The following is a 64,890-nucleotide window of genomic DNA, read 5'->3' as shown; positions in this document are numbered from 1 at the left end:
ATATATATATATATATATATATACAGGTGTATTATATCAAGAACTTCTGCTTTTAGTAAACATGTAAGCACACTTCAATGTAGTTTCAAAAGCAACAAGAAATAAAAACAAAATTATAATCAATGACCCAACGTGCATGTTTTCACATTCTTCACATGTAGATTGTGTTTCCCTTCTGGATGTCAATTCCTTCCTGTAGCCAAACTGTAAATCATGTTTAGAAAATATGTTTTGAACCTATTTTCAGTCTTTGCAAAGGGGTGGTGTATCTCCTCTTGGCTATGAAATTTCATTTATTAAAATTCTGTTTAAAAGAAATTTGTAATTGATACTCCAAATAAGCATATGTTCGGTAGAATCTACCTTCACATTCTTCACACACAGATGGTGTTTCACACTACGAGACGTGTATTCTCTCTTGAAACAGTTTTCGAAGTTCAATATTATTTCACCCAAGTCAAGGTTACTTTTGTGAAATAGAAAATGAAAACAAAACTTATTTTTACCTTCGCGAGGTTATATTTGATTGGTGTGTATTTATTTATGTTTGTATGTTTGTATATTTGTGATTTGCATAACTCAAAAACTATTTGACTGAATTTCATGAAATTTGGTGGGATGGTTAGCCATGCTCCAAGGTCAATTTGATTAGATTTTTATGAGTGATTGGATCAAAGATCAAGGTCAAAGTAATGAAAAAATGAAAATGTCTTTTTTTTTTATCGTGGTCAATTTTTAACCGATTTGCATGAAACTAGAGCCAAAGTGTGCGTAATTCTGTTGCCTATCTTGTGATTTAAGAATAATCGGGTCAAAGGTCATGAAAATGTCAAAAGCATCTTTTTTTCTATATCTTGGTCATTTTTATAGGATTTAGTGCCTAAATTTGCCTAATTCAATTGCCTATCTTCTGATCTACAACATAATCAAGGTCAAGGTCGCAAAAAAGGTCAGAAACGTTGTATTGCGATATCATTGTCGAATCTCATAAAATTTGATGGGATGATTTGTCATGATCCAAGGACAATTTTATTAGATTTTGTGAAATCTTGGGTCAAAGGTCAAGGTCATGAAAAGGTACAAAATGTCATTTTGCTCTAACGTGGTCAATTTTTTTCCAGTTTGTATCAAACTATTGCCAAAATGTGCATAATTCAATTGCCTGTCTTGTGATATACAACATAATCAAGGTCAAGGTCGCAAAAAGGTCAAAAACGTCTTTTGCTATATCAAAGTCGAATCTCATGGAATTTGGTGGGGTGATAGGCCATGATCCAAGGACAATTTGATTAGATTTTGGGACTGATTGGGTCAAAGGTCAAGGTCATAAAAAGGCCAAAAACATTTTTTTTTTAAATACCATGGGTTACTTTTTTGTCTGATTTTCATGAAACTAGTGCAAAAAAATGTGCATAATTCAATTGCCTATCTTGTGATCTACAACATAATCAAGGTCAAGGTTGCAAAAAGGTCAAAAGCGTCTTTTTGCTATATCGTGGTCGAATATCATGAAATTTGGTGGTGTGATAGGCCATGATCCAAGGACAATTTTATTAGATTTTGGGAATGATTGGGTCAAAGGTCAAGGTCATAAAAAGGTCAAAAACATCTTTTTTTATATATCATGGTTACTTTTTGTCTGATTTGCATGAAACTTGTGCAAATTTGTGCATAATTAAATTGCCTATCTTGTCATATATAATATGATCAATCAAGGTCAAGGTCACAGAAAAGTCAGAAACGTTGTTTGACGATATCATGGTCAAATCTCATAAAATTTGGTGGGATGATTGTCCATGATCCAAGGACAATTTGATTAGAGTTTTTTGATGCTTGGGTCAAAGGTCAAGGCCATGAAAAGGTCAAAACATCGTTTTCCTTTAATGTGGTCCATTTTTGTCCAATTGTATTAAGCTAGTGCCAAAATGTGTATAATTCAATTGCTTATCTTGTGATATACAACATAGTCAAGGTCGCAAAAAGGTCATAAACATCTTTTTGCAATATCGTGGTCAAATCTCATGAAATTTGGTGGGGTGATAGGCCATGATCCAAGGACAATTTGATTAGATTTTGGGATTTATTGGGTCCAAGGTCAATGTCATGAAAAGGTCAAAAACATCTTATTTATACATCACGGTTACTTTTTATCTGATTTGCATGAAACTAGTACCAAAATGTGCATAATTCAATTGTCTATCTTGTGATATATATACAACATGATCAGTCAAGGTCAAGGTCATAAAAAGGTCAGAAACATCGTTTTGCTATATTATGGTCAGTGGGATGGTTGGCCATGCTCCGAGGACAATTTTAATAGATTTTGTGAAATCTTGGTTCAAAGGTCAAGGTCATGAAAAGGTCTAAAACATCATTTTGCTCTAACATGGTAATTTTTTTTCCATTTGTATTAAACTAGTACCATAATGTGCATAATTCAATTGCTTGTCTTGTGATTTACAACATAATCAAGGTCAAGGTCAGAAAAAAGGTCAAAAACAGCTTTTTATCATATTGCGGTCGAATCTCATGAATTTTGGTGGAGGTGATTGGCCATGATCCAAGGACAATTTGATTAAACTTTGGGCAAAGGACAAGGTCATGAAAAGGTCAAAAACGTCTATTTGATATATCATGGTTAATTTGTATCTGATTTGGTTAAACTAGTGCGAAAATGGACCTAATTTGATTGCCTATGTTGTGATATACAACATGATCATTCAAGGTCAAGGTCTCAAAAAGGTCAGAAATGTCGTTGTGTGATATCATGGTCGAATCTCATAAAATTTAGTGGGATGATTGGTAATAGTTCAAGGACAATTTGATTAGATTTTTTTAATGCTTGGGTCAAAGGTCAAGGTCATGAAAAGGCCAAAAACAACATTTAGCTTTAACATGGTAAATTTTTGTCCAATTTGTATGAAACTAGTGTCAAAATGTGCATAATTCAATTGCATATCTTGTAATACACAACATGATCAAGGTCAAGGTCACGAAAAGCTCAAAAACGTCTTTTTGCTATGTCGAGGTCGAATCTCATGAAATTAGGTGGGGGATAGGCCATGATCCAAGGACAATTTATTAGATTTTGGGAATGATTGGGTCAAAGGTCAAGGTCATGAAAAGGTCAAAAACATCGTCTTGATATATCAGGGTTAATTTTTATCAGATTTGCATTAAACTAATTCCAAAATGTGCATAATTCAATTGCCTATCTTGAGATATACATGATACAGGCGAAGGTATGCATTCTACCGAGTGCATTTTTTTTTTTCTTTTTTTTTTTTTTAGGTGTTTCCTTTGTGGTGTATGTTGAAAATTTATGCCTTTTCCTGTAACCTTAACATAGATATAATTTTATTTTGCTTTCCAGTGGGTTGCTAACATCTAAGAATTGTATGACCGACCTCATGATTCTTCTATGGTAAACGATTGATTAAAATTTGAAAAAAATTAACGTTTTTTTTATAAAGGTCATAGCATATACAGTACAGTATTTTCTTAAGTTACTTTAAGTATAAATAAGTTTAGAACTTCTTTTTGCGCTGATTCAAATTCAATTTTCATTTAGTATCACCAAATATACTCTTCGTGGATAAATATTCTTTCAGGTAATTTTCTTTGATTACTGAAGTATTTGTGGCATTAATTAATTAAACACGACTCTTTTGTAGTGATAGAGATAAAGGTTTACAAGAACCCGGAATTTGTTACTGTGCTGTTCCATTTATTCAACTTTTGCTTACAGCTGTTTCAGCTGATAACTTACGGCTTTCGTCAGGGCATCTCTACAAAGAAAACATGATTATTGTATAATGACTGGGCATTCATAAAAAAATGAAAATTAGAAGAAATATATAACATTTTCAAATAACATTAGAATTTTAAGGTATATTGCACAAAAATTCATGAAACTACTTTTGAAAACATCTGGATCTTAAATGAAGCTTCAACATTCCAGTTGGAGTTCTTAAGATCTTTCATGTGAGAAAAATCTTGATTCTCAGTCTAGTCCAACGTTGCCAGTTCCTATGGCTCAAGGATAAGTTCTGGAGTCGGGTTAAGAAAAGTCCTCTTGTTAGAGGGGAAGATATAATCTGAGGAAACTTGAACGTTCAACGTAGGCTGCTGCATTCTGATGCTCACTTTTTCAGCAATCACCAGCCTCTCATAGTCATCCTTTTCATGATCAACTTGTGGGTCCCTGGTAAGGTCATTTAATGGAGTTTTCTTATCAAGTGTATAAATGACATGCTGATGTATGACCCCTTTAATGCGGTGAACTAGAAGTCTTCTCCTGAGGGTTGTTGTCGCTTCGCCAACATTGCATATATTGAGGGGCGTACACTCGCCTATTTAGCTTTTGAATTTGTAGATAACATTAGTCGTAAACTCGTTCGGTACTTTGGAGGCATGACTGTTTTTCCATAACAAAGATAACTTACCATGCTTGGCTTGCTATAGACTTTCAGCAATACCTTTTTCAAATAGTACCTTTGGTTTTATTCTAATATAATGATTCTTCTAATGCTATCCATTGCTTGCCTGTAGGCTGGCTATCCTGTAGTCCATATTGTGATAGATGATTGTATCTTTGTTGTGCTGATTTGATTCTTGGGCTTTTGTGCCAATTCATTCATTTTCTTCCTTATCATTTCCTCAATAAATTTGCTGGGATATTCATGGAATATCTCCTGCATGACGCTTGTCTAACACCATTCTAGTTCTTACTCTCTCCTCCCAACGCTTCCAAGTTATGCACACTATTCTCGCCATCCTGCTTTTCTTCATTCTTTTGACAAGACCAAACCATCTCAAAACATCCTGATCGTCCTTTTACCAAGGCTAACCCTTTTTATTACTTTAATGTCTCCCCACATTTCTTATTGTTCCAGTTCTTTGAGCACCACATAAATCAAATAAGCAGTACATCCCAGCACCCTACAACATTTTTCTTTCATTAAAATTCATCATCTATACTTAACTTACACAAAGTTTCATACATTTCCATCTTGGGTTTTCAGGCAATTCAAGTATCTCCCCAATTTCTTGATGCACATCCCTTTACTTCACATGCTTCGCTTATTCTTTACCTCTCCTTATCTTTTATCCTACCATCATTTGTGATATCTCCACCCTAATGCTTTCCACTTTTATTTTCCTTTTTTAACACTTGAACTTATTTACTACGTTCTAACATTATTTTAATGTCCCCTATCACCAATATATCGTCATGAAGAAATATAAGATATTTTTTCACACTATTTATGACTCCTATTCCTATCCCTACATCACCTGTCCTTCACCGGACCCTTTTCAGCATCAGCAGAAAACCAGTCACTCTCTTACTTACATATTCTAACACTTCCTTATTTTCTATCATATATATTTTGTAGATCATTCTCATCAGCCTATTGCCTAAACCATACACTTTCAACACCATCCACAATTCCACATAGTTTATTGGTTCTATCGTAAGTTTATTCAAGGTACGTGTATGGAACAAGCAGCTTTTCCCTTCATTTGAAGTCATTCCCATACTTCCATATTCTAACAGTTCCTTATTTTCTATCATCTAATATTTTTTTTTTTATAAATCACTCTCATCGGCCTATTGTTTATACCATACATTCTCAACACCATCCACATAGTCTATTTGTTCTATCGTAAGTTTATTCTAGGTGCGTATATGAAACAAGCAGCTTTTCCCATCATTTCAAACTATCTTAATGATTTCAAAACTTAATTTACCTTTTTTAAACAAACACTGTTTTCAATTCTCTATCACCTGTTTTCTCTATCAAAATCCTACCATACGCATTCTATAGTTGTTACTTTTTTTAGAATGATTTATTGTTGATTTGTTCTCTTCATTTATTTATTTCCTTATTTCCTTTCCTCACTGGGCTATTTTTCCCTATTGGAGCCCCTGGGCTCATAGCATCTTGCTTTTCCAATTAGGGTTGTAGCTTGGATAGTAATAATAATAATAATAATAATAATATACTAATTAATATTATGCCCCTGTAATTCGTATTACTCTATTCCTCTCAAACATTATCACCGTCAACTCCTGGTGTCTTTTTCTTAAAACTCTTAATTTCCTTTCATCATTCAACACGTCGTCTACTTTATCTCCATGGTCATCAAATCTTATAATACTCACTCCACTGACCCAGGACTGTACCTCTCCATTTTCCATATTATGTGAGATTCATTTAGTCATTCATTTTACTCCTTGCATTTGCTTTCCGGTAGAAGTTAAACCACTTTTTATTTTTTCTAGGTTCATGTTCTTTCTCTAATCTTATCAAATGTTATCTTCTTTTTACTAAGTAATCACGTAATTTTGGATTATTCTATGTGTGTGCATTGCATACTCCTCTCATGTATCATGTCAACTACTTCTCAAAATATTTTTCTCATACAATAGATCTTTTATGTCCTTCTGCTTTCATCTTCTAAGTTATACACTCAAACACTTCGTAAGTGGCCAATAGCCTGCTGTCCTCATGGCCACAACGTGGACTCCTCTCTCTCTCTCTCTCTCTCTCTCTCTCTCTCTCTCTCTCTCTCTCTCTCTCTCTCTCTCTCTCTCTCTCTCTCTTTTTCTACTTCTAGTGTAAAGAACCCCCTCAATTCTTTTCCTTACATGCTTTTCCCACCTCCTTGTCATTATTACATTTCCAACCCAACTTTCACTTTCCTATCTAACATAGGCCCATCTTAACTGTTCTTTTAACAAAATAAATATCAGGTATGCGTTCAGTCATTTGTCTTTTCGCCATTCTATCCATTTTCTATGTCCAGGCACAGAAAATGTTATACTGAAGTCTCATTTAGACTTATCTGTGGTTAAGAGAAAATTGAAGGTGTTTTGCGATTAATTTTATCCCCTTGAGTTCTGAATATGTGTGAAATATTTCGACTAAACGGGCACCAAGTGACACCAATCACGCCTGAATGTCTTGAATACGAGTGGCCATAAACTTTAACGTTATATTCGTTCATGATCCCGGCATGTTCACGCTCTTTTAAGATCCACATATTGCTCATAAATCACGAAAACGAACAGCGTCGATGTTACAGTTGTATTAAATAGTCGTCTTTGGTGAGAGAGTCCCTTTCGAGCAACAGAAGTAGGTTGGCCAGGGCACCAGAGAGTTATGGGGTCTTTTGACTGGCCCAGACAGTACTACATTGGATCCTTCTCTCTGGTTACGGTTCACCTTTTCTTTGCCTACACATACACCGAATAGTCAGGATGTTCTTTACAGATTCTCCTCTGTCCTCATATACCTGACAACACTGAGATTACCTAACAATTCTTCTTCACACAAGGGGTTAACTACAGCACTGTAATTGTTCAGTGGCTAATTTCCTCTTAGTAAGGGTAGAAGACTTTACCTATGATAAGCAGCTCTTCTAGGAGAAGGACACTCCAAAATCAAACCATTGTTCTCTAGTCTTGGGTAGTACCATAGCCTCTTTACCATGGTCTACCACTGTCTCCTGGGTTAGAGGTCTCTTGCTTGAAGGTACACTCGGGAACACTATTATAATTGTCTTCCTCTTGTTTTGTTAAAGTTTTTTTTATAGTTTATATAGGAAATATTCATTCTAATGTTTCTGTTCTTTAAATATTTTATTTTTTCATGTTTCCTTTCCTCACTGGGCTATTTTCCTTGCTGGGGCCCCTGGGCTTATAGCATCCTATCTTTTCCAACTAGGATTGTACCTTAGCAAGTAATAATAATAATAATAATAATAATAATAATAATAATAATAATAATAATAATAGTTGACCTTTTAAATCAATGTTCGGATCGAAATGATACCGTTTTCTATGAAGAATTAGGCCTAACTGGAAACCGTTATTAAGCTGGCGTTTGAATGATAAATTCCAGGTGACTCTCTCTCTCTCTCTCTCTCTCTCTCTCTCTCTCTCTCTCTCTCTCTCTCTCTCTCTCTCTCTCTCTCTCTCTCTCTCTCTCTCTCTCTTACAGCTATTAAGCAACAATTATGCTTCGGCAATTTTCGTTAGAACCTAACAATAAAAGGCATTACGTTTGATTAAAGATAAATAATGTTTTCATACGTCTTATATGTATGATTCTGTATATACATGTATCCTGTATATATACACAATGCACCAAAATTTTATCTATTTTATCTGCATGTATTGGTTCACTGCATACCACTAAATAGTTAGAGAAAATTACATTTATGTAAAAGATAATGGCTACATAATCTGTAAAATTAGTTTCCTTTGTCATACTAAGGCATTCTTTTCTATTAAACCATTTCAGTCAAGTTCTGATTTAAATTTTATTGTTTGTTTAATAATTTAGGAGAAAATGTATGCACATTATTTTTTCAGGTTCCTGGTTCCTGGTTCCCTATTGCTCACTCCGCAAAATAAGTTTGCGGGCACTATCTCTTTATAGATAGGTGTACAGCTTCTAAGCTTATTCTTATTATTGTTATTAAGCTTATATTACCTGTCTTAAATAAATCAATACCGTAATGAGATTCTCAATCTTTACTATTATTCCATTCTACCTTGAAATTAGATAGGATAACACCTTGCAATCATCAGTTTTGGCAACATATTGTGGTCAGTTTGGACTTCTTAAATTCTTCTTTTATATGCATTGTCCTACCTATAAATGCAGCCAGATCCCTGCTAGGATTTTTCACCGTACCTGAACTTATGTCTACATCCATTAGCTGTCCTAATTTCGGGCATAAAAATAAATGTTCGGTAGTATCTTCTTCATCTTCGCACAGGTCACACAAATTATCTTCATATTTTCCCCTGAAATTTGCTTTTAAGTTGAGCATTACAAGGGATGCCTTATCCAGATTCATTTCTCTGATATAAGGCAGTGGGCCATTTCCTTTAATAAATCTTAATTTTTTCATGATTTTCTTTTTTTTCTTCAATAGTTTCTTCTATTTTTTCTATAATTCTTTTCATGATTTCTTTTTTCAGGGTCCTTTTCCCGCAATTTCTTATTTCTTCAACTTCATCCCATATTTACTACAGATTAGGACCGTTATTGTTCTGGTTCAGGGGTGAGTCATAGCCTTTGTAACGGCGCCTCCAAAGTTTATCTTCTTATACTGTTTTGTATTTTGAAGCAAATGTATTGCCATAAAGTGACTCTTTTTTTAATTTCTTTCTTCCACATTCTATATATTTCCAAGCTCTCTTTACTTTCTATTTCTTCTTTCCCCTTTTCAGTATCCCACTTTCTGGTTTCCGATTTTATTTCTGCCTTGTTCATTCTTCTTATCTGTCTTATATCTATACTTAATTCTTCTAAGTACTTTTCTGGTTGTTTCCACCATCTTCTTTCTTTTTCTTGAATATCCAGGATAATTGTTTTAAGTATTTTCCTTCTTCCCAATTCCCATTCAGGGTACGATTTAAGTACTGCAGCTTCCCATCCATCACCCTTGCTTTCATAGAAGATTTACCTATCTCCCCACTTAGAGTAGTATTAGCTGTGCTTTTAGTGGCACCTAAAATATTCCTGTATACCCCATTCTCTATCCTTTGTAGTTTCTCCATTTTAGTTTCTGTTAGATTTATAATGCCTGTTCCATACGAAATAGATGACAAAGAAATACTTTTCCAGAAAGTTTTTCCTATTATTACTTTATTGCAAGATGACAAAGAAATACTTTTCCAGAACGTTTTTCCTATTATTACTTTATTGCAACTTTTCTCTATAACTGAATATTTTAAATTAACTATTTTTTGTGCTTTTGCCCTTTTCTGAGTTCTAAATATGTTCCTATTACTGTCTTGCTTTATTCCTAAGTATGTTAAACTTTCTACTACTTTGATATGTGATCTGGCTTTTCTTTCATGTTGTAAATCATATTACTCTTTTCTTTATTAATTTCTAACCCACATCCGTTATTGTCATGATGGGAAATTTTGAAAATATTTCCTTGGTGCAAATTACAACTTCTTATTGTAAAACGTAAAGAAGAATGAGTTGAGTGTAAGTAGGACATATGGTTAACTGATTTAGGTATGCACTCGAGAGTGTGCAGAGGAGTGTTCTCTTCGCATGATTATAAGGTTTACGTATGTCACGTCAAAGGAACAATTTTGTTTACACACTAAACTATAATTTTGAAGTAGTAAAGAACATCTTCGGGAAAATACGAAAATTTTTATTTATTGGGATTTAAACCAAATTCGTGTACAAAACTCGAAAGGGGATCTACTTACTAAAATACTCCCAAGGTGAAGCATACCAACTAAGATTCATTATGTAGCTGATCTTAGTAGAATACATTGCTTTTTACGTAATAAGTAAATATTAAAAGGTATTTGTATATAAATATTGTAATCTAAAGTAGCGTTTGTGCTAATAATGACATTTTTAACGTTCTTAAATTTGTAAAAAAAAAATGAACGCTGCTAATCTAACTCAAGGGCGTTTGAAACCCAAAGCTGGGAATCCAGGGGTAGGATTCCAGGCCAATGTGGGACTAGGGCGCGTTGTGTTGAAGGAATCTCCTGTTTCCAGATAAATTCTACCCCCTTCCTACCCCCATTATACAAGGTAAATACATTAAAACAATGATAGCCAGTTGTCTCCTTTAACGTTATCTAACTTATGGATTACTGATAGTTTTCCGTCGTAGATGGTTCCTTTCGTTTGGTCAGATGTTTCCCGGGATGAGGACAATTGGAAGTAAACAAATAAAGAAATTACGCAATATTAAGTTTTCTTGTAGCTCTGGCACATATTTGTTAGAATTCCTGAGTTATATGCGTTAATGCATTTTAAATTTATTGAGTTATATGTTTTAATAACTTATATGGTAAGTTACCTTGATGGTGTGATTGTAGCGTAGATTTGGGAAAATATAATTTCTCGTATTTGGTAATGTACACTCTACACAATTTTGGTGACCTTCACCCGTTTTTAATAATAAAAGAAGTGTATCTGGTGTATTTAAAGGTATTTGGGTAAAATTATTGCTTCAGCCAACACAGGATTTTAGATACAAAGTATAGGGGACGTGTAGATCGTCGGGTTACTGGGCCTGCTGCTCTTTTAGAAAGCAAAGAATTCTTCCCATAGTCTTTACCCATATTTCATTATATCTATGAGTATGTTGGTTAATCAAATAACCTTCAAAGCCAGACTAGACAGACATTGGATAAGCCACCCACTCCGCTTTGACTACAAGGCCAGAGACCATGTGTATCGAGTGACTCTAATCTGGGGTATACATGCCTGTCTGCCTTTCTACCGTATATTGTACTGGGGGTGTATGTATGATAGAGGCCACCTGTGTGTATTATTACGGCAGTGTAAGGGTGGTTGCAGGGGCTTTGCCCCCCCCCCCCCCCCCCCCCGGTTAGGTAAGGACGCGGCTTGTAGGTCAGGTCAGGGGGAAAAGTTTAAGTTAGTTAATATCCATGTTTAATCCACACGGGAGGAATTGGCCGCTGATATACAAAGGCTCCTTGTACTGTATTGTATTCTCTTACCAGTGTTCTTCGCTGTGGCTCACTACGCTCTCAATTAAGTATTATTTTGGGTGTATGTATGAAAGCGGCCACCTTTATGTATGATGATGGCTGACTAAGAATACGGCATGTAAGGGGGATCGCAGGGGATATTACCCCCCCCCCCATTAGGTAAGTAGGTAAGGAGATGGTTTGTAGGTTAGGTTAGGGGGGAAAGTTTAGGTTAGTTGGTATCCATATTTTATGCTTGCTAGAGGAACTGGCCGCTGATATACAAAGGCTCCCATTATTTTATTGCTCCTCTGTTCTGACATACACAGTTTGACCAGACAGCACCTGTGGTCTTGGTGTTCTGACAAGTGTTACACATTGCGCCACGCGTGTTAGCTGAGTGAGGAAGTATTTTGGCAGACTATAGATTGGTGACCCAATGATATACACACTATCCAATATAGTTTTCCCTCCTTATTCAGTACATTTTTAAAGAATTTGACCTTTTTATTTGTTGCTAATGAGTAATTTTTAAAATACAAAAAACTAAATTGCAACTGGAGCAACCCTTAACATTATTCATCTACAATTATCTCCATATTTATTAATTTCTGTTAAGCAAGAGAACAAGTTGAAAAAATCGAATATCCAATGTTAGCTAAAATTGATAAGATACATTGAATGATTCTGATGTAAATACTTGGCTGAAATCTGTATTCTTTAGATTATGGAAGTTTGACAATTCTAGAAGTTATGATTTAAAAAAAAAAAAACACATTTTAGAAGTGAAACAAACAAGTGCATGACCTAATATAAGGTTCTCCACTTGGCTTAACCTAATTTACTGTAGAATCTGTATCATTACTTCTGGGGACTATGCACCCATTTAGATTCCTGTATCCACAGCCTACCCGAAGATAAGTCGTAACCCCTTGTGTACTTCCCAACCAGCTTCCCTCTGGAAACTAGGGTTTTGAGACTCGGCATTTCCTAGCTCATCCCATCCGAGAATCTTGAAGAGCATGTTCTCTTGGTGCTAAAAACCATTCCAAACACCAATAAACACAGCAGTAACATTTCTTATTTCTTTCAGAAGGGGAATGGCCTCTTGTTTGGGATGATATTAACCCTTTTACCCCCAGGCTATTTGGAAATTTCCAACCCTTAACCCCTAGGGGATTATTTTTTTTCCAGCACATTTTGCAGTATATTTTTTTTTAAATTGCTCTCACAGCCTTAATTTTTGTCATAGAGAGGTCATGTTGGTCTCATTCTCTTGGAAAATGCCTGAATTTTCTCAAAAAATTATCAAAAATATAGCATTTTTTTGCAAGGACGTACTGGTACGTCCATGGGGGTAAAGGGATGGCTTTTGTGAAACGTACCAGTACGTCCTTTGGGGGTAAAAGGGTTAAGTATATTTTGTCTAAACGGGTATCAAAGTAGAATTGTTTTGAATGTGTTGTCGTCGTTGGAACTACATCATATTAGCAAGGGTTGATTTTGTATTAGAAGGAGCAAAGCTTGTATATGAGATTGGCATAGAAAAAGTCTCACTAAAGAAAGATCGTCTCTGATTGGAGGATGTAAAAGGCTACCAGAATTTATAATACATAAAATAAGAAATTTTAACGTGGACTGGGACCACCACCTGTTGGGATTTTATAAACTGTTCTCAGCAGCTTCTTGTGTCATGGGAAAGGATAGAATGAAAACTTAGTAAAATATAGAATGGTAAGAGTGAAAAAATTAATTATTTAAGTTATTGGTAGATGACGACATAGGGTTATGCGGTTCAAAATAATGGGGTTGAAGAGCTCTACTGTATTTAATTATTTAATTATATCCAAAGTCCTAACTAATATTGTACTATACTATAATAAAACCATCCAGTGACCTGCAATAAGACTGCAGTAGTAGGCAATTGCGTCTTCCGTTCTGCAAATTACCACCACCTCCCCTTACTTAACCTAACCTAGGGTGCTATGTCTATAATGAACTCCCCTAAGTAACTGACCAACTGTAAGGCACTATGTACTTACAATTAGGGTGCTGTGACCTTATTTGCTAATTGAAGGGAATTTAGGTTGCCAGATGCAGATTGTCTAGGGTATAGCAAAAGGGAAATTCAGTCCCCAATTAAAAGACATGTCTTAACCTAAGATAGCCCCACCTTACCTTAGTCAGTGTTTCATCACTGGGAGGAAAGTCTGTGGCTGACGAACCCTGTGACCGCACAATCTCTACTAAGAGTTAGTTAGTGGGAGTGTCCGCCATTCTACAAACTTACTAGTAGGATGCCGTATCCTCAAACTTACTGGTTGGATGCCGTATCCTCAAACATTGCTCACCGTAGTGTCATCTATGTCCTATTTACGGTAACCATGGTGAAATTAATTTTTTCAGAAATATTAACATATCCTTAGAATGATTTTAAGTGGCTGTACAAATTATTGATAATTTCATAAGAAAAAAAAAATCTATCCTGCTGTTTGTGTCATTGAAAGCTAGAGTTTTTCAATATTAAACTTACCCGATAATCATGTAGCTGTCAACTCCGTTGCCCGACAGAATTCTATGGAGGGATACGCCAGCTATCACAATACTAGAAGGGGGTGTACTTACCAGCGCCACCTGTGGCCAGGTACTCAAGTACTTCTTGTTGACACCTCCTCAATTATTCCTCTGTCGTGCTTCCGGCAAGACGTTCTGGGATACGCTATGTTCTTGGAGTATTTTCACGACTTTGGTGAAGTATTTCTCTTTGATTTCGGCTGTCGCTTTACTGGAAACTTCTATATTAGCTTAGTTAGCTTTTGGAATTAATTTGATTAATTATGGTGACGAAGAGAGTATGAACTCTCTTTCACCTTTAAATGGCCGACCCTTCCCTTAGACGGAAGTGTTGGTGTCTAAGAGAGTATAGACTCTCTTTCTTAATTTTGCTTAACAAAAGTTATAGATTTATTTTATATCTCTCCGCCTCTTATAGCCTCTTCGATTAACTTCCTTTTATTATAAACTTATTAAAATTAATTTTTATATTTGTTTATATTCGACCTTCCTAATAGTAGGCGGTCTTTTCTTGGTACCGAAGTTAATTAACATTGAGCCCGTCATTTCGGTTTTACCTGTTAACATATTATGCTATTTTAATGTCTTTGAAAGAATTTCTTTGATAGTCTAGTACTGTTTTCAAAGTTGAACTAACGTTTTGTTTTGTCTCTGCAGTTGTTGACGTTCAGAACGTTCAACTTGCGCTCTATCGTTACGATAGAGAAAGAATTTTCACGGTTTCACGTTGCAGTAAGAGTAACCGTGTCTAGCGTTTTGTTCATTCTTTCTTAACTTAATGGTTTTAATCCTAATAAAGGAACTTTTCATTTTGGGAAATATTTCAGTTTTTTCCTTTAACAATAATATGTTTTAACGATATATATGATTGGGCTCTTCTCTCAGGTTCTAAGTCAAGAGAGAGAGAGAGAGAGAGAGATAGAGACGGAGGGAGAAAGAGGAGGATAAACGTTTCATTCAAGCGAGTAACGTTGTTATCGTTTTTGCTCTTCTCCCTAGTCTCTTTAGGGGAAGAAGGTAAACGTTTCTAGAGTGATCTAGTGTTTAGTCTCTTTCCAGCCACTGAATTATTTATCTTTCATTAGATTTTTCTGTTACATTGTAATTCTGTTTTCGCAATTACTAACTTTTGAGAAAGGATAGAATTGCGTGTTTCAGGTACAAACCACTTAAAGTTTCGAGTTCAGTGAAATAAGTGCAAACAGAAAATCAAAGTGATAAGTGATTAGCGCAAAGTGTGTCAGTATTGTGCGTGAGGGTACTTCTGTGCGCGCCAGTCGTCCTCCCAGTCCGGGACCTCTTGCAAGCTCCCAAGCCCAGGGGAGAAGCAATGTCGAAGGACAAAAGGGTTCAGCAGGCCTTGATCGGCGCACAGAAGTATCCTCGGTGGTTGTGGGCGTGTCTTACCGAGTCCGTCACTCCCACCCGCAGACGATTGAGCCCTTATTTTGCTCGTCTGCAGAAGAAATATAGGGGAGAAAACGCTGGTCTCAGGTCTCAAGACCTCTTAAACGTAAATTCCAGACCTATGCCAGACGTACGAAGTTAGAGTTCAACAACCCGGATGCAGTCATTGGGTTAGCTCTGACTCTCCTCAGTCATCAGTTGAAGGCACTCCGCCTAAGAGGAGTAAGGTTCTGCCGCAACAGATCTCTGCTGTTAAGGCTTTACCTCAGCAGACCTTAGTGTCTGCCGACCCCAAGTGGACTCTACTACAGTCCATGCAAGCACAGCTTTCGGACTTGATGCGTGAGTGTCGGGCTGAGAGTGTTGCGCCTCCGCCTACACTCCCTCCGCCTGCGCTCGCTCCGCCTGCGCTCGCTCCGCCTGATCGCAGTACCACCTGCCAGGCGTACGATGTTGAGCCACGTTCTGAGTTTGCTGTTCCCAGTGGTGTTCAGCCTCCGCCTTCCTTAAGGCAACCTTTACAATGGGATCAGGAGGATTATACCTCTCTTCCTCCGCCTCCACTTGCTGCTCCACCAGTGATGCAACACTCGGTTGAGGTACAACAACCTCTCCCGTCCATGAGTCAGTCTCCTCAGCTCTCGCTGCAGCGAGCTCTACCCTCCACAAGGCAAGCACCACAACACCTTAGCCTTGCGCCTCAGGAGCCTCAGCTTGCGAGACATTTACCTTGTTCTGCGCAGCCTCTACCTCATCGCGCTCCGCTCACACCACAGGAACTGGAACTTGCTACTCCGCTTCCGCCAACCGCTCAGCAAGCGCAACCCTTGGGTTCAACCACTCATGCTAGGAGTCAGCCTCCTCCACCCATGCGCCTTCCTTCTGCTTGTCTTTTATTCAGCCTTTGCAGACTGAGCCTCAGGTGTTCCCTCAACAGAGTCTTGAAGAGGAAACCACAACTATTGTTGTTCCAGCTCGTTCTGACTCTGCTGTTCAGCATACCTTACCTCCATTTTCAAACCTTATGATAATGGAGGTTATTTGTATTACTTATAAAAATATATTTGTATTCCTTGCAATATATTTTTAACAATATCGCAAAATATGGCAAAAATATGAATCATGAGTTATGAATGTAAGGTAAATATTATGTTGATATTAAAACCCCATGCAAGCATGCATAAAGCACTCTAGCACTGGTCATGGAATTTCTGAGAAATGTTAAACGCCATGCACACGCTCTGCTTACCTTACAGCATGCTCTACATACAGCATGCTCTGCTTACAGCATGCTCTGCTTACAGCATGCTCTGCTTACTACATGCTCTGCATACAGCATGCTCTGCATTCAGCATGCTCTGCATACAACATGCTCTACATTCAGCATGCTCTGCATACAGCATGCTCTGCATACAACATGCTCTGCATACAGCATGCTCTGCATTCAGCATGCTATGCATACAACATGCTCTACATACAGCATGCTCTGCATACTCTGCATACAACATGCTCTGCATACCTTACCGCATGCTTCTCAGTCACACATCTTTGGTTGTTGCCAACTCACTAGACTGTCAAGCAGTTTCATAACGTTGCCTTCTAGTCTGCTGCTTTTGCACCAGTGAACCCTCACTGAGAGAACTTAGCTTTTCTAGGATATGGTCCCTGTAGATGAGAAAGTTCTTTTCTCCCTCCTGATATTCCCTTGAGGACTCTGTCATTTGGAGGGAGCCTTTAGCTGCATAGCCTCTTATGGACTTTTATTTAAGCATAACATGCTTCCAGGGAAGGTAATGGTTCCACTTCAGTCGCTAATCCCGTCTGTTACCACACCTGCTCCCATAGACCTTGAGCTGTGTTGCAAGACATGCAGTCCAAGCTTAGTCCTTGTTAGAGGATTTTTTGTTTACGGAGTCAATGTGTCACGGGGAAGACGTTCAACAACCAACAGAAGTGACTTGTTGTGACGCAGTGCGGCAACCTCAGCAACCCGATAAGGAGTTGTCTGTACGACCCAGACAGTCTAGACAGATTCGGGTTGTCACTGTACTTCCTCGCTTGCCCATGATTGACAGTTCACAGACTGTGCAGCAGTACCATGATCTTGTGTCCGGCTCCGTCAGACGACTGGCTTTTAAGAGCTCCCACAAGTCGTCGCTGTCTGGAGATTTTCAAATGGACTATGGATCTGACCAAGGAACTGGGCCTCCTGGTCAATTTTGAGGAGTCTCAGCTCGTCCCATCCCAGACCATTGTCTCCTTGGGTATGGATCTTCAGAGTCGAGCTTTTCGGACTTTTCCGTCGGCCCCAAGGATCTTCCAAGCCCTAGAATGCATCCAGAGCATGCTGAGAAGGAACCGATGCTCAGTCAGGTAGTGGATGAGTCTAACAGGGACACTTTCATCGCTGGCCCTGTTCATCGTGTTAGGGAGACTCCACCTCCCCCCCCCTTCAGTATCATCTAGTTGCTCACTGGATAAAGGACATGACGCTAGAGACGGTCTCAGTTCCTGTTTCCGAAGAGAGGAGGTCTTCTCTCGCGTGGTGTAAGAACAGCTTTCTTCTCAAGGAAGTCTATTTGGCTGTTCAGAAACACGACCGCCGTCTCCTCTCGGACGCATCAGACACGGGCTGGGGTGCGACTTTGGACGGACAAGAATGCTCGGGAACATGGAATCAGGAGCAAAGGACACTTCACATCAATTGCAAGGAGTTGTTGGCGGTTATTCTGGCCTTGATAAACTTCAAGTCCCTCCAGCTTAACAAAGTGGTGGAGGTGGAATCTGACAACACCACAGCCCTGGCTTACATCTTCAAGCAGGGAGGGACTCTTTCGTGGAAGTTGTTCTAGATCGCAAGGGACCTCCTCATCTGGTCTAAAGATCGAAAGCTAACTGGTAACGAGGTTCATTCAGGGCGGTATGAATGTCATGGCAGATCACCTCAGACGGAAGGGTCAGGTCATCCCCACAGAGTGGACCCTTCTCAAGAATGTTTGCAGCAGACTTTGGGCCCTGTGGGGTCAGCCAACCATAGATCTGTTCACTACCTCGATAACCTAGAGACTCCTGTTGTATTGTTCTCCGATTCCAGACCCAGCAGCAGTTCACGTGGATGCTTTTCTGCTGGATTGGTTCCATCTCGACCTGTATGCATTCCCGCCGTTCAAGATTGTCAACAGGGTACTTCAGAAGTTCTCCTCTCACAAAGGGACACGGCTGACGTTGGTTGGCTCCGCTCTGGCCCGCGAGAGAATGGTTCTTAGAGGTACTGCAATGGCTGGTCGACATTCCCAGGACTCTTCCTCTAGGAGTGAACCTTCTAAGTCTACCTCACGTAAAGAAGGTACACCCAATCCTCCACGCTCTTCGTCTGACTGCCTTCAGACTTTCGAAAGACTCTCAAGAGCTAGGGGCTTTTCGAAGGAGGCAGCCAGAGCGATTGCCAAAGCAAGGAGAACATCCACTCTCAGAATCTATCAGTCTCAAGGGGAAGTCTTCCGTAGCTGGTACAAGACCAATGCAGTTTCCTCAACCAGTACCACTGTAACCCAGATTGCTGACTTCCTGTTATATCTAAGGAAAGTAAGATCCCTTTCAGCTCCTACGATCAAGGGTTACAGAAGTATGTTGGCAGCGGTTTTCCGCCACAGAGGCTTGGATCTTTCCACCAACAAAGATCTACAGGACCTCCCTAGGTCTTTTGAGACCTCAAAGGAACGTCGGTTGTCCACTCCAGGCTGGAATCTAGACGTGGTCCTAAGGTTCCTTATGTCATCAAGATTTGAACCTCTCCAATCAGCCTCTTTTTAGGACCTCACATTAAAAACTCTTTTCCTCGTGTGCTTGACAACAGCTAAAAGAGTAAGTGAGATCCACGCCTTCAGCAGGATCATTGTTTTCACATCTGAAACGGCTACATGTTCCTTGCAGCTCGGTTTTTGCTAAACGAGCTTCCTTCACGTCCTTGGCCTAAGTCGTTCGAGATCCCAAGCCTGTCCAACTTGGTGGGGAATGATCTGAAGAGAGTACTTTGCCCAGTTAGAGCTCTTAGGTACTATCTAAAAAGGTCTTAACCTTTACAAGGACAATCAGAAGCCTTATAGTGTGCTATCAAGAAACCTTCTTTTCCAAGTTCTAAGAACTCAGTTTCTTACTATTCAGGCTTCTGATTAGAGAAACACATTCTCATCTGAAGGAAGAAGACCTTGCTTTGCTGAAGGTAAGGACACATGAAGTGGGAGCTGTGGCTACTTCAGTGGCCTTCAAACAGAGCCATTCTCTGCAGAGTGTTATGGATGCAACCTATTGGAGAAGCAAGTCAGTGTTCGCATCATTCTATCTCAAAGATGTCCAGTCTCTTTACGAGTACTGCTACACCCTGGGACCATTCGTAGCAACGAATGCAGTAGTAGGCGAGGGCTCAGCCACTACATTCCCATAATCCCATAACCTTTTAACCTTTCTCTTGAATACTTTTTATGGGTTGTACGGTCGGCTAAGAAGCCTTCCACATCCTTGTTGATTTGGCGGGTGGTCAATTCTTTCTTGAGAAGCGCCGAGGTTAAAGGTTGTGATGAGGTCCTTTAGTATGGGTTGCAGCCCTGTATACTTTAGCACCTTTGAGTTGATTCAGCCTCCCAAGAGGAACGCTGCGCTAAGTAAGGAAGACGAACTTAAAAAAGAGGCAGAGTAACGGTTCAATTCGACTTCCTTACCAGGTACTTATTATTTCATTGTTATTTGAAATAACTGTTATATGAAATATGGGATACTTAGCTATCCTTTAATCTTGTACACTGGTTTTCACCCACCCCCCTGGGTGTGAATCAGCTACATGATTATCGGGTAAGTTTAATATTGAAAAATGTTATTTTTATTAGTAAAATAAATTTTTGAATATACTTACCCGATAATCATGATTTAATCGACCCTCCCTTCCTCCCCATAGAGAACCAGTGGACCGAGGAATAATTGAGGAGGTGTCAACAAGAAGTACTTGAGTACCTGGCCACAGGTGGCGCTGGTAAGTACACCCCCTTCTAGTATTGTGATAGCTGGCGTATCCCTCCATAGAATTCTGTCGGGCAACGGAGTTGACAGCTACATGATTATCGGGTAAGTATATTCAAAAATTTATTTTACTAATAAAAATAACATTTTACTCTCATTTTCTTTGACTATGCCTATCGGGTTTGCTGTTGTATTAGAATTCTAAGAGAGTCAAAAGGTATATCTTAACCCTTTTACCCCCAAAGGACGTACTGGTACGTTTCACAAAAGCCATCCCTTTACCCCCATGGACGTACCGGTACGTCCTTGCAAAAAATGCTATAAAAATTAGTTTTTTCATATTTTTGATAATTTTTTTGAGAAAATTCAGGCATTTTCCAAGAGAATGAGACCAACCTGACCTCTCTATGACAAAAATTAAGGCTGTTAGAACAATTTAAAAATAATATACTGCAAAATGTGCTGGGAAAAAATAACCCCCTGGGGGTTAAGGGTTGGAAATTTCCAAAAAGCCTGGGGGTAAAAGGGTTAACCTACAGTATCCCTCTCAACCTGAGTTTGATTGCCATGTGCTTGCTTACTGTGGGAGCTATGTCCCGTGTGACACCCCATAACCCAGAGCTAACGCTGAAAGACAATCTTAATTGTACATTACTAGGAGATGAAGTTTGTCTTTTGGCATCAAAATCTTCTTTTGTTCAATTCAATTGATAATTTATTATGGTAAAACAGTAAGTGAATACTCAAATGCACTAGCATTATCTGGAAGTTTAGTGCGAAAGGAATTACTTTTGATTATAGTATTTATCAATTATGAGAGTCAGAGTCACTGTGGGCCTGTCCCTACATACTGTACCACAAACTACAGGTAAAGATTAATACCACTGCCTATGAGTGTTTTTAACATAGGTCGGATTTTTGGCTTATAAAGTAACTTGTATGTTCCCTATACTGTGCTGTACACGTTCAGAACAAAAGCGGTACTTGGACCCTGCTACAATTTTATAAAAACCAGCTGCCAACATTAACCCCTTCGCTACAATGATGTCACTTAACGTCAAAACTTGCCCGGTACTACACACAATGACGTCCTGAATTCATCATTGTTCCGTAACCGAAATACAAACCACGCTATTTACATTGGGTTTACCTTTTAGCGTAGCTGAAATGACGAGCCAATAGTTTTTAACGAGGGTTAATTACCCCCGCGCTAGTTAGCGGGGGTAGGGGAAGGGATAGCTTGCTACCCCTCCCCCCCCCACACACCGGTGATTTGCTTCTCTTCACTTTTGGCTCCGGCGATGAACAGACGTGTCTGCCCATCGTCCTCATTGACAGCCTTTAATCTTTTTCTGCTTTCTCTTTCAGTTTGTGTGTGTGTTAGAAGTTGACCACCTTTATGATTACTATGCGTACATGCCCTGGAATTGTCGGCCGTGGACACTGATCCTCACACCCTTTGCCCGCAGTGTCGAGGCCGACGGTGTGATCAAGAAAATAAGTGCAGTGAGTGCAGGGAGTGGTCTGCCTCCCATTGGGAGAGGTTTGGCCGCCGGCGTAAGAAGAAGTCCAAGAGAGACCGTTCTCCTTCCGGGTTTGCCTTGAAGGAGGAAGGTTCTCGGGACTCTTCTTTCGCCGCCCAAACCTCTTCCGAAGCTCCCCCTCGTTCGGCTCCAAAGGAGAGTCGGCCGAGTGGGAGCGCAGGCCCTAGTTCTGTTTCCCGACCTTGGGTTGGGGAAGAGGGCGTCGCCTCCCATAGCGGGGCGGTTCCTCCTCCTCCCCCGGGGGAGGTTATTGATGAATCTTTGTCTAACGATGATCTTTTTCAGATTTGGGCTTCCCTGGGGCTTAAGGGCTTGCCCTCTAGGGTTGCCCTGATTGACCTTGTCCAGTTGGGGGCCGCCGTTAAGCAGTCGCCGGTGATAGCAGAGGTAGATCCTCTGTCTATCGTCGACGTCGTGGTGGCAGAGGCCTCCGACGGGGCGGGGCAATCCTCTGCAGGTGCAGTTGGGGATGTTGGTGCTGACGGCTCTCCTCCCCCTTCCTTACATCCTTCAAAGGGGGAAGGGAGTCCTACGGGCTCTTCTGCTGTCCAGCTTCCCTCTAAGGGGAGTGCTTTGACTGAGACTACCCTTCGGAGGACTGATGGTCCTGACGATCTTCCTCGTGGCCGCCTTCGCCATAAGGCTCACCGTCCGCTGTGTCGCAAGGGCCTCCCGTCTCCTTATAAGGGTGCTAAGAGGTGCCTTTTTGGATCTTCTCCTTCTTCCTCCGAAGGGGACTCCAGCTTCATTAGACCTCTCTGGGGATCGATCTCCTACGCCTTCCAGACCTTCAACTTCTGGGGCAGATGTTCAGCAACCTGACCTCGTCACCCGACGGGCAACGGTCCCTTCGGGGCAAAGGGATTCTTCCCTTACGCGTGCAGTGTTAGCGCACATGCGCTCTCCTGTTCGCCAGCGCTCTCCTGATGATAGCCCCTCTTCTCGCCAGCGCTCTCCTGAGGACATCCTTAAACCTGTTGTTCCTGAAGAGTGCCCAGCGCGCCAGCGTTCCCCTGCTCGCTCTTCCGCAGTGTTAGCGCACAGGCGCTCTCCTGCTCGTCAGCGCTCTTCTGACCGTCAGCGCTCTCCTGTTCGTCAGCGCTCTTCTGAGGACCATCGCCCTTCTGCTCGCCAGCGCTCCCCTGTGGTCTCCGAATATCCTGCAGTTCCTGTTGTGTGCCCTGCGCGCCATCAGTCTCCTGAGCGCCCTCGCGATCCTCAGCTTGTTCCTGCACAACATGTCTCGCGTTCTCCAGCGCGTTTCTAAAACACATGTTCCCCCACGCGCTTCCCGTTCCTGTTCGTGAACGCGCCGCGCCGACTGTTCCTTCACAGGATTCCACGCGTCGCCCTCTTGCTCGCCAGCGATCACAGACGATTCAACAATCTCCTGCTCGTCAGCGTTCTCCTACGCGTCAGCTATCACCTGAACATCGGCGATCTCCGGACCGCCCGCGTGACCTATCGCCTGCGCGCATGCGTTCTCCAACGCGCCGTCGCCCAGAGGATCTGGAAGGACATGGGTCGCCCTCTGTTAGCGTTTTCTCCTTCTCCCGTGGACGAGGCTTTTCCGTCCTCGGGTGAGTCCAGTGAGGCGATAGTCTCCCCCTCGGCACCAAGGGGGGAGCCTTCTCTTCATGGAGGAGAATCGTCTCGCGCGGAAGGGGCTCTTCGAATCTCTTTGTTGGGATCCTGTATCCCTCCCAGGAGGGAACCCAAGGACTCCAAGACCATCCCGAAATCGTCTTTGAGGATTCGCCAGGAACCCGCTGCTCCCTGGGGGAACGTCCACGCTTCGCCCCAGGAAGAGATTCCGGGGACGGGAGATTTAGCTGCCAGCCCGCAAGGAGGAGACCAGCAGGAATCTGAACATGCCTTCTGGCAGGTCCTGAGCCTGATGAGGCAACTCAACGGGTTCATGGACCCCATGATCGCCCCCCCAAGAAGGCAAGGACACGGTCCTGGACCAAGTGTTCGATGTTCAGAAGGCCCCTAAGACCAGTGCGGCTCTGCCCTGGTCTCGGGGATTGAAGAGTGCCAGAGCCAGGGCCAATGCCCAGCTCGCGATTCTTGCCTCCTCCAGTCGTTCCTCTGCCGGGAACAAACTCATCCCACCTCCTCGTCTCTAGCAGAGAAGGTATTTTGAGATCTTGGGTGAGTCTAGTCTCGCTCTTCCTCTCCATCACTCCGTAGAAGAGCTGGCTAAGGGAGTTCCCCTCAAGAAGCTCTCTGCCCGGCAGGTGTCGTTCTCGGTGTCGGAGATCCTGAGCCATGAGAAGGTCGCGAAGTGCGCCATGCAGGCCACTTCGTGGCTGGATATATGGCTAGGAACTCTGGGCATCCTATTGCGCTCCGAGGACTTGTCTAAGGAGACCAATAAGAAGGCCCTGGAGACCTTCTTACTCTCGGGCACCCGCTCCATCGAGTTCCTGGCGCACCAGGTCATCACCCTGTGGGCCAACTCGGTGTTGAAGCGGCGCGATGCGGTGACCGAGAGGTTCCACCCGAAGGTCCCCGCCGTGGATGTCTGTAGGCTCAGACATGCTTCCCTCCTTGGGGAGAATCTGTTGGAGCCACAGGATATGGAGCGAACGGCTGAGAGGTGGAGGAAATCTAGCACGGACTCCGTCCTCCATAGGGCCCTTACAGCTCGGCCCTATAAGCCTCCAGCTCCACAGCAACAGCAGCAGCAGCCTCGTAAGGCACCGAAGCAGGCACCGGCAGCTAAGAAAGTGGTGTCTAAGCCCCAGCCCTTTCCTGCCAAGGTCAAGAGGGGCGGTAAGTCCTCCAGGGGAGGCAAGACTCCTAGAGGGAGCGGCCGCAAACCCTAGGAATGGCAGTCCCCCTGCGTGTCCACCTGTGGGGGGATGCCTTCAACGTTGCGTGCACAGGTGGCAGCAACACGGGGCCGATGCTTGGACGGTTTCAGGGATCGGCCAAGGCTATCGCGTCCTGTTCATAACATTTCAACCTCCCCTGACAGCGAATCCAGTGTCGTTGAGCTCCTATGCCACGGGATTGGCAAAGGGGCTGGCCCTTCGGGCGGAAGTCGAGACCATGCTCAAGAAGGGTGCTCTCCAGGAGGTCGTCGACGGCTCCCCAGGCTTCTTCAGTCGACTCTTTCTTGTAAAGAAGGCGTCTGGAGGCTGGAGACCCGTCATCGACCTCTCAGCTCTGAACGGGTTTGTCAAGCAAACTCAGTTCAGCATGGAGACAGCGGACACGGTCAGACTTGCGGTGAGACCTCTAGACTTCATGTGCACACTGGATCTAAAGGACGCGTACTTCCAGATCCCAATCCATCCATCTTCCAGGAAGTAATTAAGATTCTGCCTAGACGACAAGATCTACCAGTTCAAGGTGCTGTGTTTCGGTCTCTCCACAGCTCCTCAGGTGTTCACCAGAGTGTTCACCCTGATTTCATCTTGGGCGCACAGGAACGGCATTCGTCTCCTTCGCTATCTGGACGACTGGCTCATCCTAGCAGACTCGGAGTCGACTCTTCTTCGGCACCGAGACAGGCTTCTAGGTCTTTGCCAGGATCTGGGGATCGTGGTAAACCTCGAGAAGTCCTCTCTGCAGCCGTCCCAACGACTGGTTTATCTAGGCATGCTGATAGACACCAATCTCCACAAAGCCTTTCCATCAGACGACAGGATAGCAAGGCTGAGGAGGGTGGCAGAACCCTTCCTCAGGCGAGAAGAGCTTCCCGCCCAATCGTGGTTGCGTCTCTTAGGTCACCTGTCCTCCCTGGCTTGTCTGGTTCCAAACAGCCGCCTCAGGATGAGATCCCTGCAGTGGCGGCTCAAGTCCTGGTGGAATCAAGGATCCGATTCCCCGGACGTTCAGGTCCCGATAGGATCTTTGGAACGAACGGACTTGCGGTGGTGGCTGGTCGACGAGAACCTGCGGAAGGCAGTGAGTCTTCTCGTCCTCCCCCCAGAATTGACACTGTTTTCGGACGCATCAAAAGAAGGGTGGGGGGCGCACGTTCTGAACCAGAGGACCTCAGGCTTTTGGTCAGAATCAGAAAAGTGCCTGCACATCAACTTGTTAGAATTGAAGGCCGTCTTTCTGGCTCTTCAACAGTTCCAACGGACCCTGGCGGGTCATTCCGTGGTGGTGATGAGCGACAACACCACGGTAGTGGCTTCTATCAACAAGCAGGGAGGCACTTTTTCGCAGCAGCTATCCCATCTTGCAGTAGAGATTCTGAGGTGGACCGAAGTCCACTCGATAACACTATCAGCTCGCTTCATTCCTGGCAAGAGGAATGTGCTCGCCGACAGTCTGAGTAGGGCCTCGCAGATAGTGAGTACCGAGTGGTCTTTGGATCCTCAGATAGCCAACAAAGTCCTGACTTTGTGGGGTTCCCCGACTGTGCACCTGTTCGCGACAGCGTTGAATTTCAAACTGCCTCTATACTGCTCCCCAGTCCCGGATCCCAAGGCTCTCTGGCAAGATGCTTTCCAGCAACGGTGGGACAACATCGACGTGTACGCCTTCCCACCATTCTGTCTGATGAGAAGGGTGCTCAACAGGACCAGACTATCGGTCAACTGTTCGATGACTCTGGTAGCTCCGCTATGGCATCATGCGGAATGGTTCCCGGACCTTCTGCAGCTCTTGACGGAGCACCCGAGGGAACTTCCTCCACGACACGAGCTTCTCAGACAACCCCACTCCAACGTCCCTCACAAGGCCGTGGCCTCGCTTCGGCTTCACGCCTGGAGACTATCCAGCGTCTCCTCATGGAGAGAGGCTTTTCGCAACAGGTTGCGGAGAGAATGTCTCGGCACCTGCGAAGGTCCTCTGAGGGAGTCTACCAGGCGAAGTGGAGAGTCTTTTGTGGTTGGTGTCATGGGAGGGTTATCTCTCCACTCGATGCCACTATTCCAGCAATAGCGGACTTCCTCGTATATCTGCGGGAGGAAATGCGCCTTTCTGTCTCGGCAGTGGAAGGCTATCGCTCAGCCTTAAGCTTGGCCTTCAGGCTGAAAGGCGTGGACATTTCTTCCTCGCTAGAACTCTCTCTACTCATATGTAGCTATGAGCTTACCTGCCCTCAGTCAGAAGTGAGACCTCCTCCTTGGAACGTGGTTCGGGTCCTCAGGGCTCTTAAGAGACCTCCCTTCGAACCATTACGCCAGGGCTCCGATCGCCACCTGTCTTGGAAGACGGTTTCCTGCTCGCTTTGGCTTCGGCCAAGCGGGTTAGTGAACTTCATCGTCTCTCGTACGACATCGCCCATTCAAGGGGATGGGGGGAGGTAACGTTCAGGTTCGTCCCTGAGTTTGTTGCCAAGTCTCAGAATCATGGAGTGCCGGATCCTCAGTTCGACTCTTTCAGGATCGCGAGTCTCCGCTCTGTAACAAGCAACCCAGACCAGCTGCTACTATGTCCAGTGAGGTGTCTGAGGTACTACTTGAAGAGAACCGCTGCAGTCCGTCCTCTAGTGCGAGCATTGTTTGTGAGCACAGGCAGGACGAAGAGGAGGGTCACCAGGAACACCATCTTGGCTTGGATTCGAAGGGTTATCCACCACGCTTTGAATCCAGACCCTCCTCCGTCATGTCGCCCTAGGGCACACGATGTCAGGGGTGTTGCTACGTCCCTGGCTTCAAGAGAAACTTCTCTGTGACGCAGGTGCTTCAAGCTGGGGTCTGGAAGCGTCAGACGACCTTCACAGCCCACTACCTGCAGGACTTGACCCACAGGAGCCTCGATACGTTTTCTATCGGCCCGGTGGTGGCTGCACAACAGCTGGTCTAACCTCAGGCTCCTTTATGGACAAGTAGCAGTAGGTTGAGGGCGTTGTTACCCGGTTTTAGTCTGTGTGAATGAAAGAGTATGTCTAACCCTTACTTCTTTCTTCATTCTCCCCTCTCTTGGGGAAGCAGCACCCTGGTCTTCGCATAGCTGACCTCGGCCTCTGCAGGTAACCCATGCTTCCTTGTGCTCCTAGTATTAAGCTTAATACTGATGCGTCCCCCATACCCTGACCTGGTGGTATTGGGAACGTTCTATCCTAGATTCCTATCTAAAGGTCTCAAGGTCAATTTCATAGGACGAGTCACACTTTCCTCCACACACAACTTATGTAGGCCACTCGTTCCTAGCGAAGCAAGGAACTTGTGAGGTGCAGGGGCTCCTTCTCTCAAGTGCTACTCACTGAGGGATGGAGTCCCCGGGCAAAGCCGAAGTCAGTAAGGCTGGGGACTTTCCACCCTTCCTAAGGGGTAAGTCACCCAATGTGAAGAGCGTGGTTTGTATTTCAGTTACGGAACAAATGACAAATTCGGAGATAATTTGTATTTTTCATAACCATACAAAACTTGGCTATTTATACATATTTGCCCGCCAGCCCTGGCCCCCAAGTCAAGTCCTACCTCTAAGTGAAGTGAAGAAAATCACCGGTGTGTGGGGGGGGGGAGGGGTAGCAAGCTATCCCTTCCCCTACCCCCGCTAACTAGCGCGGGGGTAACTAACCCTCGTTAAAAACTATTGGCTCGTCATTTCAGCTACGCTAAAAGGTAAACCCAATGTAAATAGCTAAGGTTTGTATGGTTAGGAAAAATACAGATTATCTCCGAATTTGCCATTTTTGTTAGAATTTTACCCATTCTTTACTTTTTCTCTCCACTGTGTTTGCTTTCTCTAAGGATGCCGCCCACTACGCGGAAATATTCAGGAGTGCCACACAAAACTTGCAGCACTTTAGTGAGTGCCCTTGACACGGAGCCTCATCAGTTGTGTCCTCAATGCCGAGTTCATGGTTGTTCCCAAGTTTCCCTTTGTGATGGTTGACAGGAGTGGTAATCCTCCAAGTGAGAGAAGTACGACAGAAGGAGAAGGAATAAGAAGGATTCATCGCTTTTGTGCTCCATCAAAGTCAAAGAAGGCACGGACAGCTTTTTCCACCCCTGGTGCTCTTCGTCAAACTTTTCGCCATTGGGTTTCTCCGAGGGCCAATCAAGTAAGAGTGGTGGCCCTTTAACCTTAGGACCAAGTCCTCGGGTAGTGAGGTCTGTCCGTTTCCCTTAGCGAATTGGCAGGACCTCCTCCTCGAGGATGCTCTTTCTATGCTGTGGCCCTCCTTGGGGGATCCAAGGATTCCTTTCAGAAAAGATTCTACAGTTCCCTGCCTTATTAGTGTCTGTCTAGGAGTTTTCACTCGTCACCCCGTCTCCTACAAAGTATGAGCGTGGTCCTGCCTCTTCGGAGCATCTGCCCTGTCTTTCTAAGGACATGTCATCTGTTCAGTAAGTGGATTACCCTCTCCTTTCTAGGAGCTTGCCTCCTGAGCATGGTTTCCTGATTGCGCAGCGCGATCCTTCCTCTCTGGAGGAGGATCCTAGATCTTGTCGCCTAAACGTCCTTCTCCTAAGACTTCAGCATCCTGACCTTCGCCATTGCACTCTTTAAGAGGACGATTTCCCTCAACAAGCACTTTCCTGCGTCTCCCTTCTTGCCCTCCTCTGCGGAAGAGGTTAGTTGGATTAAAAGAGCCGCCTCCTAATCTTGCTTTCCCTGACAGACCAACAAAGCCACACTCTGGGCAAGTAAGGCATATGCCTGCAAAACGTTCCAGACACCTATTGGAAGCTCATGCTAGACTTGCTAGAAGAGACTGATCGCCAGCGTATACAAGGCATTCAACAGTAAGCCTTCTCCACATGAACCTTACCTTTCAGAGGAGGAGTTCCAGCTACTCTCCCAAGCTAGTTTGGGGCCTTTAAGGAGGGAGTATCCCGCTTCTCCCCTTTCATCACCCATCATTGACCCTATTAAATTAAGCTCTAAGAGGCATAACAGGGTCAGGGTCCTTGTCGAACAGCCCAGCGGTGACACTTGTTGTTTCAAAGTCCGAAGAGGTTTTCTTTTCTCCTTGAGAGATCTTGTTGGTAGAATTATCGTCTCACCAACTGAGTTCTCAACAGAACATCTAGCACCAGTGAAAAAGAAGAAGGCCAATCCTTGACGAGTCACTAGCCCTCTAGACAACAGTGGGCCTGTATACTGGAGGACAACATCCAGCAATCTCTCTTCCTTCTCGGCCAGTGCCCGTAAGAGAGAATGCAACGACTCTTAAGACTGCTCCCAAGGTTGTCAGGATCCTAGACTTTCCCGCCATCTGTGAATTGTTAGGAACCCAGATTGGGGTACATCAGCTGGCACTTCTCATAGATCTGGAGGAGATGACCCTCAAGAAGAGGACACCTAGTTGGAGTCGAAACACTGTGAAAGAGACCTTCCATAGCCGGCAACTCACTGTCCTTCAAAAAAGGACTCGACTTTCTTGAAACTTCTGCACAGCATAAGGAAGGTGAATGGTTTCAGAGCAGTGTCCTCGCCTTCAAAAGAAAAGACATCAGCGATTGACTTTTTGTGCTGCTCTCCAAATAGCACCAGACCCAAGCTCAAACTACCGGTTTTGCACAAAACTCTTCATGTCTCCAGCATGTACAGATACCTGTGGTTGTGCACCAGATGCAATAGCCGATTCACTCGGCTATTGCGTTACTAATTGCCATCAGCGAGCGCTCATAGCTTAATACCCCATAGTTCGTGCTCAGTCACAAACATTGGAGCCTGCTTTATTTGTTAGGGTAGAACATCCGAGCTAGACTCCGCACCTGTGGCGCCAGAGACGGAGCTTCTACCACCATGCCTGCTTTACGTAAGGCAGCAGGGTTTTCAGATCTTCTGAAAACATCCTCTACTCTTCCAAGTTTGTCGCTCCAGGCTCCTTGCCAGCTCCGTCTGTGCTAGTTTCTGTGTCGCCGCAATACTGGCAAACGCAAGAGGTCAAACCCAAGACATCGGGTATAGACTCTTCATTGGTGGAATTGGGCATTGTCCCAATCAAATTGGATTAGAAGAGACGCAAGCCTAAGAGGTAAGTAACACCCCCCTCTTGGGCACTCTTTCCATCTCAGGATTCAAAGGGGATCGAGATCTAGTGTTAAGTATTATAGGCTTTTACCAATTGAAGCGGTTAACACTGTGATTCCATCGCTGCTTCTCATAAAAAGCAAGAGCCTGTATAGGTTTCCATGAAGTTCAAGGAATTAACAGGTTCTAAGGAGGCTTCCAGTATTCTGGCCTCCTTCAAGAGCAAGGCTTGTGAAAGGAAGGACGCATCCTCGCTTCCGAAGCACTGGGCCTCCAAACTCTTGGAAGACCCTAGTCTTCGGAAGCAAGTGCAGCTTGCAATGGCTGCTCTGACGGCTTGCAATGCCATCCAAAGCTCCTCGAGGCCCTGTTCCCCTATACTGAATATTGCTGACGATAACGACCCACCCTAAGACCGTCAAGGTACAATTTTAAAGGTGGAGGATAATTTGGACAATGATTCTGACTCCTTGGTACGGGCACTTCTCACACCAGCTGGCCCAAAGGCTTCCGACATGGAGGAAGACGGGTCAGAGTTTTACTTTCTTGCAGGTTCTCTCCAATATCATGATGGTTTAATAGCTTTGGTGAGGCCCCTCGCTCACTGGAATGTGGTGATAGACCTGTCATTCTGGGCTCTACGAGACAACACAACACTCAAGGAGCTGCCATGGTCCATCTTGGTTGCGGAGTCCATCAACAAAGTCGGCTATCAGATTTCTGCCAGGAAGGTCTTTCTTAGGGCTGGGAAGTTATCAAAGTTACTCCCGCCACCATTTGTGAGACAGGAAGTACTACAGTAATGTGTTCAGGAGGACTTGCCTTTAGATCTGGCAGTTTCTATCTTGGCTTAAGGCTCATCTTCAGAGAAATTGGCTGCACTGCCAGTTGTATTTTCAGGGGCGGCCCTAAACATATAGTGGAGCACACTTAAGTCTCCTCATGGATGGACCACTGGTCGGGGACCATTGACTACTTGGTCACTACCGAAGGTCTTTTGTATCCAGAAAAGCGTAAGATCTTCAAAAACATCATCCTTACTGGTGTATGGGTGATGGAATTGCTGCGAACAAGTGGGCCAATTTTATACTGAAGAGGCGTGATGCCGTCACCTCCAGTATCCAAAAGCAGGTGCCTGAGACGGAGACCCTCCACCTTTGGAATGCCACAGTCAAGACTCCCTCTTCCACCAAGCCATAGTGTTGGACCTCTTCGCAACAAGACTGAACGCACAGCTCCCCGCGTTTTGTTCTCCTGTGCCAGATCCAGAAACGGCGTTCAAGGACGCCTTCCAGCACCCTTGGGACAACCTCGACGTTTACGCCTTCCCTCCCTTCGGGATGCTCACAGAGGTCCTCAACAGGGCGAGGCGAGAGGACAACCTGTGGATGACTTTGGTAGCGCCCTGGTGGCCGGAGAGAGAGTGGTTCGCGGATCTAAAGGAACTGGCGTGCCTTCCACCTTGGCCCCTTCCGGACAGGCCAGACCTTTTCCGGCAGCCCCACTTTCAAAGGTTCCATGAGAACCCTCGGTCCCTCCGCCTTCACACGTGGAGGTTATCGAGTGTCTCCTTAGGAAGGAGGGATATTCTTTGAGAACGGCAGCAAGGATGTCAGGGTATCTGAGGCGTTCATCAGCGGCAGTATACCAGGCAAAGTGGGCCACATTCACTAAGTGGTGCGTCTCGAGGAACATCAAACCATTGAGGGCCTCCATTTCAGAGATAGCGGACTTCCTAGTCTATCTCAGGGACGAGGTAAACATGTCCATCCCAGCCATCAAAGGAGTCCGGGCTGCTCTGGGTCAAGTCTTCCTCCTGAAGGGCATCGACCTGGATGCCTCCAGACATATCTCGATGCTCATCAGGAGCTTCGAACAATCGTGCCCCCCTCAAGCCAGTAGGGTGCCCCTGTGGGACGTGGCCAGAGTCCTGAAGATGATGTCAGAACCTCCCTTCGAACCCCTATAGGACATCTTGGACAAGGAACTCGCCCTCAAGACAGTTTTTCTGTTAGCTCTGGCATCAGAAAAACGGGTAGGGGAGTTGCACGGACTGTCATACGAGGTGTCACACTCGAAGGGTTGGCGTGAGGCTACCTTCAGGTTCGTACCATCCTTCGTGGCAAAGACTCAGAATCCAGCCGTTTGGGATCCCAAGTTTGAAGGGTTCTCAGTACCGGCAATCCCTCGATCGGACAACTCGAGGGACTTGCTACTGTGCCCTGTCAGGGCAGTACGAAAATACTTAGAGAGGACAGCCAGACTTCGACCCGAGATCAAGAGTCTGTTCGTCTCGTCGGGACTAGTGAAGAAGCCAGTCTCCAAGAATACTATCTCCTTCGGGCTACGGCAAGTGATCGTCAGGGCCTACAGTAGTTCAGGGGTCCCCCTTCCAGGAAAGCCCAGACCCCACGACATTAAGGGTCTAAGTACTTCATTGGCATTTGAGAAAAATATGGCAGTGTGCCAGATCCTGAGGGCAGGTACGTGGTCTAACCAGTCGACCTTCACAGCCCACTACTTGAAGGACTACTCGAGGAAGTCCCTGGACGGGTTCTCGATAGGTCTCGTCATTTCCGCGCTCCAAACGGCTTAAAGGTGTAGCCCCAGTGATAACCGCGGGTAGTAAGTCCAAGAGACACAGGTACCTTCCTTAACCCCCTTGTTCTTCCTTCTGTTCCCTTACCAAATTGTCTCCAGTAGTTCCCTGAAACTGCCATGGGATACTCTCTCTTTGGAAGGACATGTCTCCCAGGATTTCTTGCAGAGGTGAGTTACTTAGACATTAAGATGGGTTTTTGCGTAGTTTTCCCTATTCTCTCGTGTTTTCCTTGGGGTCAGCAGAACCTAGTCTCCTATCTAGGTTCCTCTTATATACTTTTCACGGTCTCTTAGGTCCTGAAGGACACTCCCACCTCCTAAGGTATCAGTCTCCTAAGAAAGTAGTTTGAGGTAAGTACTCAAGTGTTGGAACAAATCACAAATTTTAAGTAATTTGTATTTTTCCTAACAGTACTTACCTCGAACTACTTTCGGGTATAGCCCACCCATCCTTCCCCGAGTGCCTTGCTGGACCTCATAGAAACCTAAGCTATCAAGAACTTACTGGGGATCGAGACCTGAGCAAGCATGCTCTCTGACCCGGGGTCGCCTCAGGGCGAGTATCACACCACCAGAGGTTACCCCTCATAGAAAACGGGAGTAGGGTAAACTACACAAAACTCTGGTCGGTTTAGAGGAGATCCCAGATACTCCTAAGAAAGTAGTTCGAGGTAAGTACTGTTAGGAAGAATACAATTTACTTGAAATTTGTGATTTTTCCCTGCATTAATTTTCATCCCATAAGTGTGACAATATTGCTTCAATAATGTTATTTTATGGATGATAGCTTCTCTGGTAGTTGCAAGGAGAACTGTATCATCCATTAACACTAATAAATGGAACCATGATAAGAAAGCATCAGGATTGCAATTATTCTTGATAAGCTTAATGAGATCATTGATGTACAAAATGAAAAGAAGGCACGATGTAGAGCTTCCCTGATGGACTCCCACAGTAGTAGATATGACTGCAGTACCAATTACGCTGTTTGTTACTCTATAAATAGCTATCTAGGCTGCCAACATAACAGCTCCACAACCTAAACGTTCTAAAACCCTAAATAACATTCCTCTAGGTACTAGATCATAAGCCTGCCTAAAATCAACAAATAGGACAAAGAGTTTATTATTTTTCTTCCTAGCCATGTCCATCAGCAATCGCAAAGCTACAATATGCTCCATCCAACCCTTTCCCCTCTGTGCCCCAGCCTGTTCCCTGTAGGGCTTAAACCATGTTTCAAGTCGTGAATAAAGAATCATATCATACAACTTTGCTAAACAGTTATTAACTGTGATGCCTCTATAATTCTTGGGTTCCTGTCTGTTGCCTTTCTTAAAACTCTTAAAGAGCTTGGCCAAAGACCACAAACTAGGATAAGATCCAGGCAGGAAAAGGGCGTTAAACAAAGTAGTGAGTGTTAACCATTCCATTGGAAGCAACTTGAGAACACCAGGGGAGACCTCATCTGGACTACATGCCTTATCAGGTCTAATTCTATTTATCTGGGATTGGACTCCTCCGACTGTTATTTGATCGTCCAAGATAGGGACATTTACAAATGACTATGTTTTCATCGACTAGACTGTTTTCTTCAGTATTTACTACATTTTCGAAATATTCTTTGAATTCCTCATCTGTGGGACCCCCATAAGTTTTATTTTCTACCTGAAATTTTCCCTTCCAGTCTACAGCCTGCCAGACTCTCGAGTCATCACGGTCCCGAAGGAGACAGTCCCAGTGATCGGTCTGTGCTTCTCCACTATCCTCTCTAGACGTTCCCGCCCTACTCTGATACATTTCAGAACACTGGTATAATACATTCGATGCAATAGAAGCAAAATCATTTACATTATTAATGAAATTATCAGTATTTATGTTCATATCTGAAATTCGGGCATTACTGTAAACATGTTTGGGTCAATCCTCTTATACTTAATTGGCTTCTTTACCAAACTGCTACACTTATATCCCATTAGTGATGCATGACCACCCAAGAAAGATGCTCGCCTAAACACAAAATCAAGATCAATCCTACCTTTAGACATTTTAATGGATATTGGTGCATGATCAGAAGGTTTATTCTTGGTTGAGTGTACACAAAACGATTTTATAGAATTAATCAACTGTATTGACCCTACACATACAGTGGAACCTCTACATACGATTGTCCTAATATACGAAGTAAAATTCGACCAAATTTCTGTCTCAACATACGAAATAAACAATACGGTTACCCGTGGAATTTTCTCTAAAGCGTCCAGCATTGTTTGTTGTTGACACCGCTAGACGGAGCACATCGGAGGGACGCCAATCGAGCGTCACCTTGATCAGTCCTCTCATCGCATGCGCATCGTGTGGTTGTCCTCTATTCGCTCAGTTTTAACAGTTTTTTATCTTGTTTTTTCACGTGTTTTTTGTGTTCCGTAATCATGGGTCCTAAAAAGCTTAGTTTCGGTTCAGGAAGTAGTAGTAGTGGTGAGAAAAAGAGGAAGTCTATGCTTTCATTAGAATTAAAGTAGGAAATAATAGAAAAGCATGAGCGAGGTGTACGTGTTAGCAATCTGGCTAAACCATATGGCCGGAATATGTTTTACGATCTCGACAATCATAAAACAGAAGTCAGCCATTAAAGCAGTGAAACCTTCGAAGGGGATCACGATTATTTCTAAACATCGTAGCCGTACTCTGGAAGAGATGGAACGCCTTTTGTTGATCTGGATAAAGGACAAGAAGATTGTTGGCGATACGATCACGGAAACGATCATTTGTGAGAAGGCCAGCGTTATCTACAGTGACGTGAAGGCGGCGCGCTCTCGGGGTGACGCGGGGGAGAGTTCACCCGATCCTACGATGAAGGAGTTCAAGGCGTCTCGAGGTTGGTTCGAGAAATTTAGGAAATGGACCGGGATTCATTTAGTTGTTCGTCATGTAGAAGCTTCGAGTTCGAACACCAAGGCTGCTAAAGACTTTGTTAAAAAGTTCGAAAGCATCGTGGCGGAGGAAGGTTACGTAGAGCAGCAGGTGTTCAACCGCGATGAAACCGGTCTGTTTTGGAAAAAGATGCCTAGTCGAACGTACATTACCGCCGAAGAGAAGAAAATGCCTGGACATAAGCCAATGAAGGATCGGTTGACTCTTGCGCTTTGTGCCAATGCCAGCGGGGACTGCAAAATTAAGCCTTTGTTAGTTTACCATTCCGAAAACCCTAGGGCATTTAAAGCACATAGAATTAATAAAGACCTGCTACATGTTCTATGGCGTTCTAATTCTAAGGCTTGGGTTATTAGGCATATCTTTGTGGAATGGATAAACGTAGTTTTCGGCCCTGCTGACAAGAAGTATCTTCAGGAGAGGAATTTGCCTTTGAAGTGCTTGCTTTGTTTGGACAATGCACCCGCTCACCCCTCCGGACTCGAAGATGATATCATCGACGAATACAAATTCATCTAGGTGTTGTATCTTCCACCAAATACCACCCCTATCCTCCAGCCTATGGACCAGCAAGTCATCTCTAATTTTAAGAAGCTGTACACCAAGCACTTATTTAAGCAGTGCTTTAATGTCACGCAAAGCACCAACTTAACTTTGCGTGAATTTTGAAGGAGCCACTTCAATATCGTGCACTGCTTAAAGATCATTGATCAGGCTTGAGAGGGAATAACTCGTCGGACCCTGAATTCCGCTGGGAAGAAGCTTTGGCCTGATGCTGTTGCTCCCAGAGATTTCGAAGGTTTTGGCCCGGAAAATGAATCTGTGCTTGCCGCCGAGGAAGACGTCGAAGAGATTGTATCCCTTGGCAAGTCCATGGGTCTGGAGGTGGATGAAGATGACATCACCGAACTCGGCGATGAGCATCACGAAGAGCTCACCACCGAGGAACTCAAGGAGCTGCAAGCCATGCAGCATGATGAGTTCCAAGCGCAGTTGAGTGAGTCGGAGGAGATCGAGGAGGTAGGCGAAATCTTAGGTACGGCGGAAATAAAACAGATGTTGGCATATCAAAAACACGTTGTTGATTTCATCGACAAGCATCACCCACAGAAACTTCAGGTTTGCCGTGTTGTTGCGCAGTTCGATGATGTTTGCTTAACGCATTTTAGAAAAATCCTCAAAAGCCGTAGTACTGTAAGCAACTTTCACTCGATACAGTAGTTTCTTTTAAAAAATCTTTAAAACGGTCTAGTGATCATGATGAAAAGAAATAAAGTGAAGCAAAGAAAAAGAAGATCAAATCGAGTGAAAGTGATGAAAATTAAAAATAAGAAAAGAAAAAATGTAAAAAAAAAATATAAAATTATAGAAATGAAAAAAAAAAAATAAGCTAAGTTAAGTTAAAGTTCACGTAGTAGTATAAGTTATCGTACACGTTATCGTACAAAGTCACCGTCCCTACCTCCTCGCTGATCTTCCGTCTCCTCCTGCGTAGAAGTCCCTAGACCTGCGCTGCCCTGTCGCTAAGGTAAAGTGTTACATTACAATCTGTTTTTTATTTATTATTTCATTATTATTATTCTTTTTTTTGGTTTGTAATATGTATTTATTATACAGTTATTGTACTAATGTCATGTGTAATTATGTGTAGCCATTTATTAAGGATTTATTATGGGTTTTTAGGCTGAGGAATGAATTAAATCAAAACCATGTATTCTTATGGGAATATTTGCTCCAACATACGATCGTTTTAACATACGAAGCAGTTTCTGGAACGAATTAAGATCGTATGTAGAGGTATCACTGTACAGTACATCTAGTTCTGGTACCCATGTAGTTCCCTGCAAACAAAGTGTTTGTCATAAGCTTTCAGATTATTAACTACCAACAAGTTATGATCCTTACATAGGCATTATCATTAGGAACATTCACGTCATCGGCGACAACTGGATAAGAAAATTCTTCAGTATTGCTTATTTCCCTTGCACTTCTACTGAACCGCGTATTTAAATCCCCTATTATTATAAACTTGTTAACTTTTCTTGTATTGATGCAAATTCCCTGTGAGAAAAATAAGGAGAATTACTCGGCGGGATATAACAAGCTCCAAATACTACTTTCGGCATTACTCGTAACTGAAACCATATCTGGTCAGGTAAGCTTGTGTCCACACTTACAACCTCTTTCGACAGCCCATTTTCCACTAATACAGCTGTTCCACCGCGGCATGAATGGTCCCTATCATAACTCGTGTAAGAAATATGTCCGGGCAAACAAACAGGCAGAGACGTCTTTATCTCATTCAAAGCTACGATATATTGTAATAAAAATTTCTCAACATATTTCTTTTCTAATTTGGTTTTACAACCACCTTTATTCCAATATATAACATTTAAAGGTTGAGTAACATGTGGTCGATTCAAAAACCCAGCAATCCCCATTTATCAATGACAACCCCATCTTTATACAACTTGCATTCTCTAGTATTAAATACAATGGTACATCCAACGTTTTCTGGACATTCCCGTCCTCTCTTTTCTGCTTCGTGTAACCTCCATTCCGCTCGCACACTTGGGTGCACATCTTTCTTGATGAATATTTTCTTGTAAATTTCATCACGCTGCTCCAGTTCCTTTGCTTTCTCCAGTTTCCCATCTCGGATTACTTTTGATTCCACAGCAATCAGGATTGGGCGACGCCTTCGGGATCCTTCGGCCGCGTTCCTTCGACCAAGCCGTCGAACGGATGAAATGTTTCCAGTTGCACCTATGACTTCAAAAACCTTCTTCACTTTAGCATCGTCTTCATTCAAACCTTCAAAGGCTTCATCATCGTCGGGAACACCCAGCAAAACCAAATTACATTCTCGTTTTTTCTTTTCTAATACTTCCAGAAAACGCTGATGCTTATTCACGTGGTCTTGCAGTTCAGCTATCTTCTTGTTGAAAGTGCTCTCTGGGGAAGTTATTGCACTTTTCAGCTGAGCAATCTCCCCCACTACGTCATTCAATTTTTCCGCTACATAACACAATGCGACCTCATCAGGGTCTTGTTCTGCTATAATGCTGTCGATTAGCTCTTCCTTTTTTTATATTTTTAATCTGACATCTTGAAAGTTTTCGAAGCTCACTTAATGACTTGGGCATTGTAAATAACGTACATCAACAAACCACTTATCAATTTGCTGTTAAAAAGTCTCGTATTAATATACAAAGGGTGGAAAATAGTTACTGTACTGTCTCTTCCTTCTTGCTCAGTTATTCCTCCAAAAAAATCACGTTACGAAAGCCCTTACGGATCCAATTAATTTCGTGTTGCGAGGCATCACTGTATTTGAAATACATAGGGAATTACTAGAATAACATTGTTAATGATTATTACAAAATGTGCATTAAAGCATTGTTCTGTCAACTTTCATCCATCTGTATTTCAATGAATCTTAGCAATATTCCTATGCCTATACAGTAGTATGCTCTAAGCACCACGTTTTAACAAGAAAAAGTAGAAGAAAGTTTTTCTTGGTTTTTAACTAATCTGCACAAATGCTGGCACCTTGTCATCACAAGGTGTTGGTACTGTGACAGTACTGTACTAACATTGTTTACATTCAAGTCTGTTTGTTTGTCGTTGCAAAGCTGTTGTGATGCTGGAATTTTATTGATGGAATTACTCTGAAGAATTTGGCAAAACAATGAAAACCTAAAAGTCAAAAAAAAAAAAAAAAAAAAAATCAATCCTTCATATTGTGGTATTGTTGTCCTGTTTTAGTTTTGCTTGCTATTATTTCTAATTTGATGTTCAGTGAGGAATTGCACTGGTCGTAGTAAGATGCAGCTGTATAGCATTAACCCTTTTACCCCCAAAGGACGTACTGGTACGTTTCACAAAACCCATCCCTTTACCCCCATGCCCCCATGGACGTACCGGTACGTCCTTGCAAAAAAATGCTATAAAAAAATTTTTTCTTCATATTTTTGATAATTTTTTGAAAAAATTCAGGCATTTTCCAAGAGAATGAGACCAACCTGACCTCTCTATGACAAAAATTAAGGCTGTAAGAGCAATTTAAAAAAAATATACTGCAAAATGTGCTGGGGATAAAATAACCCCTTGGGGGTTAAGGGTTGGAAATTTCCAAAGAGCCTGGGGGTAAAAGGGTTAAGTGTAGAGGTAGAATCTGAGTTATACAGGATAGTTGTGTAATGTCACAAATATTGTAGGTGGAGGTTTTAGGCTATGAAAAGAGTGGCATGAGTCTGGTAGTTTGGTGTTTAATAACCTTTCTGTAGCTCATGTAATGATATCGGATCTTTTCCCTTCCTCCTGCTAACTTAACCCCTCTCTAGCATCCATTTCTAGGGTAGTTTGTAGCGCTACGGCCAAGCGTCCTAATTTGCTTATTATCCCTCCGACTGTTATCTTGTATAGAATAAAAACGTTTGGAAATGGTCTACGGATCTTAAATATGTGCTTAAACGCACACTTTCATGTTTTTTGCCGAAAACCCTAAATTACCTGAAAATTTGTGGCTCGAGTTCTTACTCCGGCCACGAATCTTCTCGCTCCCGTAGTAGGTAAGGGGGGGGGGGGGTTCCGGGGGGCGAAGCCTCCCTGGGTAAGGATACGGCTTTTAGCATAGGTTAGGTGGGTTTTTTAAGTTAGCTTCTCCCGCCAAAATCGTTTTTAGAACGACGGCCACAGTTCAGAATATTCCAGTTTTCAATATTAAACTTAGCCGGTGATCATATAGCTGTCAGCTCTGCTGCCCGACAGAAAAACCTAAGGACAAAATACGCCAGCGATCGCTATACAGGTGGGGGTGTACATCAACAGCGCCATCTGTCGAGCAGGTACTCAAGTACTCCATGTCAACACAGAACCAATTTTCTCTCTGTCGTGCCACTGGCAAGACCTACTAAATACGCTGTTGCTTTCTGGATTGATTTTCACGTTATTTGGTGAAGTATTCATTTCTGGTTACAGTATTAGCTTTCGCTGTGCAGAGGTTATCTTCAATACTTCCTTGCATTCTTTTATTGAATTTTGGATTATTTGTTGACGACTTGGATAGATTTTGAATTCCCCCTTTGACTAATTCAAGATGTCTGACCCTTCTCAAGTCCCCAAGTACAGGAAGTGTAGCGCTAGGGACTGTTCAAGGCGTCTTCCGAAGGCCTCTATCGATCCGCACACCATTTGTTCCAATTGTCGGGGTAAAACCTGTCAATTGGAAGATCGATGTGAGGAATGCGTTGGGCTTTCGGAATTCGATTTTCAAGAATTCCTGAAATATTCACGTAGGCTAGAGAGAGATAGAGTCAGGAGGAGTTCGTCTCACTCAGTTGATTTTTCCTCTCCCCATGCCCCACAACCTATTCCTTCCCCTGTAGTGGTTGCTCCTGATCCCCCTTCTAGCACTCAACAACCTTCGATGGCAGATATGATGCGTGCCATCCAGGCTCTGGGTGAGAGAGTCGAGTCATTGGCGAGTGACCGCAACCAACTCATGGCTGACGTCAGGGAGTTGAAGGGTAAAAGTGCAGTGGGAAGTGAAGTGGTTAGTGCAGTGAAAAGTGTTAGTGTTACGCATGAGGGTGCGTCTGTTCGTGCCTGTCGTCCTCCCAGTCCGGGACCTCTTGCAAGCTCCCAAGCCCAGGGGAGAAGCAATGTCGTACGACCAAAGGGTTCGACAGGCTTTAATCAGCGGACAGACGTTCCCTCCGTGGTTTCGGACGTATCTTTCCTAGATCGTCCCACCCACACGAAGACGAGTGAGCCCGTTCATTCCTCGTCTGCGGAAGAGGCTTCTCGCCAGAAACGATGGACCAAGGTCTCACGGCCTCTTAAACGCAAGGTCCCTTCCGCGCAAGTCCAACGGCCCAGGTGTAGCCACTGGGTCAGTTCGGACTCGCTGCAGTCTTCCGACGACTGCACACCTCCTAAGAGAGGCAAAGTGGTACCGCAACAGGCAGTAACACCGTCTGTTGCCGCACCTGCTGCTGTAGACCCTAAGTGGTCTTTGCTACAGTCTATGCAGACTCAGTTAGCTTCTTTCATGCAGGAGTATCGTGCGGAGAAGGTTGACGCTGCACCCGTTAGCCTACAACCTACCACGGTTGTGCGCCCAGTTGACGCTGAGGCTGCCTGCTCCCGCACTCCAGCTGTGAGAGTTCCTCCACCCATGCGCAGTCGACCCTGCCAGACGCATGTTGACGTTCACCGACGCACGGAACCCTCCGTTGACGTTCGCGTGTTACCACAACAACAGGAGGGTGGAGTTAAGTTGCCGTGTTTTGACGCTGTGCGTCAGTCTCCGCAACCCACTGTGGTTTCCGCTACTCGACCGCAGTCAGGAGTAGACGCCTTGTGTCCCCACACAGCTATGGTTGTTGCCAGTTCACAGACTGACCAACGTTTCCATGACGTTGGGTCCAGTGCAGCCACGCATGCACCCGTGCTGCCGGACTCAGCCGCCCAGCTTTTACCTACTCCTTTGCCGCTTCCTCCTCAACATTCAGACGATGGACTCTCTGATGATGACGAAGCTGCACATCTTGACGACCAACACACGGACATCGACGAACCCAAGACCACGCCTCCCTCCTTAAACTTTAGGAAAGTGCTTGCGCTGTTCAAGGATTTATATCCTGATCAGTTTGTGTCTGCAGCACCACGCTCTCCTCCCTCTGAGTTCGCTTTAGGCATGCAGTCATCCGCACCTGCCTTTACGAAGCTCGTACTCGCTCGCTCGTCCAAGAGAGCTTTAAGAGTACTGGGAGATTGGTTGCAGTCCAAAAAGCAGCTTGGGAAGACAGCCTTCATGTTTCCCCCGGCCAAGCTTGCTTCCAGATCTAGCGTCTGGTATGCCACGGGAGAAGTTCTCGGCTTGGGAGTTCCTGCCTCTGCCCAGGGCGACTTCTCAAGTCTGGTAGACTCTCCCCGCAGGCTGGCCATGAGACGCTCCAAGATTTGTTGGACTCCTTCGGATATGGACCATCTAATGAAAGGAGTATTTCGAGCATTCGAAGTCTTTAACTTCTTGGACTGGTGTTTGGGAGCGTTGAGCAGGAAGACCTCCCATTCTGACAAGGAAACTTCCATGCTCATTATGTCCTGCATGGACAAAGCCATACGGGATGGTTCTAGTGAGCTTGCGGCTTCTTTCGTGTCCGGGGTCCTCAAGAAGCGGGATCACCTTTGCTCCTTCTTGTCAGCTGGAGTCACCCCATGTCAAAAGTCGGAACTTATGTTTGCTCCTCTCTCGAAGTGCCTCTTCCCTGAAGAGTTGATCAAGGAGATTGCCGCCTCCTTGATCCAGAAAGACACTCATGACCTGGTTGCGTCATCCGCACGCAAAGCCACCCCTTTGCCCTCCGTGCCTAGACCCAGGATGGACACTCCAGCGTCAAGGTTCATTCCGCCCTTTCGTGGCAGAGCCTCCAGCAGAGGAGGTGCTCGTGCCGAAGGTCAACGTGGGAGCAAGAAGAAGGGTTCCAAGTCCTCTAGAGGCAGAGTCTGACTGCCACCTTCTTCAGACAGCAGTGGGAGCCAGGCTCAAGAACTACTGGCAGGCCTGGGAGAACAGGGGCGCAGACGCACAGTCTGTGAAGTTACTCAGAGAGGGGTACAAGATTCCATTCTTGCGCAAGCCCCCTCTAGCAACAACTCCCATCGACCTCTCTCCCAGGTACAGAGAGGAGGACAAGAGACTAGCTTTACAGCAAGAGGTGTCTCTCTTACTACAAAAGGGAGCGGTAGTCATAGTCCGGGACCATCAATCCCCGGGCTTCTACAACCGTCTCTTCTTAGTGGCGAAGAAGACAGGAGGGTGGAGGCCGGTGCTAGACGTCAGTGCTCTGAATGTCTTTGTCACAAAGCAGACGTTCACCATGGAGACGACAAAGTCGGTTCTAGCATCGGTCAGGAAGGAAGACTGGATGGTCTCGTTAGACCTAAAGGACGCTTATTTTCACGTCCCCATCCACCCAGATTCCCAACCTTTTCTAAGGTTCGTTTTCGGGAAGGTTGTATACCAGTTTCAAGCCCTGTGCTTTGGCCTAGGCACGGCACCTCTTGTTTTTACGAAACTGATGAGGAATATTGCCAAATTCCTGCATTTAGCAGACATCAGAGCCTCCCTCTATTTGGACGACTGGCTTCTAAGAGCTTCGTCAAGTCGTCGCTGTCTGGAGAATCTAAAATGGACTCTGGATCTGACCAAGGAATTGGGTCTCCTGGTCAATATGGAAAAGTCCCAACTCGTCCCATCCCAAACTATAGTGTACCTAGGAATGGAGATTCAGAGTCAAGCTTTTCGGGCTTTTCCGTCGGCCCCCAGAATCAGTCAAGCCCAAGAATGCATCCAGAACATGCTGAAGAAGGACCGATGTTCAGTCAGACAGTGGATGAGTCTGATAGGGACGCTTTCATCACTGGACCAGTTCATCGCGTTAGGGAGACTCCACCTCCGACCCCTTCAATTTCACCTAGCTGTTCACTGGAGAAAGGACAAGACGCTAGAAGCGGTCTCGATTCCTATTTCCGAGAAGATGAAGTCTTCACTGACTTGGTGGAAGAACAACATTCTCCTCAGGGAGGGTCTGCCACTGGCTGTTCAGACCCCCAACCACCTTCTCTTCTCGGACGCATCGGACACGGGCTGGGGTGCGACATTGGACGGTCGGGAATGCTCGGGCACGTGGAATGCGGATCAAAGAACGTTGCACATCAACTGCAAGGAGCTACTGGCAGTTCATCTGGCCTTGAGAAGCTTCAAGTCTCTCCTTCTAGGCAAGGTGGTGGAGGTGAACTCCGACAACACCACAGCCTTGGCGTACATCTCCAAGCAAGGAGGGACTCATTCGATGACGTACGAGATCGCAAGGGACCTCCTCACCTGGTCAAGAGATCGAAACATATCCCTAGTAACGAGGTTCATTCAAGGCAACATGAATGTCATGGCAGACCGCCTCAGCCGGAAGGGTCAAATCATCCCAACAGAGTGGACCCTTCACAAGAATGTATGCAACAGACTATGGGCCTTATGGGGTCAGCCTACCATAGATCTGTTTGCAACCTCGATGACCAAGAGGCTCCCAATTTATTGCTCACCAATCCCGGACCCAGCAGCAGTTCACATAGATGCCTTTCTTCTGGATTGGTCCCATCTAGACCTTTATGCATTCCCCCCGTTCAAGATTGTCAACAGAGTACTGCAGAAGTTCGCCTCTCACGAAGGGACAAGGTTGACGTTGGTTGCTCCCCTCTGGCCCGCGAGAGAATGGTTCACCGAGGTACTGCAATGGCTAGTAGACGTTCCCAGAACACTTCCTCTAAGAGTGGACCTTCTGCGTCAGCCGCATGTAAAGAAGGTACACCCAAGCCTCCACGCTCTTCGTCTGACTGCCTTCAGACTATCGAAAGACTCTCGAGAGCTAGAGGCTTTTCGAAGGAGGCAGCCAGAGCGATTGCTAGAGCAAGGAGGACATCCACTCTTAAAGTCTACCAGTCGAAGTGGGAAGTCTTCCGAAGCTGGTGCAATTCGAAATCAGTATCCTCAACCAGTACCTCTGTAACTCAGATAGCTGACTTCCTTTTATACCTAAGGAAGGAAAGATCTCTTTCAGCTCCCACGATCAAGGGTTACAGAAGCATGTTGGCAGCAGTCTTCCGTCACAGAGGCTTAGATCTTTCCAACAACAAAGATCTACAGGACCTCCTTAAGTCTTTTGAGACCTCGAAGGAGCGTCGGTTGGCCACACCAGGTTGGAACTTAGACGTGGTACTAAGATTCCTTATGTCAGCAAGGTTCGAACCACTTCAATCAGCCTCTTTTAAAGATCTCACTTTGAAGACCCTTTTCCTCGTCTGCTTAGCAACAGCTAAAAGAGTCAGTGAGATACACGCCTTCAGCAGGAACATTGGATTTACATCTGAAACGGCTACATGTTCCTTACAGCTTGGTTTTTTAGCCAAAAACGAACTTCCTTCTCGTCCTTGGCCCAAATCGTTCGATATTCCAAGCCTTTCTAATTTGGTTGGAAATGAACAAGAAAGAGTACTATGCCCTGTAAGAGCTCTTAAGTACTATTTGAGACGTACTAAACCATTACGAGGACAGTCAGAAGCTTTATGGTGCGCTATTAAGAAACCTTCTTTACCTATGTCGAAGAATGCAGTTTCTTATTATATCAGACTTTTGATTCGAGAAGCTCATTCCCATCTGAATGAGGAGGACCATGCTTTGCTGAAGGTAAGGACACATGAAGTTAGAGCTGTCGCAACTTCAGTGGCCTTCAAACAAAACAGATCTCTGCAGAGTGTAATGGATGCAACCTATTGGAGAAGCAAGTCAGTGTTCGCATCATTTTACCTTAAAGATGTCCAGTCTCTTTACGAGAACTGCTACACCCTGGGACCATTCGTAGCAGCGAGTGCAGTAGTGGGTGAGGGCTCAACCACTACATTCCCCTAATCCCATAACCTTTTTAATCTTTCTCTTGAAATGTTTTTTATTGTTGTTTTTTGGGTTGTCCGGAAGGCTAAGAAGCCTTTCGCATCCTGGTTGATTTGGCGGGTGATCAAATTCTTTTCTTGACAAGCGCCTAGATTAGAGGTTTTGATGAGGTCCTTTAGTATGGGTTGCAACCCTTCATACTTCAGCTCCTAGGAGTCGCTCAGCATCCTATGAGGATCGCGAGGCTCAGTAAGGAAGACGTACTTAAAAAGGCAGAGTAATTGTTCAAGTCGATTTCCTTACCAGGTACTTATTAATTTTATGTTTGTTATTTTGAATAACTGCTAAAATGAAATACAAAATACTTAGCTCTTAATGTTAACATATATCCTGGTCTCTACCCACCCCCCTGGGTGTGAATCAGCTATATGATCACCGGCTAAGTTTAATATTGAAAAATGTTATTTTCATTAGTAAACTAAATTTTTTAATATACTTACCCGGTGATCATAAATTAAAGGACCCACCCTTCCTCCCCAATAGAGATCCAGTGGGCCGAGGAGAAAAGTGGTTCTGTGTTGACATGGAGTACTTGAGTACCTGCTCGACAGATGGCGCTGTTGATGTACACCCCCACCTGTATAGCGATCGCTGGCGTATTTTGTCCTTAGGTTTTTCTGTCGGGCAGCAGAGCTGACAGCTATATGATCACCGGGTAAGTATATTCAAAAATTTATTTTACTAATGAAAATAACATTTTTCTACGAACTCGATTTTAGAATGACGCCACAGTCCATCCCACTTTATAATATTCCCATTTTCTATGAATGAAAACGGATCTGGCCATCACCCTACAAAGGCTCCCATTTCTATTCCCCCTGTTTCCATTTCAATTTCCTTTTGAGGTTCTAACTAATATTTGTTCTGGCGTAGATAAAAACCCTCCGCTATTTATAGGGGTATACTAGAATACCCCTATAAATAGCTCCAGGTTTTTATACTAGGAGAAATACAAATTACTTTCAAATTTTTTTATTTTAAGAGATATTAATAAGTTAAAAAAGACTGACGAGGTAACTAGTTCTTAATATGCCGGTACCTCAAGGGTGGTTGGGGTGTTCCATCAGGCTCCTCCTCTAGTGAGTGTGTTGGTACCATCTCCTTGAACTCCCGGAGTCACAGGTATATATGCAATTAACAAAAGAGTTGAGACCCTAATGACAATTACTAAGTACCTTATTTCTGCCTGCTCATGAAATCTACCGACATAAATTGTAGTAAGACCACAAGTTCTAAGCTATATGCCATTGGAAATGAGGCCCAGCACTCACGTCATGTGTCTTCCTTCATTAATGCTGTCATTGCAACTGCTAGTCAGGTTCTTTAAGCGGACTTTTGACAGAGGAAAACTGTATGGGTCAGTAAAACTTTTTTTCTCTTATAGAAATAACTTTGGTTGGGTGAATTAAAACTGTGTAGTATTGATCTTTGTGATGGTGAAGGCAAGGCAGAATTAGCTGCATAATTAGTACGTACTGATCAATCCCCGTAAAGTTCCAATAAAATCTGACTCCGCCGACATGATATTTAAAGGTGACGATAAATTCAACTTGTTTTCTAGCTTTCCATTGGAGAAGAAAGTAGACTCCTCCTTAGACTAGTTTAAGAATTTGAAGATCAGACAGCATGTTTTGAATATTATTTTCTTGTCTGGTCTTCAGCTGCTGACACCATCTTAATTTGTTGGACAAAAACTTGAGGTCCATTAAATTTCTTATCCCAGATCTGGATAATAATCTGGTACAGTCGTTCAGTTAGTTCTCTTTGCATGTTATTAATTTGAGCATGTTACGTAACATTTTTCATAATTCTGACTATCCTTCTCATTCAGATCTTCCCAGGCTATGCCATCCAATATGTAGTACTAGGTATGCAGTTGAATCTGACAGTGTTTCCTCTTCCATCCTAAGGCTCGGTATTTCATCATCTTATAGAAGTTCTGTTCTAGCTGTTACCAGATTGTGAAATGATTTTCCTAATCAGGTTAGCTGAATTGTTGGAACTAACGAACTTCAAAGTTTGCAAATACATTTTTTGTAGAAGTTTGATATAAGTCGCATTTCATAGAGTATGTAGGATTTATATATGTATCAATTTTACTGAACTTTTGTTGAAGCATTGCTCTGTACAACCACTGATGGCTTTTTTAAATAGAACCTTGAAATTCAGGAATAAGGTAAGGAGCCCATTTTTCTCGGTACAGATTGATCAAGTCCATGTGCCAAAGTATGCTATGTTTTTACTAAAGAAGTTGATAGGTGAAGATGAAAGGTCAAGATTTAGGAAATGTAATGGGACACTTTGCTGTGCATAAAAGACATACAGTTGCATCCTTAGGTTTCTGTTATTTTGGTAAAATAAAACCCATCATTTTCTAGCATGGCAAAGTCCTAGGTGCAAGTACTTGCCCTTACTAAAACAATTAATTAAAACGTCTCATCTATGGTGCTTATTCAGATCACTGACTCACTCCAGAGAAACTCCATGCCTGTACCATACTTATGTTTGGACAAGTATACGAAACTGAAGTTTGAATTACAGGGAAGAAGTATTCAAGGAATTCTTGTTACTTGTTAATCCTTTTCTACATTCAAGTGGGTTTTAAGTGGACCATATACTGCTATCTGATTTATTTTTATACTTGTCCAATATTTTTGGATACCCTCCTACTTCCTCAATATCTAATAGGCCAAAAAACAAACAGGTTTGGATGTAAACAATGCTGGTACTGTTAGTACCAACACATGGTGATAAGAATATGCAAATCCTTTGGTTGACTGCTTGAAACAGAAAAAGTTCATGCTTTCATTTTTTTTCCTATGGAAATTTTAGGTGTTTAACATTTAATTATTTTAATAATGTCTTTTATAATATTTTTTAATTTGTTTCTTTTTTTTTATATTTAGATGGCTGTAACTGATGATTCTACAAAACCGAAGCATTATGGGGAGAAAAGATTTCGATGTGATGAATGTGGAGAGGAGTTTAATTTCAGTTATAGCCTGAAGAGGCATATGGCAAAACATAAAGATGTGAAAGATATTTACAAGTGTCCAATGTGCACTCGTTCTTTCTCTTTTAAGGAAGATTTAACAAGCCACATGTTTAGCCATGGGTTAGGAGAAAGAAAATTCACATGTGAAGAATGTGGTGATACTTTTGTATTTAAATCACAACTTGAGAGCCACATGTATTGTCATTCAGAAAAGACATTCAAGTGTGATGAATGTGGAAGGATTTTTCGCACATCTGCCTCCCTCAAAAGCCATGTACTCAAGCATTCTGGATTAAGGAAATTTGAATGCGCATTGTGTGGAAAAACGTTTGCAGGAAAATTTGTTCTTATGAGACACATCCAGCTTATTCACATAGGGGAAAGAGACTTTGAGTGTGATAAGTGTGAAAAACGTTTTCCTACAAAGGATCACCTTTCTTCCCATCAAACTAGTCACTCAAGTGAGAAGCCTTTCACTTGTCCTTTATGTGGAAAAAAATTTAAGTCAAGAATTTCTCTTTTAGCTCACCGGGAGACCCACGGGGAACGGAAGTATGAGTGCCAGGTGTGTGACAAAAAATTTAAAAAAAGGGAAATGTTGAAGCGTCATGAGCTTATTCACAAAGGTGAAAAAAATCATGTGTGTGAAGTGTGTGGACGTAGGTTTTTGCTGAGGCACATGTATGTAGCTCATAAAAAGTTGCATGATGAAAATAGAGAATTTACATACAAATGTGAAATATGCTCTAAGGCATTCTATCACAAAGCCTCCTTTACACACCATAAACTAGTCCATGTCGAGAAGTCATTCAAGTGTAATGCCGACAACTGTAAAAGGTCTTTTGCTACCGAAGAACGTCTTGAAAACCACATGCTCATTCATCGAGGAGAAAGGCCACATGTTTGTGGAGAATGTGGAAAAGCATTTACTCAAGCAGCACTTCTAAGGGGCCATCTGAAAACTCATCTTGCTGACAATCGCAAATTTAAATGTGACACCTGTGGGAAGGGGTTTGTAAACAAACATTTACTGAAGGTTCATATTGTGATACACACTGACCAAAGAGATTTTGTTTGTGAAATATGTAATAAGGCATTTAGGCAAAAGATCCACTTACAGAAACACGGGGCTGTCCATGTAAAGGAGAAGAAAGAGCAATGTGATAAGTGTGGAGAAAAATTTAGTACTATAAGGCACCTCAATATCCATAAAAAAACAAAGAGTGGTTGTCAAGCATATCTCAAGAGATTAGAAAAGATTAATTCACAGAAGAAAAAGAAGACAATTAAGGGAAAGAGTTAGTTTCTATTGATATAAAAGGTATATGTGTTGGTCTGATATCAATTCTCGTGAGTGCTGTTGGGTCATCTTGGTGTGTGTGTGTGTGTTTCTTTTTTTTTTTTATATAATGATTCAGAACAGCTGTGAAGATGAAACTAAATCGATGGCTAAATTGTAAGTTGTAACATCTAGACAGTGCCAAAAACAATATTTTTTTAATACTACTTTTAAGATTTGAAAATTGGACTTGACCATTGATAGTTTTTCCAGAATTTGTTTTATTTGTATTTTTTTCCTCTTTGAATCTGTAAGATGATCCATGAATTTGAATACAGAATAACCCTTACATTTCCCCACATTATACTTGTAACAGTACTTTATAAGAAGTCTCTCCATAGTGATAATTGAAATAAGCCTTGTAATGTTTTATATTTATCAAGTAAATAATCTTTGTAGTGCTTTAGAAAAAAAAAATTTGAGTTTACCTGAGGAATCTAAGTCCATCAAAGTGTGAGAATTGACATGTACAGTATAGTGTATTGTATGTCAGTCAGTCATTCCCCAGTACATGAAAATATTTGTTCTAAAACTATCTCTTGGATTGTCTCTCCAAAGTGATTTCTAGGTATAACCAATTACTGTATCATGTTTTAATCCCTAGAATATTTCGCTACCTCATTGCAAGAGGGTCGTAACTCCAAATTTGCTAGTTTTGAGTTATATGGTGTACAAGATAGCCGAATTGATTCTGCATCTTTTGGTAAAAGAGTCGTAAATCTAGGTGAATTAGCGGCCGAGAGATGGCACTAAGAAGATTGTGAAACATGATCAAATTCATAGGACTTAGCAACTTTCAAATGCGTCTCCTGAAAAATCAGGAATTTGGAGTTACGACCCTCTTGCAATGAGGTAGTGATTTATTTTACTTCAGTATGGTGCAGAGAACGACACCGCGTAGTAATGGGGGATGTTGAGGAGGGAGAAGTCTAATTGGTAAGGGACCTCTGGTAGTGGGTTCACACGCTCCAGTTTTTATACCGACACCCTATAAGGGTGAGCGAGCTGGGTATATTCCTGGCATTCCATGCCACTTTTTTCTCTGGTATATTTAGTAGTATTTATATCTTAGAAATGCTGCTTTAAGGAGCAGTTCACTGGGCAACACAGTTCCCTCACCCAGAAATAGATTTTTCCTTTGTCAAAATCCCTTTTCTAAGAAAGGTTGGTAGTCCTTTTTACTATTTTGATTACAGATTCCCTTGTGAGGTTTCATAATTGACTTTATATGTCATTGGAGATCAGGTTAATATAATTTCTATTCAAATGTTATTAGATTTTGAAATTGGAAATGTTTGTAAATATATATTTACAATACGAATACAGGTATATTTTATAATCTAGTCTTGAATAATATTCAAGTTATGAGTTTTTGCCAATTTGGATATAAATCATGGAATAAGCATTATGTCTTATACTCAACTGCTTTTAATATATCGTCAGTGTATATTTGTGAAACATTTTATTCTTAATATTTTACCTTTTATATATTTATTTATTTTTGGGATTAGATGCTGTGTGGTCCCCCAAGGACTTTCCTACAAAAGCTAGGACAGGGATTTCAATACTAGAGGAATATGATCTTTGCTGCCCTTGGTCCAGTGTATCAATGTTGAAGGCATGGAGACCCAAGTGATTGGGCACTATGTGTCTGATAACTGATGACATGTCACCCAATGGGAATCATTACTAGTAATGTGAAAAAAACGATACATTTTTTTTTTTTTACACCAGAAACCTGTTTTCTTTTTTCAGCCAGCATTGCAAACAGATACAGATTTCCAAAACTCATGGGTTCCAGACCCGGCCGCGATAGGTGAAAATCCGCGAAGTAGTGACACCATATTTACCTATTTATTTAACATGTATATTCAGACTTTTAAAACCTTCCCTTGTACATAGTACTGTCAACAAACTACCCTTTAATGTACAGAACACTTAATGCATGTACTACAGTACCCTAAACTAAAACAGGCACAAATATTAAAGGCGATTTTATATCATGCGTTTCCTAAACACGCCAAAAAGCATGATAAAAAATGGCAACCAATGTTTTGTTTACGTTTCTCTGATCATAATGAAGAAACAAACGCATTTACTGTACACATCTGTGTATAGGTTAGTTTTTGCATCGATTATATTGATTATTCAGTACAGTATGTTGATTTTGTTATTACCAATATGTATATATATATGGGTTATGAAAAAAATCCGCGAAGTGGTGAATCCGCGATGGTCGAACCGCGAAGTAGCGAGGGTTCACTGTAGTTTAGGAAATGTCAAAAATTCTGCCTCAACTTCTAAGTTGGGTACAGTTGATAAGGATCTAATTTATTTGATTATCCAATTCTGGCACTAGGAGATGGCGTTAACCTGTTAACCGTCCCTCTCCCTGACCGTTTTCGCTTTGTGAGCGTCACCCCTATCCAGCGGATTGGCGGTTAAGCTTAGACCATACGATCTCATCTTCTTGATGCATTTTTTTTTTATTATTCATTTCTTATGAACTTGTGTACTTTTTTTTATTATTTTTTTGTATTTCTTTTCTTATTTCTTTCTTTTTTTATAAATATACTCATTTAGTTATTGTTGAAATAATGAAGAAATTAGGTAAAAAAAAAATGCATGATTTCTTATATTTTTGTATTATTCATTTCTTATGAACTTTTTACTTTTCTTTTATGATTTTTTTGTATTTATTTCCTAATTTTTTTTGGCATAAATATACACATTCAGTCATTGTTGAAATAATGAACAAATTACTGTACGTAGAAAATATCTGAGGAAATAAAGAAAATTGCAAATAAACATTTTTATTTTAATCATGAACAAAACATATTTATTATTTTGTATTCCTATTCTATCTATATACCATGTCACTTTCCCCCAATTATGGGAGGTAGCCGACATCAAGGAAGAGAAAAGAAAAAAGAAACACAAAGGGGGACATTCATATTCCAGTTCTATTTATTCCTGTGTGTGCCATTCTTTGAAACATGGTGCTGCACACAAACCAACATCACATTCTTTACACCAGTAGGATGTTTCCTTCCTTTTGCCATTTTTCCTGCAAAGAGCACATTTCCTTAGTGGTTTTTGCTTTTTTTCGGTAGGAGGGCAATATTCAGGGAAATGTCTTTCAAATAAGCGTGAAAGGCTTTGCAACAAGTCTTGTTGGTCTTCTTATTGCATCCTTATTTCTTCTTGCATATGTAGACACCATTCTTTCAGCTAGCCTCGGTATAAACTCCCGTCTTGGAAACTTTCCACCAAGTATTTTGTACGTAATGAAAGCATTTAGGAGACACATGTCTAGCATGTGCCGAAATACCTTCTTGTAATAATTTTTCAGCCTGTTTCTTGCTGTTGAAAAATGTACCATAAGATTATCTGATAAATCAACACCACCCATATTGTTATTATAGTCCTCAATTGCTTTTGGCTTAGACTTTTCATGTCCTCTCCTAGATTTTACAATTTTCATGGAATCATCGTGCAGAGTACTCAGAACACATACGTCTTTCTTGTCTTTCCATTTCAACACCATTGATTTGTTTCGGAATGCTGCTACGGTTTCACCTTTTTTTAGTTTAGCATTTTTTATAAATGCTGGCACATCTTTTCTCGTGAGTCTCAGAGTGCCAACAGTTTCAGTTTCATTGTCAACAAGCATATCTGCGAGTGTGTATAAAGACAATATCCCTTTCCTAAAAGAGGATCCATAAGAGACATAACAACTCTAGATGTCACAGAAAGATTCTTGTATTTATCCAAAAATTTTGTGTTTTTACCTGAATAAATACAAAAGTTCCATATATAGCCAGTGCTACTTTCACAAAGTTCAAAAAACTTTATACCAAATCTTTTCCGCTTTGCTGGGATATATTGAACCCATGAGAGGTTCCCCTTCCATCCCATCAGAGACTCATCAATAGATATATTCTTTCTTGGAATATAATTTTCCCGAAACTTCTTCAAAATAAGGTCTGTGAATGGTTTTATTTTAGCTGTCTTTCTTCCAGGCCCATCTGTTATGGTTGCATTGTCTACTAAATGCAGGAATTTTTGCAGCAAATCAAATCTGCGACCACTCATCACTTTCCGATAAAAAGGAGTAGCAATACTTTCACGTGATGTGAAATACATTGAATTTTCTAACTTTGAATCAATGCCCTGCAAAATAAGTAGGCCTACAAACAGTTTATTTTCACACGCATCTGTATCATACCACCTATTTACTCTTGATTGTGAGGATAATCTATCTCCATTTTCATCTAGAAATTCCCCTGCATATCTGTTAGTTTCTGTCACGAGATAATCAATAACTTCTTCATCAAAAAATTTAGCAAAATATTCCATTGGATTTTCCTTATCTGTGATGATGAACTTTACACCACTATCTCCACGAAATGTGAATGGAAGCTTGCTCTTTCCTTTCCTCGTCCAGTCAGATGGCAAAACGTTTTCGTCATCACTCGATGAAAATTCATCTTCATTCTCACTAGAGCACGTGGAGCTATCACTCATCTTGAATTTCCTCTTCACCATCAGTACTTTCCTCAATCATAAATCGTATTTCCTCCTCTGATAGCGTAATTTTTTTACGAGCGCTCATCGTGAAGGGTAGCGGGGAAATGAGAAAAATATAGGAGACCCGTCTCAGCCTAACGCCAAATGCGTACTGAAGAAACAGTTCTACTAAACGTTGTGTCAAGTGAACGCAGTTGCCAATGATTACCAGATTTGGCGAGGGTGTTGCCAGACGATGTTCCTTTCGTTTTCTATACGTATGAGCGTGATATGTCGTCGAAGACACCCTGAAAATATCTTCTAAAGTGGTGGACGTCATATGCCGTCAAGTGCGGTTGCGCAAAGAAAATGGAGGACGGCATATGACGTCGGAGACGGTTAACAGGTTAATGCAGGATTCTACCATTTTTGGTCACTTACTGTGCTTTGAAAGTGAATGTTTCAGTAGTGGGTGGCAGTCGGTAACTCTTGGCTCCCATCCAGCATTGAGTTTTGTTTATATAGGCTAGTATAAGCCAGGGAGCCTTTTAATGGTTCTTATTTAACATATGCTAATGCCCTGCTATATGGAGGAATTCAGTTTAAAGGTTTAAAGGTCGCTCATGAATGACAGAGGTAAGGGACAGTGACATTGCCCTAGAGACTGACCATATATTATATGATCAGCGCCCAAGCCTCCTCTCCACCCAAGCTAGGACCAGGGAGGGCCAGGCAGTGGCTGCTGATGACTCGGCAGATAGACCTATAGGCTCCCCCAAACCCCCCCAACCGTAGCTCACAAGGATGGTGAGGTTGCAGACACTAATGGCACTAGCGAGTCTGAGCGGGACTCGAACCCCCGACTGGCAAACACCAGGCAGAGATGTTACCAGTGCGTTCCTGCAAGCTCCCCAGAGTTCGCTTGTTTCCCAATCCAAGTCTTAATATATAGTAATAAACAGAACAGCTTTGTATCATCAAGTGGTACGACTCGGCCCCATTAAAACATTGTTGTGGAGGTTACTTCAAACTCCTACTACTTTTTGGTTTGTTAATCAATTTTATTTCATTTAAAGGCTATTTGAAAGAGACTTCTATCTTCTGAAAATTTTACATTGGAAATTTTCTTAGCCTTGTCAAATATTTCAATGTATTTTATTAGTGTATAGAAGTCACTTTCAAAGGTGACTATTTTTCATATCTTATAGGCCATAAGATTCCCTGTCTTTTTCATGATTGAATGAAAAAAATTGATAAGTTTTATAAAAAGTAGTTGCAATTTCTCCAAAAAATTTCATGTTTTGAAGGATATTGCTTATTTTTTCCTTCTATATAGAGATTGTTTGAATATACTTTAGTATGTATAAATATGAGTTTTCAGCTGTAATTTTCCTCACCACTATGTATTGTAAGGACATAATCATATTTCAGGGTTGTGTCAAAGTACTCACCAAGTACCCTACTTTCTACTGGTGTAGGGGAAAAAACTCAAGTTGAAAAAACATACCGCATTTAGTGTTTACAATCTGACAATAAGCAATGAAATTTATATGAATACATATATACGTAAGATTCTTGAAAAATGCAAGAGAGACTTGAAAGGAGGAGGATTGAGCAACATTTTAAGACTAATCAGGGTCGAATAGGACAAAAACTACAAAATCTGGAAAGAGGAGAAATACAGGTTTAATTTTTTTAAAGCAATTAGAAATTCCACCTAACCCATTTCTCTCAATAATAATTTTAAAATGTGTGTGCGTGGCCGTTGCAAAGCCACGACCACCCAAAACAATATACCCAGCTACTGGCATTCTGTCGTTTCCTCCACCCTTCTTCTTATAGGAGGCTGATGGCTAACGACAGAACCCAATACTCGGACACGAGTGGGCGCCGACGACGAATTTTAAAATTAATAGTTTAATTTTACAGTTACAAATTACCGATCAAAATACTTGTAACTTCACAAAAAATAATTACTGTACAATCCAAACAAATAGCGAATAAAAAACATACTATTTGACTCTACAATAATTCAAAAATTAGTAATGGTTAGAAATTAACTATCAAAATAATAACTTCCAATATTTAGTGTAAATCGAAGCATGGGACAAAATTATTTTATTCGTATCTTCGAATATTCATTCATCGAATCTGTATACTGGGGTGGTTGTGTTAATGAAATATGAGAAAAGTTTTTACTAAACACTACATTAAATACCATTATAAGGTAAGATAGAAATAATAATTCAAGTAATAATTGCCTATTTTAGCAGAAAAAAAAATATCCTTTCGTTGGCCTCATCAGCTGACTTGGAAAGCGTAGACAATAGTCTCGGTCATCTTACAAACGTAAACAATGTAAAAGACGTATATTCACTATGTTTTTATTTCCTAATTCAGTCAACTCGCATTATTCGTGATTAACTAGTCTACGAAAACGGCCGCGTATACCAAATTCACACGTACTAAACAAATTTTTCCCTAAGTACCTAACATATTTTAATGTTTTAACTAAAAGAAACTATTTTACCCTGACATAAGTAACTGCATTAACTATGCATTATTATTTTTAAATATTTAACTTAGCCGGTGAATATATAATAGCTGCAACTCTGTTGCTCGACAGACAAAAAACAGTAAAAACTCGCCAGCGATCGCTATACAGGTTGCGGGTGTGCCCACCAGCGCCAACTGTCGGCCAGATACCACTCTCGATGTAAACAAAGACTCAATTTCTTCTCTGTCGACGTGTCGACAAGACGTACTTTTACTCGCTGTAGAACCTGGAGTTTTCTCAACATATTTGGTGAAGTACTTCATTTTGGTTTGAGCTTTCGCAGTGCAGGTGTTTTATCTTCATCTTAAATCTTGAACTCGTTTTTGGATAGATTTAATTTTTGATGACAAAGAGAGTATGGACTTTCTTTGACTTTTAAATGGCCGACCCTTCCCTTAGACGGAAGTGTGTTTAGGCTTTAGCAATTATCTTATCACGTTATAAATTAATTATAGATTTTCCTCTATATATTTTATATCTCACCGCCTTTATTAGGCCTCTTCGATTAACTTTCCATTTATAATAAACATAAAAATAAATTTTAATGATTTGTTTATATGCGACCTTTCCTGAGAGTAGGCGGTCCTAACTTGGAAACTGAAGTTAAACAACGTTGAGCCCTTTTCAATCGTAATAGCTTTTAAAGAGCTAATGATTTAAAACTTTTTAAATGAATATTTTTAATAAATATTTTATGAAAGATTTTCTTTGAATAGTCTTCGTACTGTTTTCAAAGATGAACTAAACGTTTAGTTTATTTATGCTACGCAGTTTGCGCTCTATCGTTACGATAGAGAGAGAGAGTATCACGGTTTCACTTTGCAGAAAGAGTAAATCGATTCTGACGTTTTGTTCATTCTTCTTTCAAAGCTTAAATGTTTTAAATTCTATTTTAAAGGAACTTTTTAATTGAAAAACCTTTCAGTTTTTTCCTTTGGTCAAATAACATATTTTTTTGACTAAACGTAATTGGGCTCTTCTCTTAGGTGCGAAATCAAGAGAGAGAGAGATAGAGACGGAGGGAGAGAAAGGAGAGAAAACGTTCCGTTCAAGCGGGTAACGTTGTTCTCGAGTTACTCTCGTCCCTAGTCTCTGTACGGGGAGAAAGGATAAAACGTTTTTAGTTTTATTCTCGTCCCCAGGCAATGTACGGTGAGAGATTGAAAACGTAGTTTTGAATGAACTAGTGTTTAGTCTCTTCCCCAGCCACTGAATTTTTTATCTTAAAAGATGTTTACTGTGTTTTGCTGGTATTAATGTGCTTGCATTATACGACTGATTTCGCATTTACTACCTTTTGATGAGGGTAGAATTGCGTGCTTCAGGTAGAAATCAGTAAAATTTTCGATTTCAGTGAAATAAGTGCAAACAGAAAATCGTAGTGATAAAGTGATATTGCGCAAAGTGTTACAGTGTTGCGTAACCGAGGGTTCGTCTTTTCGTGCCTGTCGTTCACCTAGTCCGGGACCTCTTGCAAGCTCCCAAGCCCAGGGGAGAAGTAATGTCGTACGACTTATGGGTTCGAGAGGCCTTGATCAGCGAACAGACGTTCCCTCTATGGTATCGGGTGTATCTTACCAAGATCTCCCCTACCATAAGGCGAGAGAGACAATTTTCTCCTCGTCATCCGAAGGCTTTTCGCATAAGAAACCTGAAACAAGGTTTCGAGGCCCTTAAGTGAAAGTCAGTCCTTTCAGGACAGGTCCAGCGTCCTGGTTGTAGCCATTAGGACAGCTCTGACCCTATGCAGTCATCGGAAAACTGCTCGCCGCCTAACAAAAGCGTAACACAGACTCCGAGAGTCTTTTTGTTGGCAAGGTTTTGCGGTCACAGACGTTACCCTCGTCTCTTACCGCAACCATTTCCGTTGATCCTAAATGGGTTGTACGGCAAGACATGCAGACTAAGCTTGCCTCCCTTATGGAAGACTATTCTGCCGATTAGTACGTTGAGCCTAGCCGTTTATCTCATCGAGATCCTGGCTTTCAGCCAACCTAACGTTCCTTTGTGCGTCCTGGTGACGTTGGCGTAGCCAAGTCACGTCAGTCAGGTTGTTTAGAACCACACTCGATGCGGTCTCGTGTGGATTTTCAGCCACATTTGGACGTTAGGCCACTTGCTGATGCTCCTGTTGACGTTCAGGACGTTCGCTAACAATCGGAGTTGACTTGTTTTGACGCTGTGCGTCAACCTCCGCATTCTAGAGTTGTTTTGACTGCTCAATCTAGGCGGTCAAAGCAGTCTCGAGTGGACGCTGTGCGTCCTCACGCACCTGTTGTTGTTGACAGTTCACAGACTGTCAAGCAGTTACATGACGTTGCGTCCTGGTCTCTCTCACCTGTTGTTGTTGACAGTTCACAGACTGTCAAGCAGTTACATGACGTTGCGTCCTGGTCCGCTACTAATGCACCAGTGCGTGTGGTCTCTGCTTGTAAAGCATTGCCACCACGGTAGGTCTCTCCCTTGCTTGAGACTCGGCTATTATCGGACAAGGTTCCTTTAGATGAGGAAGTTGCTGTCCCCCCTCCTACTGATATTCCCTTGAGGACTCTGTCAGACGGAGAGGAGCCTAAAGCTGCTTAGCCCTCTATGGACTTTAATTAAATCATGCTGATTTTTAAGGATCTTTGTCCGGATCTTTTTGTAACTGCTGCTCCTCGTTCGCCTAAACGTCAGAGCTTACACTAGGCCTAGCTACTTCGAAGCCGTTGTTTTATAAGCTAGTGCTCTCTCGCTCTCCTAGAGAGATTTACGTTTGCTAGGCGACTGGTTTATCACCAGGAGGAGTTTGGGGGATACAGCCTTTGCTTTCCCTTCTTTTAAACTGGCTTATAGAGCGAGAGTCTGACCTGACACGAGAGAAGTTCTCGGCTTGGGAGTTCCTGCCTCTGCCCAGATAGACTTCTTAAATCTCGTAGACTCTCCCTGGCGCCTGGCCAGGAGACGCTCCAAGATTTTACAGGTCAACTTCACAGCTGTTTTCGAGCCTTTGAAGTTTTGCTGTACAATTATGTCATGCATAAACAAGGCTTTCAGGGATGGCTCCAATGATCTGACAGCCACGTTCTCTGCAGAGACAAGTCCCTCAGGGACGGCTCCATGATTTGGCAGCCATGTTCACTGCAGGAGTACGTAAGAGGCAAGTGCGCTCAATGTGTTCATTGTCAAGACAAACTTCGCGATGAAGTCTACCAAGCTGTCTTGACAGCATTTATGGAAGACGACTGGATGGTCTCTCTCGACCTTCAGGAGGCATACTTCCACATTCCTATACACCCGGATTCCCAACCGTTTCTGAGGTTTGTTTACAGGAATGTGGGGTACCAGTTTCGAGCTATCGGAGATCAGAGCCTCCCTGTACTTGGACGACTGGCTTCTCAGAGCCTCTTCCAGTCATCGCTGTCTGAAGGATCTCAATTGGACTCTAGATCTGGCCAACGAATTGGGACTCCTAGTCAATTTGGAAAAGTCACAGCTGGTCCCATCCCAAACTATTCTGTATTTAGGGATGGAGATTCACAGTCAAGTTTTTCGGGCTTTTCCGTCGGCCCCCAGAATAGATCAAGCCCTGCTCTCCATCCAGAAGATGCTGAAGAAAGAACGCTGCTCAGTCAGGCTGTGGATGAGTCTGGTAGGGACGCTGTCATCCCTGGAGCAATTTGTATCATTAGGAAGACTACACCTCCGTCCTCTTCAATTCCATCTGGCTTTTCACTGGAAAAAGGACAAGACGCTAGAGGCGGTCTCGATCCCGATTTCCGAAAAGAATAAGTCTTGTCTGACTTGGTGGAAGGACAATATCAGCCTAAGAGAGGGTCTTCCCCTGGCAGTTCAGATACCCAACCACGTTCTCTTCTCGGACGCATCAGACTTGGGCTGGGGCGCGACGCTGGACGGTCGGGAATGCTCAGGTCTGTGGAACTCGAGTCAGAGGAGCATGCATATCAACTGCAAGGAGCTTTTGGCGGTTCATCTGGCCTTGAGAAGCTTCGAGTATCTCCTTCGAGGCAAAGTGGTGGAAGTAAACTCGGACAACACCACGGCCTTGGCGTACATCTCCAAACAGGGAGGTACCCACTCACTGACGTTGTACGAGATCGCAAGGGACCTGCTCATCTGGTCAAAAGATCGAGGCATCTCCCTAGTAACGAGGTTCATCCAGGGCGACTTGAACGTCCTAGCAGATTTTCTCAGTCGGAAAGGTCAAGTAATTCCAACCGAATGGACCCTCCACAAGGATGTGTGCAAGAGACTTTGGGCGACTTGGGGTCAACCCACCATAGATCTCTTTGCAACCTCGCTGACCAAGAGGCTTCCAATCTATTGCTCTCCAGTCCCGGACCCAGCAGCAATACATATAGATGCCTTCCTCCTAGATTGGTCACATCTGGATCTTTACGCATTCCCACCATTCAAGATGTCAACAAGGTACTGCAGAAGTTCGCCTCTCACCAAGGGACAAGGTTGACGTTAGTTGCTCCCCTCTGGCCCGCGAGAGAATGGTTCACCGAGGTACTTCGATGGTTAGTAGACGTTCCCAGAAGTCTTCCTCTAAGAGTAGACCTTCTACGTCAGCCACACATAAAGAAGGTACACCAAAGCCTCCACGCTCTTCGTCTGACTGCCTTCAGACTATCGAAAGACTCTCGAGAGCTAGAGGCTTTTCGAAGGAGGCAGCCAGTGCGATTGCTAGAGCAAGGAGAGCGTCTACCATTAGAGTCTACCAATCGAAGTGGGAAGTCTTCCGAGACTGGTGCAAGTCAGTTTCTGTATCCTCGACCAGTACCTCTGTAGCCCAAATAGCTGATTTTCTCTTATACCTGAGAAAAGGACGATCCCTTTTAGCTCCCACTATCAAGGGCTATAGAAGCATGTTGGCATCGGTCTTCCGGCATAGAGGCTTAGATCTTTCCAACAATAAAGATCTGCAAGACCTCCTTAAGTCTTTTGAGACCACTAAGGAGCGTCGTTTGGCTACTCCTGGGTGGAATTTAGACGTGGTCCTAAGATTCCTCATGTCAGACAGGTTTGAGCCTTTACAGTCAGCCTCCCTGAAAGATCTCACTCTTAAGACTTTTCCTGGTATGCTTAGCCTCGGCTAAAAGAGTCAGTGAGATTCATGCCTTCAGCAAGAACATCGGATTTTTGTCAGAAAAAGCTACTTGTTCTCTGCAACTTGGTTTTCTAGCCAAAAATGAGCTACCTTCTCGTCCTTGGCCTAAATCTTTCGATATTCCCAGCTTATCGGAGATCGTAGGCAATGAACTAGAAAGAGTCTTATGCCCTGTTAGAGCTCTTAAGTTCTACTTAGCTCGTACTAAACCTTTACGAGGCCAATCTGAAGCGTTATGGTGTTCGGTTAAGAAACCATCCTTGCATATGTCAAAGAATGCTTTGTCATGTTTTATCAGATTGTTAATACGAGAAGCTCATTCACACTTGAGTGAGGAAGACCGATCTTTGCTTAAGGTTAAGACGCACGAGGTTAGAGCTGTAGCAACTTCCGTGGCCTTTAAGCAAAATAGATCTCTGCAAAGTATCATGAACGCAACCTATTGGAGAAGCAAGTCAGTGTTCGCGTCATTTTACTTAAAAGATGTCCAGTCTCTTTACGAGAACTGCTACACACTGGGACCATTCGTAGCAGCGAGTGCAGTAGTGGGTGAGGGCTCAACCACTACAATTCCCTAATTCCATATCCTTTTAATCTGTCTCTTGAAATGTTTTAATGTTTTTATGGGTTGTCCGGAAGGCTAAGAAGCCTTTCGCATCCTGGTTGATTTGGCGGGTGGTCAAAGTCATTTCTTGAGAGCGCCCAGATTAGGGGTTTGATGAGGTCCTGTTGTATGGGTTGCAGCCCTTGATACTTCAGCTCCTGGGGGTCTGTCAGCATCCTAAGAGGATCGCTGGGCTCCGTAAGGAAGACGTACTTACAAGGCAGAGTAATCGTCTAAGTCAACTTCCTTACCAGGTACCTATTTATTTTGGTTTTGTTATATTGATAACTGCCAAAATGAAATAAAAAACTCTTAGATTATACGATGTAAACATATTTAATTCTGGTCTCTACCCACCTCCTTGGGTGTGAATCAGCTATTATATATTCACCGGCTAAGTTAAATATTTAAAAATGATATTTTAATTATAAAATAAATTTTTGAATATACTTACCCGGTGAATATATAAATTAAACGACCCTCCCTTCCTCCCCAATAGAGACGCAGTGGGATGAGAAGAAATTGAGTCTTGTTTACATCGAGAGTGGTATCTGGCCGACAGTTGGCGCTGGTGGGCACACCCGCAACCTGTATAGCGATCGCTGGCAAGTTTTTACTGTTTTTTGTCTGTCGAGCAACAGAGTTGCAGCTCTTATATATTCACCGGGTAAGTATATTCAAAAATTTATTTTATAATTAAAATATCATATTTAATAATCCTGAGTTTAAGAATGAAATAAAGATCACTATATCGTGAGCAATTCGTTGGTTATGAGTGTGAAAGAAACAAAGACACAG

At 42.7% G+C, this 64,890-nt stretch overlaps 2 protein-coding genes across 2 annotated transcripts; one reads left to right on the top strand and one right to left on the bottom strand.

Moving 5' to 3' along the window:
- Nucleotides 1–10,467: 10,467 nt before the first annotated feature.
- On the top strand, nucleotides 10,468–52,632 carry LOC137623084 (zinc finger protein 726-like). Its single transcript, XM_068353739.1, has 2 exons — nucleotides 10,468–10,586; nucleotides 49,882–52,632. Exon 2 carries the CDS (start codon nucleotides 49,882–49,884, stop codon nucleotides 51,271–51,273), a length of 1,392 nt encoding a protein of 463 aa, XP_068209840.1. The 5' UTR covers nucleotides 10,468–10,586; the 3' UTR covers nucleotides 51,274–52,632.
- A 2,310-nt stretch (nucleotides 52,633–54,942) lies between these two features.
- LOC137623510 (piggyBac transposable element-derived protein 4-like) lies at nucleotides 54,943–55,836 on the bottom strand. Its single transcript, XM_068354342.1, has one exon. It carries the CDS (start codon nucleotides 55,834–55,836, stop codon nucleotides 54,943–54,945), a length of 894 nt encoding a protein of 297 aa, XP_068210443.1.
- Nucleotides 55,837–64,890: the final 9,054 nt, after the last annotated feature.

The sequence above is a fragment of the Palaemon carinicauda genome, chromosome 30 (assembly GCF_036898095.1).
Source record: "Palaemon carinicauda isolate YSFRI2023 chromosome 30, ASM3689809v2, whole genome shotgun sequence".
Classification (NCBI taxonomy): domain Eukaryota; kingdom Metazoa; phylum Arthropoda; class Malacostraca; order Decapoda; family Palaemonidae; genus Palaemon; species Palaemon carinicauda.
Note: the sequence above shows the minus strand (reverse complement) of the source record. Positions and strands in the feature narration are given on the sequence as shown.

Coding starts and splice junctions, on each gene's coding strand:
- LOC137623510 (XM_068354342.1), bottom strand. CDS start 55,836: ATGAGTGATAGCTCCACGTGCTCTAGTGAGAATGAAGATGAATTTTCA.
- LOC137623084 (XM_068353739.1), top strand. CDS start 49,882: ATGGCTGTAACTGATGATTCTACAAAACCGAAGCATTATGGGGAGAAA.